The following is a 72,089-nucleotide window of genomic DNA, read 5'->3' on the forward strand; positions in this document are numbered from 1 at the left end:
GGAGAAAAACCAAGGCTCATCTGATGGAAGAGGTTGATAGAATGGAAATCACAAGGGTTAAAATGGAGATAGGTTCATTTTTACAAAAGCTTGAACCATATGGAACTATGCTCGGATTCATTTTCATGTTTACAGAAGCTTGAAATGAAAAACTATGCTTGGATTCAGTGTCATGTTTACACAAGCTTGAAACGAGAAACTATGCTTGGATTCAGATTCATTTTTACACAAGATTGAATCATGAAAAACTATGCTTGAGATTGGTTTACATGCCCCCAGCATGATAACTCGATTCTAGGTGCATGCCCCCTAAGCTTCATTACATTCACCTAAGTAGACTACACGTGGATATCAGGTGGATGGAATGAAGGTTCATTTATGAGGTCAAGTGAAATAATTGACTGGGATTTTACGAGATCTACTCAAAGACTCGAATTGGAACTTTGATCCAGGAGACCTTGTTTCATTTTCTAGTGAGCTTGACATAAGACAAGGAACTCTGCTCAAATCCCTTGTTTCTTTCTTTAATGAGCTTGACACAAGACAAGGAACTCTACTCTGATTCCTTGTTTCATTTTTTAGTGAGCTTGACACAAGACAAGGGACTATGCTCATGGGAGTTGTTTCATTTTTTAACGAGCTTGACACAAGACAAGGAACTATGCTCATACCCTTTGTTTCATTTTTTAACGAGGTTGACACAAGACAAGGAACTATCCTCATAAGTTGTTTCATTTTTTAATGAGGTCGACATAGGAAAAGAATTATCATCATTTTCCTTGATCATGATTCATAAGAGGTCATGACTTCCAAGAATTTCTCATCAGATGGGAGAACAATTCTTTGGAAGGGATCCATAGCAAGGAATCCATTAGAGATATATGGTTCCAATGCCCCCAGTACATAATGTACAACATCACTGAATTGATCGTCAGTTGATGTAGGCATGGAATGGGTTGCCACATAATTAACCCATGGCAGGGATGATACCATTTGTACAAAAATACCATTTAGGGAATATGGTTGATTGGAAGCCATATTTGGACCAGGAAATTAAAGTTGGTCAACAGTGACAATTCTACCTTCATGCGGGAAACAAATTACTCGAAAGAGTGTTGAAACAATAGCTCCCATGTCATAAACATAGTCGTTCCCAAGAAGTAAATTGTAATAATATGAATGGCCTAGGACTACCATCACATTGATATAAACAATTTTCCCTCCCAAAGAAATAGAAACTGAGGAAGGATCCCTAATGGTTGACTGGTTCCTCTATTAAAATCCAACAGATTCTAGGTAACAGGCACAAGCGGTGGTGAACCGAGTGCTTGCCAAGTAGTGGAGGAAAGGATACTCATAGATTCACCTTCATCTATAATAGTGCTAGATACAATCATATTACAAACTTGTACTATGATCTGGAAAGGCACATAAGAAGGAAGACGGTATCTTGCCAGTCGATTCCAATCAAAGGAAGTGACCAGACTACTTCGATGGGGTACTGTAGAAACGAAAATATTATCTTGGAGGATTTTCCTCCTGTCTTGATGGAATAGGAGGATTTCCCCCAAGTTCATTGGAATCTGAAGAAACAAAAAGAACTTGAGTGGTATCATATTCACTCTCTTCTGGAAAAGTACGATTAACTGAAAGTGAAATCGGTTCAATAGTTCCTCGACCTGTGATTGGTCAGGTATAGACTCATGGGATTCACATTCAGAGAGAGTGGGTTTGACTGATGGTTGATTTGGGTCAGTCACTTTATCAACTAGTGAAGGATTAAGGGATAGTCTCCTATAAATAGATTGAAGTCATTACAGTGAAGAAGGACAGTTATCCAACACTTTTTGGGCTTCATCCAGATAGGGACAAAGGTGAATGGGATGATTCCATTCACATAACCTATAGGGAAACTTAAATTTACCCTTATTTCCATGAAATTTTCTACCACTAGTTGATGGTGTGTCACCAACATGATCTCCAGAAGTTGATGACACGGGACGATGTGAATGAGAATACCATTCTTCTAAGATCTGAGGAATATCATGACAATTTCGAAGAATATGGTCTCTCGTACAAAGTTTGCATGGATATTGAACTTTGTGAGGCTTATGGGATGGTTTCTCATCAGAAATTGCATTCGAAGCAATGGTTTCTTGGTTTCCCCCTCGTTGAATTGGCTTATTCTTCTTCTTCTTCCCTTTCTTCTTCTTCTTAGCCACCTGGTTACTAGTATCAATACTTTCATGAAGTGAAGAGGAAGAAGGGGAAGAAGAAACAACTGATGAAGAAGGAAAAGGGTCAACTTTGGGATCAATTGGAGGTTGATTTTGTCTAGTTGGAGGGGAACTCTATTATGGAGAAATCACGACATTTTGAACCAAGGAGATTGAAAACAACCATACTAGCAAGCCAATGGTAAGTCCTGGAAGGGACAATGTAGCCGTATAAGGAGCACCAATATTTCTGAAAGGAGGAAAAGGACTAGGATTCCTGCCAAAAGGAATTCCTTGATCGGTGGACTTTGAATTTGTCACCATATGTCTCAACCTAAGATCAACTAAGGAGTGAGCATGGAGGATGTTATATGCAGTCAATTAAATTTATTTTAATAAAAATAATGTAACAAAACAAAAGAGGGATGATCTATGAGAAAGGATTACCAAGCAACTGTGAACTGCAGAATACCTCCCAGCGAACTGAGAAGTACGGGCAGACAATCTCCCCGAATGCTATGTTTGGTGTATCACAGTGTACAAGTCAGCCGACTCAGTTACCTAAGGATGGATAGAAACCTAGTGTTGTCCTCCTATATATACCCAACAGTACGTGGAGGGAAAATCCGTATTAGCGTTGTCTAATGTGAAACCGCATAGTGAGAGAATTCCCATATACTTTGCGTACTATAACACCGCCCTATATACCCGAAGGTACATGTATGAGCTACGATATAATCACGTACATGGAATGAGGTATCACACTTGGGATGTATCACAGACAAGTTAGCAATAGTTGTTATGTTTTACGATGTTGGAACACGTCTCTAGCCTAAAACCTCTAAATTTTTTGTGTTAGGTGATAATACTCCATTAGGTTAATTCAAATGAATTTTAAGTTGATATTCTTAACAATTTGCCTTTCAAGGTTCACCACGTGATGTATGTTTGCAATTTCTAGAATATGATAAGCATTCTTTCCATTCAATTTAACAATGAAAAGCTTAGCTAATAGGGATAGAGTAATCAGATTCTTTTAATCAAAGAACAAAGAACACATCTAATGCAATTTCCCTAAACTATTCCTATGAGCAAACACAAACTCTTTTAATGCACAATGAAAGTTTTTCTTTTCAATTCCCTTAATGTTATGATGAACAAAAGACAAAAGGAAACTAATGCACATACAATCAATCAATCTTTTTCAATAACAAAGACTTTATGACAGTTCCTTTTCGAAAGAAATTAAGACTTTTACGACACTTTATTTTGAACAAAGATTAATCGGCTATAATCTAACTTTGGCAATGAAATGATAATGATAAAGAAATAATTTAAGAAACATTATTCAATCAAGTCAAATTAGGGCTAGCTAAGGAGATACAATCTTGATTTCAGATACATGACACTCATTAATCATTCAGCAAACAATCAAACAAAAGAAATTTGGTGAAAAACCCTATCCAAAGGTGGAAAACTGACCCAAGGAGGATCAGTGCAGCCCTAAATGGGAGACAATGCACTTCATAGCACTGTCCCTAAGCCAAGGGTGCTCTGTAGTGTGGTTCTCTGCAATGCACTGTGTCCCTCACAAGCCTGCGCTAGTGATAGTAATCCATTTCAAGAGGCAAGTAAACACAGTTTTTGACCAAAATTCACTTCAAAAAGGCTGAAACACAATCAATGAAAGGAAGTAAGGTCTGCTAGAGTGTCCTAGGATGTGTATAATCTATTTGGAACAACGATCCTTCCCCAGTATGGTCAGCAATTTGTTATGAACAATTTGTTATCTACGGATAAATACTAATTCCCTAGATAAGTAGCCATATCTAGAAAAATAGTTTAAAGCACTTTAACCTTTTCTGTAAACAATAGATAAGACAAAGACAATGAGAGGACCTACATGTACTTTCACTTTCCTCTTGTCTCCTTTGTATCGGTCATATCGTTCCTTCCCGTACTTAACACGCTTGTGAAGTACCTATATACATCAATAGAAGACAAAGAACCAATCAAAGCAAAAGATCTATTGATTACAAGTAAATGGAATCAGATACATTCACACATATAAGCATCATATATCAAGATAAGCATATGGAAAAAGGTGTAAATACTTTATTGAATAGAAGGAAGAATTATAACCATGAAGCCTGATTCGAAGTCACTCCTCCAGCTTTGGTTCCATCCACATCACATAATATGCATGAAATTCCGGCAGCATAACGACACTTACAATAGTCTCAATTTTCAAACTAACATTATCTCCTTACAGTTCATCAAAGTCCAACTCCTTGATCACTTAGATGAGTGCTCAATTTATAGGAAGATGGAGGAGGTTTTGTCATCAATGAGGGTATTGAATGGCCTTCCATACTTAGAATTAGTTCCATGGAGGAAGGGATGAGAGGATAGGAGGTATCTTAACTCATTCCTCATCCATTTTCAAGCTCATGGGAGATGATAAGTGTGGGAATATTCTAGAAGGCTCTAGAAGATAAGAATATTCCCCAAACCCTATGTGAATTTCACTCAAACTCACCCAGCGTAGGTGAAAGTGAGCCTAAGTGCTCTGTAGAGCACCCTTGCATGGGCCTACATGCGTTGGTCCCTCTAGAGGTCATTTCTGGATGTCTTCAAACCATGAAACTATCTGGGAAGGAGGCATTCAAAAGGTTGACATGTTTGGGGCATGTAGCAAATGAAATTAGGGTTTGATGAGACCTAAAAAACTGATATGGATGATGGGAGTGATGTGCCCAAATGGATTTGTAACACCCCCTTAGGAAGCAATGGTCCCCATTGCATGCAAAGCCTCCATTAGGTGAGGAAATTTCTGTTGAACTTGGTTCCTGGTGAACCACTTTCCCTAGTGAAGGAGTCGACCTGCTTTGACAACTCGATATAGCTGTATCCTCTATTGGTGAGTTTTCTTGATCTGTGTGTCCCTGATCTAATCAATTGTGGGTTGTTCCATGCAGTCTGCGTTGATATATTTTGGTGTGAGTTGTTATGCAATGTCGATGTGTCCAACAATGGTGGAAAGTATGGTCGAAGGTTGTCTAAATTGAACACTGGGGGTATACCAAAGAATGGTGGGATGCTAAGCTCAAAGGCATTGTCATCAATAACCTTGGTTATGGCGTATGGTCCATATCAGAGTGGGTGAAGCTTGTGGTGGTGTCCAGTGAGGTGCTCCTTCTGCAAATGTATCCAATCTTCGTCACCCACCTGGAACTTGTGCGGAAGTCAATGTTGATCATGAAACTGCTTATACTTAGCATTAGCTCTTTCCAATATATTTTTGGAATATAATCCTAACATCTACATTTATTTTTTAGCCTAAGTATCCTTGACTTAGCCACATGCACTAAAAATCATGTTCAAACTTGGTTTTTGGTAAACTAGCTCGGTAGACCAACTTTCCCTTGTTTTTTTCCTTTAAAGTCTTAATATTATGGAAATATTGGTCCAACCACTTTCCTAAACCATTTAGACATCTAAGTTCATGTTCACACCTAACCACACCTCATCCACTTGAGTTATTTGAGGATTGGCGCCCCACATGAAAATTCCCCCTTAAATCAAGGGATTTGGTCCCCTAGACCATTTTAGCATGATTTAAAGTTGCCTTCCTTGGGAAATGTGACCCTCCTCATGCTTTCCTCGTGGCTGATAGTTGGCATAGGTTTTCTTGAGTAATTGTTGCTATTTTAGGCATCCCTTTATCTTTTCTTAGCCTTTTCTAGTTTTTTACTAGTTTTTTCCTAGTTTTCTAGATTCGACAATTTCTATATAACCACCTCCCTTTGGGATTAGAGGTTTGGTTGCTCATTCATTACTATTGTGCATTAATTCAATACATTGATTTTATGGAGAAAATTCTTTCTCTCCTCTCTTGAATATCAACAAATTACTTGTGTTTAATTTAACTAGAATTCTAGATCTATCGGAGTTTCTGCAGGAATTCTACATATATCATGGACCTATTGGCGGATGTGTTGAATGCACTCAATGAATTTGTTATCCCTTTCGGATTCGGACTGGATGTAAGTCGAATCTTCCTGAGAGGCTGCAAATGGTATGGCCACATCAATGGGACATAATGGCTAAAATCCCTACCCTACCTGAAAGGGGTTGTGGCCTGTTGAGCTGTGGAGAGCTCTATTGTAGTTTTGTTGGACATAACAGAGAATTTCATTTAACATGAGTGGATTCTTCGAGTTGTAGATGCGCAGAATTTGTATGATCATCCTATTGACAACCTCTGTTTGGTCATCAGTTTGGGGATGGAAAGTCATGGACTTAGTAAGTTTTGTATCCAACATCGACCAGAGACTGGACCAAAATGCACTTAGGAATTTGTCGTCTCGATCTGAGACAATGGACTGTGGTATCCCAAAGTGTACCCACACTCACTCAAAGAATACCTTAGTAGTGACCTCTTTTGTGATACTATTCTTGCAGGCCACCATGATGGCCATATTGGAGAATCTATCGACGACCACAAAAATGAAATAATTGTCATGCTTACTAGAAGGAATGTCCGACATGTAATCCATGGAGACAGATTCCCAAGGCCGAATAGGAGTAGGTATAGGAGTATACATGCCTTGCTTCTTTATGGTTGGTTTTTAAATGGTTAAGGCGATGCGAGATCTAATGTACTTCCCAACATCCTAATGAATTTCTGGCCAATAAAAATACTTCTACAATACCGCCATTGTTTTCTCTACTCTGAAATGTCCAGCGACCCCACTGTAATGTGCCTCCCAAATCATCTTGGAAAACTCACTTGAAGGAACACAGATGTGTCCTATGTGGCATAACAGTGCATCCTAAAGGTGAAAATTTGAAACTTTCTTCCCTTCCAGGAGTGTCTGCTATGTGTTGTTGAATTATGGATTTATCTTGTAAAGATGCGGCCACCCCAAAGTCTCATGCCAACAAGAGTCGAGGACAATGATTAGCGCCATGATCGGTGGTCAGCTAAGGCAACCAATGACATTATTGGTGTTGCCCTTCTTATAATTAATATTCAAATGGAATTTTTGTAGGTAGGTGGACCATTTCTTATGGAAATCATTCTTCAACTTCCCGTGTCTATATGAACTGCAGGGGTCAGTGCTCTTTGTGGATGATTGTTTCCTTCCCCATAATGTAATGCTTCCATTGACGATAGGCCTACACAATGGAATAAATTTCTTTGTCTAAGTGGGATACTTTCAGAATGTGTCTGAAAGTGTCTCATTTTGGTAATTCATTGGATGTCCATGCTTCGATAGGCACCTGGTGATAACTTGACTTCAAGACAATCTTGTTGAAATATTTGGCCCCCTTGAGCTGGTCCAGAAGGTAATCAATCCATAGGATTGGGTACCTATTCCAGACATTTATCTTTTTCAGCACCTAATAGTCAATAAAGAGTCTCCAGGTCCAATCATTCTTCTATACCAATACAATCGAGCTCCCAATGGGTGATGAACTTGGCCTGATGTGCCCGTGGTTAGATCGATGGAGTGCTTGACCTGACAATGCAGAGGTACCCATATAGATGAAGTGAAAATATCCATGTACTCCTCCATGATCTTATCCATATGTTGTTGTTGTGCAGAAGAGCCCTGCCTAGAAGCAGTGGCCACAACCTTCTTCTTGTCCTAAGGGTGAATCATAAGGAAAACAAATTTCCTGGTTTTGAAAATGATCTTACCGCATTGCTTTACAATGATCAAAGAAATGGTAGTAGGCAGGGCTACCTTTGGTATCCTGTACAACTTATTGGCAAAATTAATAATCACAGAGCGAGGTATAGACTCATATACAACATGTCACTTCCACAAGTATGGTTTTCCTAAAAATACATCACAAACTTCAAGAGGAGCAACATCACACAGTACCTATCCATGAAGGGCTTGATGTTGTAGGGAAGGCAACACTGATGGCTGACATAGAGAACTCATCCTTGGTGAAGCCACCCAATGGTGTAAGACTTTGGATGTGTTATAGTCTTTAGACCCAGCCGCTTCATGACCTCTATTGAAATGAGGTTCTTTTGGATCCCGCTATCTACAATGAACTGCAGTAGGGAACCCTTCACCCACATTTGTGAGTTGAAGAGGCGTTCCCCCTCCTCTGGATCTTCTGGCTCAATCTTTTGGATCTTGGTGGTGGCCATGGTGGCATTGGGCTCCGCATTGATGATATTCTTTCCTTTTTCATTCCCCTTATCTGGTTTTGATTCAGAATCAAAAGATGCATCTGATTCGGAGGCCTTCAGTTCGATCACCAGTGACTACTTGGCCTAAAATCACTTGTGTTGTGATTGGAACTCTTATGGAACTCACATCATTTTCTCGTGGCCTTCTTTGTCTTCATGGTGTTTTTCTTTGCTTTCAACTTCAACGAGCTATCCTAGGTAGCCCTGCCTTGGCTCTATCCTTTTCTCTATAGTTTGGGGGCACCTTTTCCTTTCTTTGCATTCACAAATCCAAAGTCCCACTTCTTCTGTTTATACTTATGCTCAATCTTGACAGCGTATCGGTACATCATGTCAAGCGAGGAAATGTCCAGGAGCTCCATCTTGTCTTGGATGTACTTGTGTAGACAATCGCGGTACTTAAGTACCAAATGCTGCTCAATATCCTTGATACCTAGCTTCATGCGAAGGGTATGAAAAATATTTGTGAACTTCAGCACATCTTGGTCCCTTCCCTATCGTAGCGTGGTCCACTTTATATATTTACCTTAATAGCTCTTGATAGGGTAATATTTTCCCTTGATGGCATCTCAAAAAGAATCCCAAGTGGGTGTGGTTGAAAATAGCGAGGGTTCACTCTCATCCTTTTTGTCATAGTAGGTTTCCCACGAGTCCTTGGTGTGTGGGGCAAATTTGAGAAGTGAAAAAGTAATCTTTCTCGATTGGAAAAGTCATGAACTGAAAAATATCCTTTCTACAGATTTAACCATTTATCTATGACATCTACATCTATCAGGCCCTCAAATATGGGAATATCGAAGTTAACTTTTACCTTAAAAGGAGTGGCACTTCTAGAGCGGTTGTTGGACGAATATATGTCATCTGTGGGTAGTCATCAAAGGGTCTTGGAAAAGTTATCCATCATCGCGTTCCTCTATCACTTGAGGGCTTCCTCGAGAAACATTTTGAAAGGATCTCCTACCCCTTCATTTTTCTTTTCTTCTGCCATGGGAGGTTGTCGGGGTTTCTGAGGCTAATCTTGCAATTGGTCAACTAGGTTGAGCCCTAACTCCTTATACCCTGACCTCATTGGGTACATGAAAAGAAAAATAGAGAAAGAACAAACTGCTTTGATACCACTGATCTGAAATTAAACAAGAATGAAAAAAATTACATATGTAATCATAAATACAAAGATGCAACAGAAAAACACTTCATTCATTAATAGAAAAATATTGAACTATGTTTACAAACAGAATGGAAATAAGATAGCTCGGGCGATGGTAGCTTATCTCTGAGAAGAGATGTGGCAGCTACATGCTAACTAAATTGTGTTATAGAGGCTCAAGGGCCTATTTATTATTGAAAAACATGAGAAAACCCTAAACAACCAAAACCCTAACCCCAGGAGATGTAACCCAAGATTTTGTGAGCCCTGTCGGGGTTAGTTGGGCAGCCAACTTTCCAGGGTCGTAACTTGGTCATATTATCTCTGTTTGGCACGTACGATGCCTTGTTGGAAAGGTCTGTATGAGTACTACATTTTTTTCCTGAGGCCCTTTCTTATGGCAATGGGCCTGCATTTGACCTCAAAAAAACATCGTTTAGGGGGTCAAAACTGCTCCAGAATTTCAGGACCCAAAAAACAGTTAAAAATAGTAAATGTTGAAATAAACAAGGAAACAGATGAAACTGATTGGAGGGTCTAGGTGGAATAGGCGGGTGGCCACCAATATCCATGTAGATCAACAGGCTACAATGTGTTCAACCTTAGCACTACTCAAAGCAATTGATTATTGCATTATACTCATCCAATATATCATGGAGGAACCCTAACTAAAACATCCTCCCGTAATGCTTCTTCCATCAATCTCATTGCCTCCCCAATTAGAATCTGTATATCCAACTAAGTGGACATCATTCTTTCTATCATATTTCAGGCCGTAGTGGATTGTTCCTTGAAAATATCTCAATATATAATGCTTATTATCCAATGGTCATGCTTGGGCTCTACCTAGAACTGATTAAGAATTTTCACTGTAAAAAAACATGTTTGGTTTAGTATTTACCGAATACATCAATAAGAGAATTGTTTGTACCTTGTCAGATCCACGGGGCTTGAATCAGAACTTCTTAGCCTCTTCAAATTTGTGATCATAAGGGTTGTCATAGGTTTTCAATACATCACGACAAAACTTCTCAGCATCTCGATCACATACTTTCCTTAACCTAGATATATTTCATTAGGTCTTTGCCAAACTTTCAACCCCAAATAATAGTGCATCAGCCCTAGATCCTTCATATCGAATTTCGTTGCAAATTTCCTTTTACACTCTTAAGAATTATTACTTGCTCATCCCTCTCCACCTTGATATAGAGATTCATATCAGCAGAATTTTTCAAAAAGCCCAATCTTTGTAGGTATGTGTCCATCCTTGCATATAAGCCCTTGTTGCTTACTTAAGGCCATAAAGTTCCTTCTTCAGCCTACATACACGAGTCTCTCTATCCTTTACTTCAAATTCCAAGGGTTGTTCTATATAGACTTCTTCATTGATACTACCATTTAGGAATGTCTTCTTGACTTCCATTTGATGGATGTTCCATCCCATCGATGCTACCATAAAGGCCAATGAACCTATAGTTGTATACCTTGTTGTAGGTGCAAATGTCTCTTCACACTTGATGCCTTCTTGTTGGGAGAAACCCTAGTGTTGGGCGAGGGATCCCCCAAAGGAAGTTTTGGGGCTTAGAGCCCCAATTTTGGTCAATTTTTTAATTTCAATGTAAAGACTCCACATTTTGTTGGTGTGGAGTGCGTAGAGTCAGAGGGTTGTCCGCCCTTATTTTGTTATTGTAATGTTGGTTGTAGAAGATCTACCTACGGTCTGCAGACCATGGGATTGCATAAATAGAGCGAGGCTCTAAGTAGTTAGAGAATCTAAGAATCCATAGATCGAATGATGAAGATGTATGCGAGATAGATCTAAAGTGTAAAGTCTAGTTTTGGGTCGTAGAGTAGGAAAGGCTCTGCAACTGAGTGCGCAGGGCGAGTTGAAGTCTGTAATCATTTGGAAGCAATAATAAAGAGAAGGTTCTATCATTTCTGCGTCTTTATTTCCTATTTTATGCATCTATTATATTGGGTATGAATTTCACTTCTAATGCTTAAATGATGCATGAATGTGTATAATTGTATTGATTAAGTGAACGCAAGTAGGAAGATCTGTTTACACGAAGATAACTAAGATATGATAGTAAGATAAGAAATATACTTAGTCTAATTCAAGAATTAGCGCAATTCACTGCCATAGCAACGTGAAAGCATCTCAACCCCTGGTTAGGGTTATGCAAAAGCTAATTGTAATAGATTGCGAAGGTACTGAAGGTTAGAACAGGGCGCGAAGTGACCTGCGCGAAGGCAAGGTATAGTTGGACTAAACTGACATCACATGCATCTCAAGGGTGTGGAAACTTGGTTCCATCATCCCCCATACTACTTCGAGTGAGACTTCAGTCCACGCTCCATGGGCTGATGCCAAAAGGGCCAGTAGTGTAGGGAATTGTTTGGCTAAATAACTTTGTGTAGGTTTTAACCCCGTAGAGAAGTTACCTGCATACGAATTCTAAAACACAGAAAATAAAAAATGCGAGATCATAACACATAAAACACATATGCACAAAGATTTTCCCCTGGATCCCAAAACCAGGACTACCAGCTTGATTTTTCATTATGTTCCTTTCAATGTTAAAATACATATTTATACATGCTGAAGCATCCAATACCGTGGACCAAAAACCATCGCGTCAAATACCATGGACCAAAAAACCATCGCGTCCAAAAAACATGTGCGAAAATAATGCACAAAACCATAGGTGGGTCCGCCCAACCTAACACAGGGTCCAAAGTGGGGTTACGGGTGCCCTTCAAACCCCCCGTTAACTACGTGGAAAGAATATAACACAACCCAACATTCTCCCACTTGTTGTTTTCTTTCCACACTAGACCAAAAGAGAGCTTAGTAATTTTCCCAGCCTTGAAAGTCCCATTGTCTTTCTACACCAAGAGAACTTCTCAGAGCTCACAGATTTTGTCATTGCATATGCAGTATTATTCAAAGTGTCCACCTTTACCAGCAACACCTATTTGTCTTCTATCATATCCCTCACAAAGTGATAATGAACATCAATGTGCTTTGTCTTTGAATGATATGCAAGGTTCTTTGCCAATAAAATTGCACTTTGGCTGTCACAGTCTATCCTTATAGCTTCCTATACTAACTCCATACTTGAACACAATCTCTACAAACAAACTACTTCCTTGCTTGCATGAGTGGCTGCCATGTATTCTGCCTCTGTAGTTGATAGTGCCACTACAGATTGTTTCTTACTCATCCAATTGACTACACCTCCAAATAGGTTAAACACATACCCACTTGTAGATCTTCTCTGATCCAGATCTCCAGCCCAATCTGCATCAACAAAGCCATGAATATCCAACACTCTGTCCAATCCTGGTCTTCCTTGGTAGCACAGACCATAATCACTAGTGCCATGCAAATACCTGAAAACCCGCTTCACTATTGTCCAATGCTCCTTTCCTAGTTTTGACATAAACCTGCTCAATACTCCAACTGCATGTGAAATTTCTGGTCTAGTACAGACCATTGCATACATCAAGCTACCAACTACACTTTCATATGGAACACGGGACATGTCCTCTTCATCTTCTTGTGTCTTGGGACATTGTTCAGTAGATAACCTCACACCTACAGGAATAGGAACCTTCACCAGTTTACTATCCTGCATATTAAACCTCCGCAGTATTGTCTCGGCATACTTCGTCTAGTTTAACCAGAGCTTCCTCTTTGCCCGATCTCTTTTAATTTCCATATAGTTTGCAGCACCAAGGTCTTTCATATCGAATTTGGAGGACAATTAGGTCTTCAAATCCTAGATAATTTCTTTGTCATTTCCAACCAGCAACATATCATCCACATACAAGACCAGATAAATAACACGGTCACCAATTAATTTAAAATACACGCAGTGATCTGCTTTGCTTCTGGTGAAGCGAAGTCCCCGTATAAATGTATCAAATTTCTGATACCACATCCTTGGTGACTGTTTTAACCCATACAGAGACTTCTTTAACTTGCATACCAGTTCTTTCTTACCCTTCGCTGCAAAGCCTTCAGGTTGCTTCATGTAGATTTCCTCTTCTAGATCCGTGTGAAGAAATGTTGTCTTCACATCCATCTGTTCTACCTCAAAATCAAAAGCAGCAGAAACAGATAAAATTAATCTAATAGAAGTTACCTTGGCAACAGGAGAAAAAATATCACCAAAATCAATTCCCGGCGCCTGGGAATAACTTTTTGCTACCAACCGAGCTTTGTATTTCTCCACTTTTCCTTCTGCATTTGTCTTCTTTTTGAACACCCATTTGCTACCAATGGGTTTCCTTCCAACCGGCAACTCCACCAAATCCCGAGCTTCATTTTTGTGCAAAGATTCCATTTCATCAACCATGGCCCCTTTCCAGAGTTTTCCATCCTCTGAATCTACTTCTTCCTTCATAGTTTTGGGATCATCGTCAGTAATAGATAAAGAAAAATTTGAACAGAAAGTAGATGGACTATACCTTTTAGGCTACCTTCTTTCTCGAACTAATCTTCTCACAGCTGGAGTTTGTGGCTCTTCATATTCTGATTCCTCCTCTGCTGTAGAGTTTAATTCTTCCTCCTTTAGCTCAAACTCTATCTTCTCAGGTTCCTTTCATTGGAATCCATGTTTAATAACATCTTTCACCTCTTTGAACACCACATCTCGGCTATACACAATCTTCCGTGTGACTAGGTTCCAAAGCTTATAACCCTTTAAACCATCCTAATACCCAATAAAGATGCACTTTTCAAATTTACTATCAAACTTGGTTCGTTTCTCCTTTGGAACATGTACATATGCATCACATCCAAATACCCTCAGATGTGAAAGAGAGGGTTTCTTACCAGTCCATACCTCTTGTGGAGTCTTATCCTCTAACGCTAATGAAGGTGACCTATTGATGAGGTAACATGCAGTATCCACCGCCTCTGCCCAGAATTCCTGTCCTAACCTGACACCACTAAGCATGCTTCTCGCCCTTTCGGTCAACATCTTATTCATTCTTTCTGCAACTCCATTTTGTTGAGGTGTATATGGAGTAGTCTTCTGCAGTGCTATACCACACTTCTTACAGAATTCTTCAAATTCCTTACTGCAAAACTCTCCACCGTTATCTGTCCTCAACACCTTTATCTTCTTCTTTGTCTGGTTTTCCACCAGAGCCTTAAATTCATTAAACCTATCAAAGACTTCAGATTTCTTCTTAAGGAAATATATCCATGTATTCCTTGAGAAGTCATCTATAAATGATACATAGTACACAAACTTACCTAGTGATGGAACCTTCACAGGTCCAAACACATCACTATGCACAAGTTCTAATATCTGTTTCACCCTTTTAATACCAGTCTGTAAACTCACCCGATTCTGCTTCCCATATACACAATTTTCACAGAAATCAAAATCCAAAGAGTTATTACTCATACCTTCTACCATGCCTTTACCATGAAGTATCTAAAGCCCTTTTCTCTAATATGTCCAAGCATTTTATGCCACAACATGGTCTTCTCTCCAGAGACCACTAGATTTTCTGCTCCACTTTCAGGAACCATAGAACTATTGCACCCATCAATAACAGTGCTACCTTTCAACTTGTACAGAGTTCCAATATGAACTCCCTGCATCAATACTAGTGCTCCCCGAACCATCTTGCATGTATCCTTATTGAACACTATTTTTACACCTGTATCATCTAGCTTGCTAACAGAAATCAGATTTCTGGCTAATTCAGGAATATGTAGAACACCTGGAAGCGTTCTAACCCTTCCACCTTGCAACTTCAACTTTACTTTTCCACGACCAACGATTCTAGCCTTCCTGTCATCCCCCAAGAAGACATCACCACCATCATACTTCTCATACTCGTAGAGCCACTCTATATGGGGAGTTAAGTGAAAGGATGCACCTCAGTCAATCAGCCATGCCTCATGATCTACATGTGTACTTGAAGAAGCCAAGTACACATCCCCACCTTCATCTGAGGTGGTTTTCACCTCTATAGAAGGAGCATCATCATATCCCTTTCCTTTGTCAGGATATTTAGATTTACAGTCCCTTTTGTAGTGCCCTTCCTTTCCACATTTCTAGCACACCACCTTTACAGGTTTTCCTGGAGATTTAGATCTCCCTTTAGATTTAGATCTCCCACTTGACGACTTATTTTTGTTTCTATTCTGGGTCCGCCCTCGTACAGACAAGGCATCACCATTTTGACTCTCCATGTTTTTCCATCTCATCTCCTCCTTCAGCAAGGATGAGACTATTTCATCAAAATGTAAGGCATTTGCATTGCTACCTATTGGGATAACCAAACTATCCCACGAATCTGGTAGAGAACACAACAAACTGATGCACTTATCTTCATCTAAAATTTTAATATCAATAGAAGCTAACTGACTTACCACAGTATTAAATGCATTTAGATTCTCTGTCACGAGTCTCCATCTTTCATCCTCAGGTTATACAACTTTTTCCACAGGAACAGTTTATTCACCAGAGACTTAGATTTGTACAAAGTCCCTAACTTGTCCCATAAAGCCTTCACCGTAGCTTCCCCTGATACATTCAACAATATTGAATCTGAGACACACAATCGTATTGTGCTCTTTGCCTTCCGATCCAACTTCTTCCATTCTTCATCAGACACTCTCGCTGGTTTAGTACCTGGATCTACCGTAATCCACTGGTCTTTATCCACCAACAGATCCTCCATATTGAGTTTCCACAACTCAAAACTCTAACCATTAAATTTCTCAATCTCTGTCTTTCCACTGCTCTCCATCTTCTTTCACCACCAGAATCGATCTCGGAGATCTCCCAAGAACAGGGTTTACCATAGGCCCGAGCGAAACCCCTCAGCAACAAAGGCATCCCCTTGAAGCCAAAACAGCTCCAATACCAAATGTAGGTTTTAACCCCGTACAGAAATTACCTGCATACGAATTCTAAAACATAGAAAATAAACAATGTGAGATCATAACACATAAAACACATATACACAGAGGTTTTCCGTTGGATCCCAAAACTGGGACTACCAGCTTGATTTTTCATTATGTTCCTTTCAAAAACCATCGCGTCCAATACCATGGAACGAAACCATCGCGTCCAATACCATGGACCGAAAAACCATCGCATCCAAAAAACATGTGCGAAAATCATGCACAAAGCCAAAGGTGGGTCCGCCCAACCTAACATAGGGTCCAAAACCAAAATTTTCCAGGGTGTTACCTCGGACCCCATAAAGTGGGGTTACAGGTGCCCTTCAAATCCCCTATTAACTATGTGGAAAGAATATAACACAACCCAATACTTTGAACCTGGGTCAGGCCCCCATAAGCCAACAAATGGTTCCGTTGTCGGGACCGGAATCTGCATAGAGATGTGTGATGTCGTATCATTGGAATCCAACTAAGAAAGAAATTGAAGGCTAGTTGGACAGAATAATTCACGAGTTCGCGATGTAAGAGAATAGAAACCCATGACTATCAAAAGAAGAGCGGCTAGATAGCTACCTATATATGGAGATCCACAAAATATTTTTCATGTCCTTCCCCACTAAGTTATAGGAGTTGATCACAAAGCCAGTAGATAGCCAAGGAAGGTGGAAACTTGACGGTCCTATTGTGTGGACCCCAAAACTAGTGTGAAGGTTGGAAGCGTAGGAGGATAAGATCGCGCGCACCATTGATCATTGGCTCGATTGCATTATAGGAGGATTTGTTACTGAGTTCGTTGTTGACACCTTAGTCAGCTACAGCGAGGCAGAGTGACGCTTTCTCAAAGGAAAATGATGTAAGTACGTAAAATCTTTGAATATTTAGATTAAAATGTTGTTGTGCAAAAAGCAGATTATGCAGTTACCTTGATGTTCGGGGCTACGAGAAGTGGAAAGGTTTACATGAACGAAGGAAATAAGGGTCTAGAGAATAGCCCCTTGATTTCCCCTCCATGAGGGGACAAGGAAGAGCTCGTGGAGGTCTCTCAGCGAAGTGCTATTCATATGATAAGAAAAGAATTTCGTGAATCCCACCTCCACCCACACCACCACCAGCTTCACCGCCATCACCTCCATCTTCACCCGTACCAACTCCACCACCACCACGATTCAACATGGCAAGCATAGTAAAGTTATATGTGTTCAAAGGTTTGGGAAATGAGGATCCAGACCAATTTTGGTTCGTTGTAAGGGTTGTATGGGAAGTGCAAGGTGTTACATATGACCATATCAATAAAGTGATGTTGGTTAGCACCCTACAGGATCACATGCTAACTTGGTATATTAAGTACTCCAATTATAACCCGAATGCAAGGGTCGCAGACATTCAAGTTGCACTAAATAGAGAATTTAGCAGGCCTAAGTCTGAATCGCAGTCGATTGTGGGATTCAAAGAGATCACGATGTTACCAGGCGAGACACCTTGGGAACTAGATTAGAGGCTGAAATGTACAATTCATGAAGCCAATATGAATCTGACAAATGGACATCATCATCAGTGGTTTGTAGCTTCTTTACTACCACATTTAAGGAGTGTGTTATCACAGCAGAAGATAACAACTCAGGTAAAAGCTTTGGTGATTTCCATGAGGCTTCATGAGATCCCGATGCAAGATCCTAACTTAGGAGTACATTAGGTCCATGCGCAGTTGTAGAATTTGTGTCTTAAGATGGAGAGTCTGAAATAGGATAGAATTGTTCAACTAGAAGTGCGTGAAGAAGTATGGTGCGTAAAATGCAAGGGTCACGGTCATGAAAAAGACCACTACCTGGTATTTAAAAATTACCTCACAGGAGGAGGACTGATGCCATTAAGACCAGAAGCTCAAGCAGGACCTAGCACGGCGCCTACTTTGTGGTGCACGATATGTCAAATGGGAAAAAAACATGCCACAGACAATTGTCACTTGTTACAGAAGTACACGCAAAATTCGCAACAGTTGTTCTGCAACTTTTGTAGGTCGATAGGACATGACGAGGGTACTTGCAGAAGCTATGAATTGATGATGGATAGAACTCCCACCTACAGAGTTCAGGCTAAAATGCGGCCCCTTAACCAGAATGCAAGAATGGCATGGACAGGATTTCAGGGGCGCGGACAAGCCTGAGGTGGAGGAGGACCTGGTAGAGGTCACAGATAGTTGATTTGCTACAATTGTTGAGGGCCGAGACACTATGCCCGCGATTGCATGATTCCAACGTTCCTGTCATGCAAGTATTGGACGTTGTTTGATTATGAGATGGAATATTGTCCTACACTGATAGCTAAGATACGCCACAAAAGGAGCACTACCACCTCGCCCAACTCAGAACCTACAAATGATGAGGTATGAGCCGTGCAAGGAAGACCTGAATGTAAACATTATGCTTCGAAGTGGAATCGCAATGGGAGATGAAAAAGGAAAACAACCATAAGATAGTACTTGGGTTCACAAAGCTCTGACGAAAGAAGTTGAGTTTGATTTGGAGCATTCTCGGGAAACCTTCATGGAAGCTAAGAAGAGCTTCGCTGATGCCTCCACTTTAGGAAGCAAAGATAAACCAGAGCCAAAAATGGACCCATATATGCTCACGACTTTCCTGGAAACATGTATGAAGTTACTGCATGACAGTAAGGTTTTGAAAGGGATACAGGAGCTCATCAACAGATGTGATGGGACCGCACCAGGAGAGCCGCACATAGTCTAGAAGATCGGAAAGCATAAGACAAGGAAAGGACGAGAAATGAGACTTACCACGCAGATCGAAGAATAAAAGATGGATCAGGTCATCCTGGATCTGGGATCAGATGCAAATGTTCTGCCAAGATAGACATGGGAGCGAATGGGGTGACCTGCACTACAGTGGTCTCATATTCAATTAAGGATGGTGAATCAGTAGAAAATAATACCCATGGGCCGATTGTAGGGAATAATTGTTGATATTGAGGGAGTGAGCGTGCTGGCAGATTTCGAAGTGATAGAGATTGTTAATGACATCAATCCATACCTCGTGCTCCTAAGAATTGATTGGGCCACTGACATGAATGGGGTAAATAATCTGAAGAAGTGCAAGATGATCTTTGAGAAGAAGTCACTACGAGTAATTGTACCCTTGGACCCTACTGAAGGCTCGCGCTATACAGATCCAGTCCGCGATTATGAAAGTGATGATTATTTGTACTGTATCTACAAGATAATAACGTGAGACCAAGACTGGGTGAATCCCACCACGAATGGGTGGATTACATGGGAGCGCGATACCTCCTGCACTTCAGATTCTGACAAAGAAATAGAACGATGGTAGAATAGGTTACATGAGGTAACTATGTTGAACTGCAATATGATGACCAGGTCGCTACGTTGAGTGTCGACAGAAGTAAGATATCTGCCTACTTATGATGGTTTGAATGAGGTAGATACCTTCTTGGATGCATTTGAAAGGGAGGTTTCAGAAAAGCAACGTTTCCAAGACTTGGGATGGGTACTGCGTGCTATGCCTACAAGATGGTGAGGTATGCACAAAGGGAGTTTTGATGATTGGCGCGAATGTAGGAGAATGATGAGTACTATTTGGGAAGCCTAAGGTGTGACTGACAGACAAGTATGATGCATAGGATGACCCGTGCGCACATCTGGCCAAGTGGACGCGGGCCTATGGAAAAGAGCCCCAACTCGTGAAAAGTCACATGTACTCTGTGCTAAAATACCTGGTCAATAAGCATGTGTTGGGGGGGTGACCTTTCAGATGGCTCTTAATGTTGGGAAGACAGTATGCATGAAGAGAAATCATGCATAATATTCTACACGTAGAAGCGTTCAACAAATTACTAGAAACCACATTGATTAAGGTATGCAATGCGCATTGAAGTGATTGGGATCTACGCATACCTGCAATATTATGGGCTTATCGAATGACATGTAAGAAACTGATGGGATAGACACCTTTTAGGCTTGTCTATGGAGTGGAAGATGTAATGCATATGGAATACATCATGCCTAGTCTATGCATAGTAGCGCTCACAGGTATGAAAGATCGTGGAGCCCTGGAGGAGAGGCTTGCGTAGTTGGATGAGCTCGAAGAAGAATGATTTTTTGTTAGATTTCACCAATAGGTGCAAAATCAACGCGAAGAGGCATGGCACGATCAACATATTAAGCTACGCACATTCAAGGTGAATGATTTGGTGTTGTTGTATGATAGTAAGTTTGATAAATTCCTTGGAAAAATCAGAATGCATTGGCTGGGACCATATGTTATTAAGGAGATTACATATGGTGGCGTTGTCCAGTTGTTTAAGTTGAATGGAGAACCCTCCCCAGGAAAACTGAATGGTAGTCATTTGAAGCCATACACAGGTGGACAGGCCATCTGACTAGCCGACAGAAGCATAGTCTTAGTGCTCCAAGCAGCTAAAAGGAGGCACGGGACTATAAACTACTCTACCCGGGAACTGCACAATGTCAGGATTGCGCGCAATGGCAAAGTGTCATAGGGTCCGCGACAGCGTGAGGGTAGTTGCGATGCCATGCGGGTCAGCCAAAAAGTGACTGTTAAAGTCACTATTCATGATTTGATGGTTGGTTTCAGGCCAAATGGAGTGGGCAGAAGGCATTTAAGGCGAACTTTATGGGCTAGATTCTTGAAAATCTACCACCAATATAGCATTAGTGGACCGAATGTGGGGGGAACAGTCGAATTCAAATTCAAAAGGCACTATAAATTACAAAGGGTTGTCTAGTAAACAACACTTGGAAATTTGAGAACTGAGTTGATGTGCGCTCAAATATTCATGAACCAAGACTTGTTCGATATCCTGAATGTGAATTCGTTACTTGAGAAATTACCAGAGACGCTGAGAGAACTATGGAATCTCACTATGATAGCACTCGAAAAAGTCATGGATACCAGAGCAATGACAACTGAGGAAGCCGCAATTACGGAAGTAGAAGCCCTAGAGAGGGTCGGAATAATCACAGAGGTCCCTCAGTCACCGCGCATGCTGAGACCTAAGAAGGATAAGCAGACCATGATACCGATGCATGTCTCACCTAGAAATCTGCTGAGGGACAAGCTTACAATGGAGGAAAAGGGGAAGGCCATCAACTTGGAGGCTGATGAGGAGGTAGAGTTTGAAGAAATATTGGTGGAGGAGGAGGATGTAGAGATGGAAGTCGAAACCCAAGGTGCAGACCCTCTCAGCAGGTTACCTACATATGTTCCTCTGTGGAAGGGTAAAGCCAAGGTGCCCAAAGATATAGATGAGAGCAAGAGCTCTCTGTAAACTCCGTTGCTCTCATATGATATTATGTTTGAAGGAGCACACTTGCAATGGGTGCCCATGCTGAAATTTGAAGATTGGGACCTCACAGACCACGAGAAGTTCCTACATATCGCGACCACGTAGCTAATGCGCTAGAATAAATACACACCAGCTGGAATAATGGAGTTGGAGCCATGCAAATGGCTCCGAGGTGTTGAGAAAGAAGGGTTTCTAAACCTGCTCTGGGTGTCGCATTACCACTGTGCCCCAATGACCATTTTTGTCATCAGGCAGCTACTCTTCTTGGTGCATGATGGGTGCTTGTGGCTAGAGGAGCCTATCCCCATCACAGACCATCTGATTCATGGGATAACACAGCTCCCTTGTGCAGGGGAGGACCCAACAAACATTTCTGAAGGAAAGAGTAATGATTTGGCCATCGCAAAGTCCATGAAAAATAAATTTAAGTTGGAGAAGAAGAAGCGAGGGTACACCATCTCCAACATCAACAAACCTGCAGTCAAGTTCGCGATGCAGATATTGGCAGGGAGGGTGATGTGAAAGTGTTGCACGAATGAGGTTCCCATGCCAGTGGTTTCACTAGTAGTGCAATGCGTAAAAGGGGTCCAGTTCAATTGGAAAGCTATCTATGTGGTGAGTTCCTTGCCACCGCGACGCACAGGAGAAGGGAAAACCATTTCATTATAAATGGCTCTTATTGTCTATAGTATTGGTGGCATGGGAGTTACCCGAAGATAGCCAGTTCTCGTCGATCACACAAGACCCTCCAAAGGAAATGAAGTATGCTTTGTTGTGGGAAACTAGGGAGGCACAAAGGATAAGGGAGAGCAAGATCTTTTGGGTGCTCATGGAGATGAACATCATATTGGGGATTGATTGCAAGCCACAGTTATCGCCCACAATATACAACAATCTGCAGAGCTTCCTGGAGTTCAAATCAGACTTCCACCATGTCTTCATAAGGGCGTGTAAGTGCCCCACAAAGGCGTGGCATGAGCTACCGTATTTGGCGACTGACGATGTGATATTCACAGTCCTTGAGTCTTGGCCACAAGATTGGCGTGCTCCAGCTGGCTCCATGGTGGAAGTGGATAATTATGTCATGCAGCAGAAGAAGGAAGAGACCAAACTATGGATGGTACAGCTAGAGGAAAAGTGCAGGAAAGAAGAAGCAGCGGCTAAGGCCCAAGTAGCACGCAACGTTACAAAGTTGGCAGAGTAGCAGAAGACGGTAGAAGAAGACCGCAAAGGACAAAAGTTACCTTCGCCTAAGCCAAACACCAATACAAAACAAGGTGGTGCGGACCCACAAACAATTTCCACCCAGCTAAAGTGTCCATGCCCAAGAGAGTAGGTAGGGCCGCAAAAGAAGACAAAGGCCTCAAAGACTTTGTTCGACCCAATCACCCTCACTGAGGGAGATTTACATGATATTGGTGAAATGGTGAGGGATGTCACCACAGAGGCCCTCCAATAGTTTGAGGAGCAACACCAGATGTTATTGGGGGCTCTCTAAACGCAAATACAGGAGTTGCAAGTGCACACTCCACAAACTAGCACAGTGTCAACCAGCCTCGCAGTCGGCACATCAGCGGTTGAGGAAATGTTGTGCACCAGGATGACCAACACAATAGTGCTGCCAGATGGAGCACTCATTACAGAAAATGAGGCCGACAGGCCTATGGTCGTTAGCTTGAAAGGGTTTGGGTTAAACATGGCTGCGCTCCCTTGGGAAACGCTCTATATTTTGCAGGATGGAGTCACTGTAGAACTACGGGCCAGGGAAAGTTGTGTGCTACAGGTAATGAGCGAGCAGCACATCAACATTGAGCAGTTGAGCCTGCAGCACAATGCGGTAGTGGCACAGAATAGATAGATAATGTAGGTAGTAGAGGAAGCCTACCAGATGGTCCCAGAGTTGGCCATCCAAGTAGAGGAACCAGTGGAGGCGTGTGTCCGAAAGTTATCAGCAGGGGTGCACAATGCTAGAGATGAAAAGACTAGGGTTTAGCTAGAGCTAAACCTTCAGATAACATAACTGCAGTTGAAGCCATAGCCTTCAACTCCACTGGAGGTTAAGGAACAACACACCATCGCGATCACAACAACAATGGTGGTGGTTAACAGTGCAGTGACAGACTACATGAAGTTGTTCAAGCAGTCATTCGAGGTCCTCACCACCCTACAGGAGGACCCAAACATAGAGTGCCTAGAGATAGAGGCACGTGAGCTGCAGCAAATATATGACGAGGTAAAAGGGACTGCGCAGATGGTTTCCCTTATGTAGAGGCTTGCCAGGATGCAGCAGGAAAAGGTGCTCAAGTAACAGGTGAATGTTTATCGGCATAAAGAGGTAGTTTTGAAAGTGCGCCTACAGTCGTGGATCAATGAGGCTTATACCATTACAACCTTCATTGAAGCAAAGCCCATGCAACTGCAAGCAACATAGGAGAGATTCAGGGCCGCAGTTCAGCCACAACGGTCACTGAATAATGCATAGAGGAATTCTAGCAGGAAGTCGCTCAGTGCGTTGTCGAACTTGCAGCAATCCAATCGTAGTTGGGAGGTATTCATGCAAAGATCTTCGCACCTACAGAGTGACTCGAGGACGAGTCATGATGTTTGTGTTGGGCGCCTGTTGGGTGCGAGATTCCCCAAGGGATGTTTTGGGGCGTAGAGCCCCAATTTTGGTCAATTTTGTAATTCCAACATAAAGACTCTGCATTTTGTGGGCATGGAGCTCATAGATTCATAGGGTTGTCTGCCTTATTTTGTTATTATAATGTCAGATGTAGAAGATCTACCCATGGTCCATGAACCATGGGATTGTATAAATAGAGCGAGGCTCTAAGTAGTTAAGGAATTCTTAATCTAAGAATTCATAGATCGAATGATGAAGATGTATGTGAGATAGATCTGAAATGTAAATTCTAGTTTTGGGTCATAGAGTAGGAAAAGACTCTGCAGCTGAGTGCGTAGAGGGCTAGTAGTGTGCAGCTAAGTGCGTGGACCCCTGCAACTGAGTGTGCAGAGTGAGTTGAAGTCTATAATCATTTGGAAGCAATAATAATGAGAAGTTTCTATCATTTCTACGTCTTTATTTCCTGTTTTATGCATCTATTATATTCGGTATGAATTTCACTTCTAATAATTATATGATGTGCGAATGTGTGTAATTTTATTGATTAAGTGAGCGCAAGTAGGAATATTTGTTTACACGAAGATAACTAAGATCTGATAGTAAGATAAATAATATACTTAGGCTAATTCAGGAATTAGTGCAATTCACTGCCATAGAAGCAAGAAATCATCTCAGCCCCTAGTTAGGGCTATGAGAAATCTAATTGTAACATATCGCAAAGGTATTGAAGGTTCGAATAGGGTGTGAAGCCACCTACACAGAGGCAAGGTCTATTTGGACTAAACCAACATCACAGACATCTCAAGGGTGCGGAAACTTGGTTCCAAAATCCTCCCATACTGCTTCGGGTGAGACTTCAGTCACACTCCATGGGCTAATGACAAAAGGGCTAGTAGTGTAGGGATTTGTTTGGATAAATAACTCTAAACCTGGGTCAGGCCCCCATAAGCCAACACCTAGCCACAAATCTTGCCTTATATTTATCAATACTTCCATTTGTTGCATGTTTAACCTTATAGAGCCAATTGGAAGTTACTATAGATTTGTCTTTAGGACTAAGAACGATCTCCCAAACTCCATTCTTCATTATTGATTGATATTCTTCATTCATGGCATATTTCCATTCTTGATGCTTGATAGCCTCTTCAAAGGTGGATGGTTATGCTTTGATTAACTTTTTTAGTTGCATACCTTGATCTGATATGACCATATACTAAAAATTGATGTAGAATTGATTAGCCATTAGTGATTTGAATGAAAACCAAAAGCACTGAAAACTAGGAAAACAACTAGAGCAGAACACTTTACGACAACTGATAAACCATAATTAAGATGCAAAACATAAATGAAAAAAAATGAAAACACAGATATACCAGAAAATAATATAGGTTGTGGAGTTCTTCCCTGATGGACTACATCTCCGGGTCCGCTTTCAAGATGGGTGACCGTTTTTATTAGGAATGAGAAGAAGAAGTCAATTACACAGTGATTTGGACAAACTGAACTTGCACATAGGAAATTATGACCTCTATCATTGGATATCTCTTTGAACCATCTTTCCAACACACTTACATTTTCCAAATCCGACTCCAGATGCTCCTAAAACACTGAAAGAAAAATCGCCTCTATCCCTCTAGAGCCTGCATACAAATGCTCAAAAGCACTCCTCCTATTCTTCAATGGACAAATCTTGCCTTTATAGGCTTGTAAATGCATAAAAACCACCTCTTCCTAATTTAGAGATGAACAAGTTGCGTCTGGGGTTGATTTGGTTGAGTTTAGCCACCTTAATTCTTATTCATGGTCCTTGTATTAATTAAGAAACCAATTTAACAATAAAAAACCCAAAAATACTTTGGTGAACCCCTGAAACCGCAAGTGGTTAGCCTAACCGAGCGGAGGTCATTGACTTCACATGTGAGTGCTGGCCAAAACCCATGGATTGGATGCTGGCAGTTCCGGCTAACCTCACGCTAATAATGACGGTGATAGTGGCAGTCACATGTTGCGCAATCCCAATACGGTTTACACTACACGGTTTAGGTTGGTGGTTATGCGCTTCACTGTAAACTTTGGCGGCTATTTCAACAGCATTCGCATGCTACCCATTGACTTTCTCTGATACGGTTAATGTCTGCAGTTCTCAAGCCCCGACAGCTTACCTTGTCCGCTGGTCACATGTCTACCGTTTTTCGATGCGGTTTGCACTGACCGCATAATTTAGGGCTGTGTTTAGTTTTGTTTGTAATGTTTTGTATTAAACCATAGGGCGAGGGTTTTTTAAATTAGTTTTAGGGTTAGGTTTAATACATGGTATGGTTTAGTGTGATAGGTTTGATGTTTTGTGATAGGATTTAGGCATAGAATAGGTATATCATGTTTTACATAGGAATAGCTTAGAGTTTAAGCATATGTATATGATATAGCTTTAGAATTTTTTATTAATGCTAGAAAATGGTGTTTTAGCATAGGATTTTAACATAGAATGCATTAGGATTCTTTAGGGTAAAAAAATGATGAAAAGATAGCTTAGGAGTTAGGGTTTAGGTCCAAGCTTAGGTTTTAGGTTTCTTTTAACTTTTCAAGACCCATGTCAGCTTTGCAAAGCAATATCGGGGAAACTAAAGCCTTTACCAAACGATCGACCCTTGTACATCCTTATGGTCTCATGCAACATTCGTCAACATTGCACGACGATGACCATCAAATATTTAAAACGGACACTGGTGGCGATGACGATAAGACTATGTCATCGACCAGGTACTTTAACTTTGAATCCTTTTACACAATCAACTATATCAATCATAAATCCTGCAAAGTTGGACGACAAAACACATGTCGTCAACCAAACTCTGGCGGAACTATTGATGACATAAGTCGATAGCCAGATACAACATCACATCAACTGAATGCCATGAAACCATAACTACGAACATTACCTCAACAACCTGATCATAACCAACACTGTCGATCTGTCGAAGCTGAACTAAAGTGGCGATGACACTGAACGACAACCATGAATATTGATGACGACACTTTGAACATTTGTGAAATTGGATCAATGGATCCTCCTGGATCATTCCTTTCCACTTGAAATTTTTTGGACCACAAAAGTTTGACTAATTAAATAGTCGATGAGGATAGAACTCCCTCTCTTTCCACCTTGACCTGACGATGTACCAATAAATTCAATCAATCACCTACATGCGATGACTCTAATGATGCTGACCATGATACTTTTTGATTCAATGACCTGTTTCTTCCATCCGCAGTATGGCCAACTTGTGACGATGGGAAAACAAACTATTATCAACATGGAAATTGAATTCTTTCCACATAGAATCATGAGTTAGTGATTCAGAAACATCTTTGAAAACAATATTTGTAGAACTTTTTTCAATACATCTGATGGGTATTAACAATATACTTTCTGGAATAACTGAAATATTCAAAGAATCCTTTGATTTTGACTTCATATAAATTACTTGACTTGATTTACTTTCCTATTGACTGATTACTAAGTGAACTTGCTGCACATAACTCATCCAGTTGTGATGTAAAGACTGTTGCAACTTAGTTTGATTCTGCAAGTATCTAAGTAATTGTTGATTTACTTGAATCACTATGTCTATTAACTAATATTTCCATTGACTAACACTTTCAGTTAATTCATTAGTTTTCAAACCTTGGTAGGGAAACTTTAGATCTTCTTTTGAAAATGCTTTGTCATGAAAACTTATAGACTTCCTCTCCACTTGAAGAGAGGTTTCATTACTTTTAAAATCCTGAAATGATGATGCAATACCAAATAAATGTAACGCTAACTTTCCCCAATATTGACATACACCCCTGAAACTGAAAATAAACATACCATCTGAAACAAGTCTCTGATTGGACTTATATGTACCATTCCCTGCAATACACTGCTGATAATGATAGCTTCTAGAATTCAGTTGAATGAATTAATTAAGATTCATTTTTTCTTTAAGAATATGTTCATAGGACATTAAATGTATCTCATGTTGCTCATCTTGTTCATGAATAATAGTTCTAGGAAAAGAATGAACCACCTTAACCAATTGATCTATAAACTGAATCTCGCATCTCGAACAATCAACCTTATGTTGTTCCTTAATAACCATGAGTACATATTTACTTGAACTTATAAACTGATTAAATTGATTTGAAATAATTAAATCCAAGTTTTATTTGACTTTATGTGCCCTAACAATAAATTCAACCCCTTCTTTCTTTAGGTGATATTTATGTTCTCTTCTATAAAACACTGCATCTCTATCATAAAGATAAGGACTTCCTAAGACAACTCCACATATGTCTATTGGGACCACATCTAACTCCACTTCATCAATGTACTTAGATGTAATTGCAAATTTTAACCAACTATGCTTTGTGACATGTATCTGAGTTGATTTATTAATCCAATGTAATGGGTATGGTCTTGATGATTATGTGTTTCCAATCCCAATTGATTAACTATTTGTTCAAATATTAAATTTTGCTTGTGACCTACTGTCAAACATTATGTCAATCTTTGTATGCTTAGAAGTTATCCTTATGTGGAAGAGTTCAACTCTTTTATCCTCATGTGGAGGATTTATGTTTGAAGAAGATACATTAGATTTCAAACTTGAACCAGTATCAGAAGTTTTACCTTTCGTAACCATGGCGGTTATCCTCCTTTCATCACCTGAATCTGAACCTAGATCTTGCTGGACTACTACAATGGCCTTGTTTTCATCCTTCGCCTTAAGGAACTTTTTGGGCTTAAGTTCTGGATGAAGTTTCCAACACTTTGATTCATCATGACCGATTCTCTGGAAATGAGAACAAGTAGGTCTTTCCTTCTAAAAAATCGTTGATTTCTTTCTCTTTGAAATGTTCCCCTTACTATCTCTGGAATCTTTTTTTTCCATCTCTTTGCATGACTGAGATGAAAACTTGAGTGTTCTACCACCTGATTCAATATGTATGGCCTGAACACACACCTCGTCAAAATCATTAGGATTAAACATCAATAAAGTCTGTTGCAAATATGAATGTAAACTGCCGATGTATTTTAACAAAGTTTCACGTGTATCCAATGAAATACCAAGCACCAATGCTTTCTTCCTGAATTCCTGAGTAAAATCCTAAAAACTCTTCCCTTTACCTTGCCTTAGATGTTTCCCATCAATAATAGCTTGTTGCATGTATCCTAAAGGACATAATTGTTTCCTAAGAGCTTTCAAAAACTTAGACCATGAAGAGATGACTTTTCCTTTACGCTTTACATCTAACTGAGTTTTTCTTTCCCACCAGATTAAAGTTTTTCCACCCATTATAAGTGTAGCTAACTAAATATTAGTTTTATCTCTAGAAATTTTCTGAATACGACAATACTCTTCTAACTGCTTTATCCAGTTATATATCTTTTCAGGATTCATTTCGCCAACATAAATAGGTAACTCAAATTTAACATCAAGTTTAAAAAGAGATGATTTCTTAGGTTTCTTTTCCATTTCATATTCTGTACTGGAAGAAGAAGAAAAAGAAGAGGATGATGGAGATGATGGAGGTGAGAGTGGTTTATCGTTCTTCCATTTACCTTTGTCCTTCTTCGATGCCTTTGAAGAAGAAGTTGCATCTCTTGCCTTATTGTCTTCGTACAATTCTCCCAACATCTGCTGGATAGTTAAGAATTCCTACTGAAAATTTTCTTCACTCATCTTAGTTTCAGTGTTTTCACCTGCATCAGGTCCTGACATGGTTGATTTCTAAATGACTCGTCGCTTTCCAATCTCTGGATTGATATGTTCAAGGATTCCTTCTCCTCGTTGGGACTTATACCTAGTTGACATTCAATGGCACATTCTAAAAATGAAACATACTCTGATACCATATTATATGATCTAATATGACCATATACTAAAAACTGATGTAGAATTGATTAGCCATTAGTGATTTGAATGATAACCGAAAGCATGGAAAACGAGGAAAACTGCTGGAGCATAACACTTTACGACAAACCATAATTAAGATGTAAAAAATAAGTGGAAAAAATGAAAACATAGATATACCAGATAGCAATATTGATTACAGAGTTCGTCCCTAATGGACTACGTCTCCAGGTCCACTTTCAAGATGGCCAACCGTTTTTATTAGGAATGAGAAGAAGAAGTCGATTACACAGTGATTTGGACAGACTGAACTTGAACATAGGCAATTATGACCTTTGTCATTAGATAGCTCTTTGAACTATCTTTCCAACTCCGCTTACATTTTCAAAATCCGACTCCAGATGCTCCCGAAACACTGAAAACAAAATCGCCTCTATCACTCCAGAACCTGCATACAAAAGTTGAAAAGCACTCTTCCTATTCTTCAATGCACAAATCCTACCTTTATAGGCCTGTAAATGCATAAAAACCACCTCTGCCTGATTGAGAGATGAACAAGCTGACTTCTGGGGTTGATTTGGTTGAGTTTAGCCACCTTAGGGCTTAGTCGTGGTCCTTGTATTAATTAAGAAACCAATTTAACACTAAAAGTCCCAAAAATACTTTGGTGAACCCCGAAACCACAAGTGGTTAGCCTAACCAAGTGGAGGTCATTGACTGTCCATGTGAGTGCTAGCCAAAACCCGTAGTTTGGATTCTGACGGTTCCAACTAACCTCGCGCTAAGGTGATGGTGACAGTGGTAGTCACATGTTGTGTGGTCCCAATACCGTTTACACTGCATGGTTTATGTTGGCGGTTAGGCACTTGACTGTAAACTCTAGTGATTGTTTCAACAGTGTTCACATGCTACCTGCTGGCTTTCTCCAATATGCTTAATGTCCATGGTTCTCAAGCCCTGACGGCTTACCTTGTCCCCTGGTAACATGTCTATCGTTTTCCGATGCGGTTTGCGCTAACCGCGTGGTTTAGGGCTATGTTTAGTTTTGTTTATAATGTTTTGTATTAAACCATAGGCCAAGGGGTTTTAAACTTAGGTTTAGGGTTAGGTTTAATACATGGTATGGTTTAGTGTCATAGGTTTGATGTTTTTTTATAGTATTTAGGCATAGAATAGGTATATAATGTTTTACATAAGAATAGCTTAGAGTTTAAGCATATGTATATGATATAGCTTTAACATTTTTTATTAATGCTAGGAAATGGTGTTTTAGCATAGGATTTGAACATAGAATGCATTAGGATTCTTTAGGGTAAAAAAATGATGAAAAGATAGCTTGGGAGTTAGGGTTTAGGTCCAAGCTTAGGTTTTAGGTTTCTTTTAACTTTTCAAGACCCATGTCGGCTATGCAAAGCGACATCGATGAAACTAAAGCCTTTACCAGATGATCAACTCTTGTACATCCTTGTGGTCTCGTGAAACATTCATCAACATTGCACGATGACAACCATCACATATTTGTAACTGGCACTGGTAGCGATGACGATAAGACTATGTCATCAACCATGTACTTTAACTTTGAATCTTTTTACACAATCAACTATATCAATCATAAATCCTACAAAATCGGATGACAAAGCGCATGTCGTCGACCAAACCCTGGCAGAACTATCGATGACTTAAGTCGACAGCCAGATATAAAATGACATCAACTAAGTTCCATGAAACCATAAATACGAACATTACCTGAACAACCTGATCATAACAAACATTGTCGATTTGTTGAAGCTGAACTAAAGCAACGACGACATTGAACGACACCCATGAATATTGATGATGACACTTCGAACACTTGTGCAATTGGATCAATGGATCCTCTTGGATCATACCCTGAATATCTTTTAGGCTTCTTACTTTCCCTAAATGTACCCTTGGTCGCTCCATGTACTTTTTCATCTAGAATAGTAGATTTTAACCAATTAAGTCTCTTTATACTCTTGGGGATAATGACTTGTTGCACAGGTTCACCGGGAATTACTTATTCATGATTTGAATCTTCTTCCTCCCTTGTGTTTTCTTCTTCATCAAAGTAAATCAATAGGTCCTTGATTTATTGGATGTAATACTTTCATCAAATATCACATCTTGACTTACTTCTATTTGGTTCCCTTCCTTTATGTAGATCCTATATGCATTTATAGCCAAAAAATATTCCCTTCATGCTTGTAGGATCTAACTTCTTTCTCTTATCTTTCAGAATGTGAATATAGAAAGGACAACCAAATATTAGAATATGGTACACACCTGGTTTCTTCCCAAGGAATGCTTCCTCATGAGTCATGTTGTCTAGAGATCTGTGGGGACTTCCATTTGAACATACATAACATATTTTGTTGCTTCACTCCACAAAAATTTAGGCAAGTTTTGATCATGTAACATGGCTCTAAAACTTTCCTCAATTGATCGATTATTTCATTCAACAACTCCATTTTGTTTAGGATTATATGGGACTATCAACTCCATCTTAATCCCAGCCTCCTTACAAAAAGCTATGAGTTTATTCTATGCATATAATCCTCCCTTGTTAGATCTTAGTAAATGTATCCTCCTTTATGTAAGGTTTTCTACTTCAACTTTGAATTCTTGAAATTTGTCGAATACTTCATCCTTTGACTTCAGCAAATAGATCCAAGTTTTCCTTGAGTGGTCAACAATGAATGTTACATAGTATAGATGACCTCAAAGAGACTTTGTAGACATAGGACACCAAACATCAGAGTGAATGAGATCTAGAATTTATTTTTACCTTGAAGCAATACTTCTAAATGGTCTCTTAACATTTTTACCCAATGCATGTACTTTGCATACTCTTTCAAGATCCTCCTTGAGTCCAGGGATGCTATTTACCATTAAATTTAGAGATGCTAAGATTTTGTAGTGAATGTGTTCAAACCTTCTATGCCAAAGTTCACATGGAATTACTTCAATGTGAACCAAAGCTTTAAAGAGAGGGTTCAGTAATCTGTAGAGACTTCCTTCACGAATCCCAATGATCTTTGCATTTTCGATGTTAGAGATTTTATCCCATACCACAACTTTTCCATATATAAAAGTGGGTTTATCTCCCTTATCTTCTAGACATGAAATAGAGATTAAGTTCTTTTGTGAACCCAACATGAACGAAATGTTATTGAAATGAATGTTTCCTCCATTTTCCAACTCGAACAAAGTTGACCCAATTCCTCTGATAAGATAACTCTTCTTATCACCAAGTTCAACAGAGTAGGAGGATTTTCTTCTTGATAAGGGATTTAGTTTTTTATGCTCATCTGTCATATGTCTTGATGCTCCACTGTCAATTATCCAAATATTTTCATCCTCAAATGTACTTGTAAGTGTTAAGAATAACCCTTTGTTCTTTGTAGAAGTCTTGGTCATACTATTCTTGATGGATAATAGGAGATTCCATAATGCCTTTATACCTTGCTTGAGATGACTTGCCACTATAGAACATTTCTTCAATGATTAATTCAAGGATGTAATGATCTTCATCATTCCCTTATCCAACCTTAGCTTTGATGCCATGTTGAGAAATATTAAGGGTTGCAACTAAGATGATTTCTCTTCAATTTGATAACTGCTTGTGATGTATTTTTAATTTTCTTGATTATTAAATTATTCTCTTATTATTATGTTGTTCTTATCATCAAACAACTACCAAATCAAGAACATGAACAATACACAAGAACATGGGTTGTAGGCTACAAGCCAGAGCTAAAACCTCTCCACTTGAGAGGAAAACCCACAAACCTCTTCTCTTCTTATAGATTATTCAAATGACGAATTCTAAGACCTCTAGAATGATACCAATACCCTTCCAATACCAAGTTATGCCTTATTGATGATGGGCTTCCTTTTCCCAATTTAAACCTAGTCAAATCTCTTCTAGCTGCACAACTTTGACCCCCAACTACAGAACTTCAGCCTTCACTGCAGGTCTAAAATTTTCGGCCCCTAAAATAGTTGGTGCTTCCACACATATGGGAAATTTCGGGGCTTCATTTGACCTTTGCTTAGGTTTCTCCTGCTTCTAGGTTTTGTAGCTGACCTAATAGACCTCCCTTCAACCTTCTTCCTATAATTTTCTCAAGTTCTATATTTCAACATCGAAACCCTAGCATTCCTTCTTTGCACGTGTGAGAGAGAAAAAAAATAACCCAAAGTTTCGTCCTTCATCCTTAGTCCTTCTTCCTTCCTCACTAACCTTATTCTACTTCTCATTTGCTTAGATGATGATAAGATGAGCGAGTGTCCCATTGTAGTAGCTACAACTACCCTCCAAAATTTTTCCTTAGCCTGTTTTGGAGCCTCCCTACCAACCTTTCACATCACCTTGTCTTACTTCATCAAGTACTCAAGATTCAGTGTTTTGCTTGCACAAAGGCAGCCTGTCGATCACAATTTGATCCACTCCCCCCACAGGTTGTTCACCAGGACTTGGTCTAGTTGCATGCTGAGTAGTTTCCCCAAGAAAATTGTGCATTTTTGGATGGAAAACAACCTTCCCTCCAGAAATTGTGAAATTATGTCTCCTGCTTGGCTCCAAGAATGTGCAATCCTACTAGTCAACACTCCCAGCAGGAATTGCGCAATTTTCCCTAGTAGGGTTACTCAACCCAGAACTTGCGCAAATCTAGGAAGTAGTCAACTTCTCTACCTAGAAATTGCGCAAACTTCCTAGGCAGTCAACCCAGCGCCCAGCCAGAAATGCGCATTTTTCTCGAGCAGTTGAGCAGCTGCATGCATAAGCAGTCTGGTTGACCAATTCCACCCAAGACCAAGGAAACTTGACTTGCATGCATGCATGACTTGCTCTTCCTGGAATAGAAATAGGCAACATGCAAAAAGCTTCCCATGATTCAAGGATCTATTTTTAGCAGCCAGAGGTTACATGAAAAGATGAGTTAGACACATCCAACTCATCTATTCATGGGTAAGTGACCTCAACTTGTCATTTTCAACATTTCTGTCGCTTTTTGTGTATTTTCTTGTGTGAGTGTTGTTTTCTTGATTTATTTGAACACTTGATGTAGTTTACATGTATACTAGTGTGTTCTAGCTCTGTTTCAATTTTCGTTGCTATCTCACTGTTGTCGCATACATGAAATTGTTTTGCACGAATGTTCTCCAAACCGGTGAATCGCTTCACCCGCATGCATGTTGATCTATTTGCTAAATATTTCATTCATGTTTTGCATGCATTATCAATCACTTCTACTATCACTTATTGTTGCCATGCATTCACTATCTTATTTGCTTTCAGTGTCCCGTCAACGAGTCAAGCCAACCTTAGCCCAAACTCTACCTTCACTGAGACTACATTGCGTAATTTGGGGAAGGAAGGCTCTACCTTCCTCACCAAAAATGCCCATTTCTTCCTAGCACTAGCTTCCAGGACTGTTTTGTGCATTTCTGGAGGACAGTGACTGATGGCCCAAGAAATTGCGCAATTCAGTCCCTAGGCATGCAGTCCTTCCCAGCTAGAATTGCACACTTTGTAGATCTAGTATCCAGTCCTGCCTCCCAGACAACCCATACTACCTTTTGCACAATTCTAGAATCTAGTCACCTAGCCTCCTAGAAGAAATTGCACAATCTTTGTCATCAGTTTCCCAGGTATGTGTTGTGTCATTCCCCAGATTTTCTTTTTTTACGCTGACATATTTATTGCCATGCATGTTTCTTGTTTCCAGATCATTCAGATGTTCATCTTTCTCAATGGCTTCCAAGAGAACAAGATCACAGGACACTGATGGAATTGCAGTTGGAGCAGAAGTTGAGCATGTGTCCTCTAGTATGTTGTGTCCTCTCATCTAGTTTTAAACCTTTGCATACCTTTCATGGATTCTTGCACTCTTCTCCCTCCGTGATGTTTTTCGAATCACGAAGATGTCTCCATCACAGGGGAGTTTTTCGATCTCTTGTACAATTTCATGTATGATGGCGAAGGCGAAGTGGCCTGCCTGAACACTTACATGACTTTCTTTCCATGCTTCATAAGGAAGATGGGTGTTTTGACAAACATGCTAGTTTGTTGCTTGCACACACACTTCGCGAATCTCCAAGTTGTTGGTGGCTCAGCCTATCGGCTAACACCATGCACTCACTTGAGCACTTTTGTGATCTCATTAAAGACACGCTCTATCATTTTGATCCAGACCATCTTGACTGGAAACTATTACAACAAAGGAAGGCTCTGCATGAATCGATTATTGATTTTTGGCAATGTTTTCGTGACTTGTAGTTTCAAGCTCTGAGGAGCCAGATGAAATCTTATTATCTTTGGGACCAGTTCAAGTATTGCCTTAAGAAATCTGCTCGTCCCAAGAAGAAGCTTGAGATCAAGCCTCACTCAACATTATTCATTGATGGAACTGTGCAATCTCATGTGGATGTGGTCACTGTCTTCACTACCTGTCCACCTTCCTCTCATTCAACAGCTCCACCACTTCCACGTGATGTTGAGGATCATAATCACACACCTATTCAATTTTCACATCCTCCCAACATCACTCACTCAATTTTCATGCATATTTGGTTGTGATTCTTTCGATTTATCATATTCATTTTGTTCTACAACCTCCATCTTCGCACTAGGGTGTTCCTCCAAATGATGATGTCTTGTGTTTGTCCATTCCGGAATCTTCACTTGTTGTAAAAGAGGAACAACCCACTGATGGAGTTGGTGTTGCAGAACCAACATGCGTTATCATTCATGAAGAGTATGAGTGGGAGTTTGAGCATCAAAACTTGGGGAAGGATGAATCCCTTCCATCCGAGCCATGTTTAAAATAGCAACAAGAAATGATAAAAATAGAATCTAGTATATTCCAATTTTAACTTGTCCTTGAATTAAAATTTTGAATTAAAATTTGAATTTAGTCTCACCAGTTGCTTGGAAATAATTAATTAATTCATTATGGATTAATTAGTTGGAGAAATTCAAGTTAGAATTATTTTTGAAGTCATGCAACAGTTATCCCTTAAATTAAGGATATTATCCATTAATTAAGGAGATAAGATTGACTTATATTTGAATTGTAATTAGTTAGCTTAGTTTACTGAGTTAAGTCTAGTTAAATTAGTTCCAAACCGTCTGAGGAACTAATTGTGAGTTATCAGTTAGTTGATGCATGCATGCACTCAGCAAGTGTACTCTAGATAACTGAAGATTCTCTCATCAAAAACTCATGCATGTCTATTCTAACAAAGACCCAGTTGAGCTAAATTCAAGGATAGGTTACTATCAGTTTCAAGTTTTCTCCTATAAAGGAAACTCATGCATGCAGAAGGAAAAGGATTCCTTGAGGATTGCCTAGTTCTGACAATGTGTTAGAGCAGTGTTACACTGGGTGAAGGATATCATCCCAGAGATAATTGCACAAGGAAATAGGAGCTTGGAGGGCAGAGGAGAAGGCTTGTGAGAAGCTTTGATTTCCTTTGGGCATCCTGGAGGATTGTACTGAGAGCTGGATAGTTGTGAGAGCTAAGGCTTTGTGTAATTCTAATGTATTTCCACCTTGTATGATAATACAGATAGTGGGGTTTTTAGTTGAGGCTTTCCCCTGAGTATTTTCTGTGTTTCATGTGCATTGATTCTTCTTCTTATGGTTATATGTGTTTAGCTCTGATTCAGCTTGATCTTTAGTAGAATTAGATTATAGTATTTTGCTTTGGTATATTGCATTATCAGGTTAATCTACAGACAGATTTTCTACATAGATCTCAGAGGTAGATTTCTAGAAAATTTGCAGGAAATTCTACATGGTATCGGAGCAAAGGTTATCGGAGCTGTGAACATTATACTGATAAGAGGATTCGAAGTTTGAAGTTCGGGGTTGCTAGTGAAAATCGAATTCATATCATACTTTAGGTTGGTCAATGGCATAATATTGCTTGAGACTCGAGTATGCCTTGAAGGCAGCTCGAATTACATAACATGGAAAGATAGAATGGAAGCTGTATTAGAAGATAATGGCTTGAAGTATTTCATTGATCAAGAAATCCCAAAGCCAACTACAGCTAATGCACAAGAGTTGTTTGAGTGGAAGAAGTGTGTGGCGAAGGTGAGATGGATCATCCTTGAGGGAGTTTGAGACCATATTGTCTCGAGTCTCCATGGGAAGGATACTCCATATTCAATGTGCAAGACATTGAAGGACCTCTACCAGAACAGTAGTGACCAAAGGAAATTGGCACTCAAGGATAAGCTCTGAAGAATCAAGATGGAGAACGGCGATACTATTTCCACATATCTGAACAAGCTCACCACTTGTAGAGATGAGCTTGGAAGTGTGGGAATAACTACTTTCGATGATGATATGGTGAGCCTCGCTCTACTTGGCCTTCCAAAGATCTGGAATCGCTACTAGGACTCTGTGAATGGAAGGGAGAAACTGTTGGATTGGGAACGATTGTGGTCAGATCTCATGCAGGAGGAGATCAAGAGGAGCACACGAGATGGTTCTTCATCCAAGGATGATGATGAAGAAAATCTGGCCTTAGCAAGTAAGGCAAGGAAAGGGAAGGGGAAGGCATCCCATTCCAAATCAAATTCCTCTCATGGAGGGAAGAAGGTTGACAAGTCTAAAGTGACATACTTTGATTGTCATGAGATGAGTCATTATGCGACTAATTTCCCATCGAAGAAATCCAAGAAGGGATCCTTGGAAGGATCAGAAGGTGGGGCATTAGCCTCTCAGTTCGAAATGGACTTCACCCTCATCGCATGCATGGTGTCTTCAATGATGGGTTGTGGTTGGTATCTTGACAGTGGAGCCTCATTCCACATGACCGGCAATAAAATTTTATTCATTACCTTGGATGAGAAAGACCTCAAGATGTGCATAGATATGGGTGACGATGAAAGGTTTAGTGTTTTAGGAGTGGGAACTGTTGCTTTTCAGAGGGAGCATGGAGCTCCTATCACCTTGACAGATGTGAAGTATGTACTTGGACTGAAGAAGAACTTGGTATCGGTCGCGATGTTGGAGTACAAAGGCTATGATGTTGTCTTTAGTAAGGGAAAGTTTTTCCTTAGACACATCACCACAAGACATGTGAAATGGATTGGTTCACAATTCAAGAACCTGTATGCTCTTGAGGTTCAAGATGCATGAAAAACCTTGAGGAGCAAGGCAAATGTTAGAGACATGGTGGTTGAGAGGGAGAGTAAATTACATCTCAACATGCAGTCCTAGAAGAAGTCTCAAACAATTATGGAGGAGCCACAATTGGAGAAGTGGGCAGAGGGATCACATGCAACCATACCTCTAGGTGTGACGTGGGGTGATGTGAAGTGATAGTCCCAAGAACGTTGAAATTGGGCAAGGTTCATTGAGAGGTTTTATCTCATGGATTGTACCTTGCTACAAGAGCTCAAAGTATGCAATAGCGGGAGGAATCAGTTGGATTGATGCAGTCAAAGATCAAAGTGACAAAGGCTAGAGCAGTTAGATACTGAAGAGCGCAGACAAGGATTGACAACAGTGTAGAAAGGCTGAGTCAGCAGAAGTGCAAAGTTTTTCAGTCGACAGAGGCAATAGTAGTCAGAGACTTTGATGACAGAGGCATCATTCTGATTCAGGTTGGATTTTTTTTTGTTTCTGGAGATCGCTCGAGCAATAACACTAGAGAGAAGTGTTGCATGCAGAACATTCCAAAGGTTCAGGATCAAGATCGAGTTGAATTCCTTTCTTGTTGAGAGGGAGTGTTGAAAATAGCAACAATAAATGATAAAAATAGAATCCAGTATATTCCAATTTTAATTTGTCCTTGAATTAAAATTGTGAATTAAAATTTGAATTTAGTCTCACCGGATGCTTGGGAAAAATTAATTAATTCATTATGGATTAATTAGTCGGAGAAATTCAAGTTAGAAGTCTTTCTAAAGTCATGCAACAATTATCCCTGAAATTAAGGAGATTGTCCCTTAATTAAGGAGATAAGATTGAGCTATATTTGAGTTGTAATTAGTTATTTCAGTTTACTGAGTTAAGTCCAATTAAATTAGTTCCAAACTATTTGAGGAACTAATTGTGAGTTATCAATCAGTTGATGCATGCATGCACTCAACAAGTGTACTCCAGATAACTGAAGCTTCTCTCATCAAAAACTCATGCATGTCTATTCTAAGAAAGACCCAGTTGAGATAAATTCAAGGACAAGTTACTATCAGTTGCATGTTTTCTCCTATAAAGGAAACTCATGCATGCAGAAGGAAAATGGTTCCTTGAGGATTGCGTAATTCTGACAGTGTGTTAGAGTAGTGTGTGAGAGAAGTGTTACGCTGGGTGAAGGAGATCATCCCATAGGTAACTGCGGAAGGAAATAGGAGCTTGGAGAGCAGAGGAGAAGGCTTGTGAGAAGCTTCGATTTCCTGTGAGCATCCAGGAGAATTGTACTGAGAGCTAGCTAGTTGTGAGAGCTAAGGCTTTGTGTAATTCTGATGTATTTCCACCTTGTATGATAATACACATAGTGGGGTTTTTGGCTGAGGCTTTCCCCTGAGTATTTTCTGTGTTTGATGTGCATTGATTCTTATTCTTATGGTTATATGTGTTCAGCTTTGATTCAGCTTGATCTTTAAGCTTCTGCAAGTTTGATAGTAGAAGTAGATTATAGTATTTTTCTTTGGTATATTTCATTATTGGGTTAATCTATAGTTAGATTTTCTACATAGCTCTCAGAGGTATATTTGTAGAGAATTTGCAGGAAATTCTACAATACCCCTCCATTCTTTCCTGACCTCTTTGGTGAATCTGCCATCCATGATTTCACATGTGTGTCTTCATCAATGAATGCATCCATTGTTGATCACTCGCGGGACTCACCAAATGTTGGTCCATCATTCGACAATGGAGAGGATAAGATATTTTTTGAAAATTCACTTGATCTTTCATCTGTCTTTTCCCAAAACACGGAGGATGAGTTTGTTCGCTTTCATCTACCCCTCCATTTGATTCATCTGATCATGAGGATGCCGATGAAATCTTTGATTTTTATGATCGTGGCAATCGCGATCCATTTGTGTCCATATTTGATCATGATCATGACTCTATCGTAGTTGATCTTTCGAATACATCAGTTTATGATGATCTACCTGATGATGAAGTTAAAACACCCAAGACTGTCGAGGCACTTCAGCCCAAGATGATGGTTATGTCAGGTCCTCGCTCTCTTGGGGTTAGTCTCACTTCCGATCATGAAACCATTTAATCACCCAAGGCTCATCATCACTCATCTATATGCATTGAAGATCCATCTCACACACAGATCACACTTCCTCTACTCGAACTGCATGATCCCATTGCTCATGCATTGGAGGAGTCTTACATTACAAGCACTCATTCACGACGCAAATTATCTTTGTTTCTTTTAGTTTCTTGCATGTCACAGTCAAGAGTGTGCTTATGCATCAAAGTTGCACACAGTGTCACACAACACCATGATAAGTCCACGGACTGCTCTTCATACACTTATGCTCACTTATGTCCTTTGGGCACTTTGAAACATGAAGTGTGGTTGTCTTCATTGCTATATCTTTCTTGCTTGATGGTTCGCATAACTAGGTTTCTCACAGACCAAGCCTTCAACAACATGGGTCAACCAATGCACCGATGGATGCATTGGAAATATCACTTCATGTGATCAGGCCCATGCACTATTAGTGTACGAATAGAAGTAGTGTTTGCTTTCAGTTGTTTGCTTGCATGCTTGTTTTCTTACATGCTTTGTTTGTTATTTTGTTTGCTTTCTTGTTTGCTTACTTGCTTTTCTTTCACTTTTTCTTCTACTCTTTCTTTGCTTTGTTGTTTGTATAGTTCGCTTGTTTCGTTTGTAGGTGAGTTTTACATGAAACCATGTATGACACTTGAAACAAGATGGGTGAAGTACAAGAGAGCTTGTACAACTATCACTACTTGGTTATATGTCATCTTGCCTCTGTATGATGAGCTTGTTACTTTTAGTCCATGATACGTCCAAGCAAAATATGTACTGTTCGAAGTGAACCTTGGTGAAAACACAACACTTGCGTGCTAACTAGTGTCACCTTCTCTAGTCGGTTGTTTTTGGGTTAACCCTTGTCAGCTCAGTCAAGTAGAGTAAGGTGAGGGGGAAAACCTTAATAGGCATGTCAGAGATACAATAAAATACTTCTCTATTGGAACAACCTCTTCTGCTGTGAATAAGTTGGGATCCCTCTTCTACCTCTGAAATGATTAAGTGCTATGAAGAGTTATGAAAATGAAAAAATGAAAAATGAAAAACGAATAAGGAGACAGAATAGAAAGGCTTCCTGCATAGGGAGGTGATGCAAGTAACTCCGCTGCGGTACTGACCAGGCTCGCTGGCAGCAGAGCCATGCTTGTGTTCCTATGTGACTCCATAGGGGTACTGTCCAAGCCTACTAACAGTGGAGCAACACCAGAGATGAAACTAAGACTCTAACGACTAAACTTCTTGTGCACCTCTATACCCCTCAACCCCAATCGAAATAGTTTTGTTTCCTTGGCTTGGAATGTGTGTCAAAGAAGCAAGATTTTGGTAGATGCTACATCTTACAATCAAGCTAGTGTGAAACCAATATGAGCTGAGAACTAAACAATACTTCTGGAGGTGTTATACTTTCTTTTCACAAACAAGGTCCATTCGGAGAGCTGGAGTTCTACCAGTGTGTCGCCAAGTTTTGTAGTGGCTACAAACACCCTCCAAAATGTTTCCTTAGCCTGTTTTGGATTCTCCCTACCCACCTTTCACAGCACCTTATCTTGCTTCATCAAGTACTCAAGCATTAGTGTTTTTCTTACACAAAGGCAACCTATCAATCACAGTTTGATCCCCTCCCCTTACAGCCTGTTCACTCAGACTTGGTCCAACTGTAGGCTGAGCAGCTTCCCTAAGGAAATTGCACATTTTTGGAGGGAAACCAACCTTCCCTCTAGAAATTGCGCAATTCTATCTGGTAACCTATTAGGCTCCAAGATTGCGCAATCCTGCCAGTCAACACTCCCAACAAGAATTGCACAATTTTCCCTAGCAGGGCTACTCAGCCCAGAATTTGCATAAATTTGGGTAGCATTCAACTTCTCTACCCAAAAATTGTGCAAAACTCCTGGGCAGTAATCCTAGCTCCCAACCAAAAATGGGCATTTTTCTCAAGCAGTTGAGCAGCTGCATGCATGAGCAGTTTGGTTGACGAGTTCCACCCGGGACCAAGGAAGCTTGACTTGCATGCATGCATGACTTGCTCTTCCTAGAATAGAAAAAGTAAACATGAAAAAGGCATCCCATGGTTCAAGGATCTAATTTTAGCAGCCAGAGGTTACATGCAAAGATGTTTTAGAAACTTCCCTCCAAGTGTCACTTTTCCTAGATTTGTGGCATGCGTGTCATGAGCCAAAAATTATTTATTTGACACATCGGAGCTCATTCATTCACATTGATATTGGAGCTCTAACCTCCCATAGCACATCAAGGACTCTTCAACACATCTGGCTCAACTATTCACAGGTAAGTGGCCTCAACTTGTCTTTTTCAATATTTTTGTCACTTTTGTGTATTCACTTGTGTGAGTGTTGTTTGCTTGATTTCTTTGAATGATTGTTATTGTTTACATGTATACTATCCTTTCCTAGCTTTGTTTCAGTTTTTGTTGCTATCTCACTGTTGTAGCATGCATGAAACTATTTTGAACAAATGTTCATCGAACTGGAAAATCGCTTCACCCAAATGCATGTTGATCTGTTTGTTGAATCTTTCATTCATGATTTGCATGCACTGTCAATAACTTCTGTTATCACTTAGTGTTACCATGCATTCACTATCTTATTTGATTGCAGTTTCCCGTCGGCGAGTCAGGCCAACCTTGGCCCGGACTCTACCTTCACTAGGACTACATTGTGCAATCTGGGGAAGGAAGATTCTGCCTTCCTCTCTAGAAATGCACATTCTGTCTGGCATTAGCCTCCAAGACTATTTTGTGAATTTTTGGAGGACAGTGACTGTTGGCCCAGGAAATTGCGCATTTCAGTCCCTGGGCCTGTAGCCCTTCCCAGCTAGAATTGCGCATTTCTCAATCCCAGCAGCTAGTAGCCATTCTAGATTGTGAATTTTGCAAATCCAGCAGCTAGTCCTACCTCCCACACAGCCTAGACTACCTTTTGTATAGTTCTGGCAGCCAGTCACCTAGCCTCCCAAAAGAAATTGCGCATTTTTTCTTGTCAGTTTCCCAGGTATGATCTGTGTCATTCCCCGAATTTGCTTTGTTTTCATTGACATATTTCTTTCCATGCATGTTTCTTGTTTCCAAATATTTTAAGTGTTCATCTGTATCAATGGCTTTCAAGAGAACATGATCAAAGGACACTGATGGAATTGTAGCTGGAGCAGCAGTTGAGCAGGTGTCCTCTAGTCTGTCGATTTATGAAGATATGAAGTTGTATCTAGACAAGGACATCAAACTGAAGTGGCAAGAGGTCAAGGAAACATTCACAAGCACTTTTGGGGAAGACTTCGAAGACCATCAGGTGTACATGAACATTCACAAGTCTGGATTGTACCAAATTGGATGCATATACCACATGTTCCCATGCGCGGACATGATACACAGACCTGTCTCTCACACTAATCCCGAGACAATGACCTTGAGCTGTGTCAGTGGGACGAAGCTTGCGACCTTTTGGGCATGAGATTATGATGAGATGTATCAAATGTCAGAGCCTGTGACTGTCATGAGTACTCCATTTAGCTTTCCCAACAGTAGAACTAACTCCAAAGACATTTTGAAGGATTGGGTAAAGGATCCAGCTCATTTTAGGATGACACCCATCCAGATATACAAGACAAATATATTGAGGAAGGCGTACCAATACTTGGTCATATTCACATGTCGATTGTATGGCCAAGCAAGCACTAAAACCTTTCCACAGATTTGGGTGATCTCATTGGACCAATGGGCTAGAGAAGGAAAACCATGTAACTGGTCCAGCATAATGGCTCATCAGCTGAAGGAGAAAGTCACTCGACAGTCACCCAGAGGTATGCATGCAGCGATTTACATGTCTGCATACATCCTAGATGCAGTCTGTGCCCAACATGAGTTCTCGGGCCTGGAGTGTGCATGATCACTGATGGATACTGTTGTGAACACATATTTCAAGTTGTTGTCCGAATGTAGCTTCAGAGGAGTAATCACATGGTTGTCTGACCATTTTTTCACCCCAGTGTACAAGATGATATTTAAACAAGATCCACCTTGCATGTCAAAGGAAGCAATGGAGGAATTGATAGGCATGGCAGATTGGTATGCCTCACCGTCTGGCACTTTCATCCGAATGTTCAGTGCAGAGAAGCCTCCACGTGTTATACCAAATTTTTCCTTGGATGTACTTGTCATGTGGGAAGTAGCATATAACATCTCGGCAGGATTGACAGCTAGACTACAACGGAAGAAGAAGGCACCTTGGCCCACTCTTCCATTGTGGATTGGGTTATCTAAGATTTGGAGTATCAAGCAAGTGGATTTGAAAGTAAAACAGATGAAGAAGTACCTGTTCGACCTTTGAATCTTCAATCCGTATGACCCACATTGCATTGGGAAGGATGATTTCACGAGAGTATAGTTCAACTAGATCCACGGGGCATTTCATTGGGTCAAGGAGGACTCATGGAGGTATTTCTACAGTTCTTCCAGACCCAATGAATAGGTTGGCTTCATTGTGGAGTGGTTAGAGAATCAACATGAAGCACCATCATGGAGAACCCTAGTAGTAGTAGTAGCAGTAGAGGTAGCAGAGCCAAGCATACATGTGCACAACAAAGGGAAGATGAATATTGTCGATCGCATGGATGAGGAGCAAAGCTGCAAGTTTCGAGCAGATCCACTTGTAGAACAAGTGGCTATGGCTATAAAGGCAAAGAGGCACCAGCACGACAAGAAAATTGCGTGAAGTTATAGGGATAAGAAGAGAATGGAAGAAGAAAAGAAGGAGTTGCATGATCTGAGGGAGCAACTCCGAAAGGAACAAGAGCTGCGCAAACATGAGAGGGAAGCACAGTAGCAGCAGATACAACAGGGGATGCAACAAGTGAAGACAGATGAAGCAGCGCTTATACAAGTAGTTGATTCATCTGAACAGCTGGCATCAAGTGAACAAGGTGAACCATCACAAGAGCAAGACTTTGTTCATGAGATAGAACAAGCACTTCAATAGTTCAATGCAAACATGGAGCAGCAGGAGCTAGAACAGGACACCGACGTCATGCCTCGCCAAAAAGAGGTCAACTCACCAACTTCAATGCATCCATATATTGAGCAAGTCTCGAATGACCAAGGAGGCACTGAGATCCTTCGTGGTCCTCTAGAAGGAGAGATGCACAACATCTCCTTTGATGAATATCATCACAGAGTTTTGCAGTATCACAGAGTACCAAATCTAGAGGATCAAACATCCCCTGCGCAAGTTGAAGAACGAGTTATCATGACTAATGCGCACAAGCATCCAGTTTCCTTGGATGATGAAACCAGAGTGTATGTCGAAGCCACTAGCTCAAGTGTTTGTTTTTTGATAGTTGAGAATGAGTGAATGGTTTAGGAACTATAGGTGGCCAAGCAAGAAGGAAATACTAAATGAAGTATTGTCTCTTGACACATTTATGCGAGCATTGTACTCCAAGTTTGGTACCGTGCACAAGGTAGTCTTGCATCTCAGTGGATGACAATGGTGATGTGCTAGAAGAGCACACATCTTGAAGAACGTACATGTTGTTGTTGATGACATGGAAACATGGACGATGAAGTACAAGGGAGCCTTGCTTCACTTGCCAAATATTGTTATAGACATTTTTGTGCCTTACAGCATTGAGCATGAAATGTCCATAATCTAAGGGATCCAAAGTCCCTAAACATGTTGTTCCTACCCCTTGAGGAACAAGGCTAACAAACCACAGAAATTCACAGAAGTTCTCCACCAAAAACTGCTCAAAAACAAGTCAATTCAGGATCAATTCAGTGGCTCCACTAGCTGTCTGCGCTGAAATGCAAAGTCAACACTGGCTACCTGCACTGCAACGCAGGTAGAAGCACTACTAGGGTGCGCTGAGCGAGAGTTGACAAATGGAAAGTTCATTCCAAGAGGTGTCAAGACCCAGGAAGCTTCCAGAATCTTCCTCAATGCCACTTGCCTCAGTGAATTCGACTAGTGATGAGTAATAGGTTCCCAATCGCCAAGTGGAAGCAAGAACCTCCAAGTGGAATCAAGAACTGACAGAGGGAGAGGACACTAGTCAGATCTCAAGCTGACTCATCCTCTCTCCAAACATCTATATATGGATCTCTCCTCCATGAGATCTAGAGGCTATAATTTTGTTATTGCAAAGAATTGTTGTTGGTTTGAGACTGGAATTATTGGGTGCTTAATGCTTTGAGGGAAGGTGAAGATAGGAATTTCATTTGTTGGGAAGGAGATGCTGGATTGGAGCCCTCTGGGTTGTATCTCTTCCTGAACCTTGGTATTCATCAATAAAGCTATCTTGGTTTCTCCTATATGCTGATGTGTCTTTGATGTATGATTGCATTAGTGTATTTAGTTTATTTCTAATCCTGAACTAGTTATGAATATGAATCTATGTCTTTGTGTAGTGTTCTCTTCTTGTGATCTTGCAGAAACCTCTTGAAGCTGGGCAAGCGAGAAGGAAAGTAGCTGGGAACTCCCAAAGAGAAGACGAACCGGATTGAGGGACAAACGGAAGACACCGGTTAGTCCATCCATCTCTCTTCATTCTTAATTCATAAAGGAAGAATACTAGAATAGTTGTCTCTGTTTGTTGCTAAGGCACTGTCACACCTTAGGTGGATAGGATCGTCCTACATAGGAATTTTTCCCCACAAAAAATTGGCGACTCCACTGGGGAGATCTGTTTAGTCATTTTATTTGTGTCTCTATCATTGTTTGTTTCATAGACTCAACAACAACAATCGAACTGCATCTGTTATTCTCAGATGCAAAGTAGACAGTTGCTACTTTGATCCAATCATTGGATTTGTCTATGATCTGAACAGTGGACTCACAAATGATTTGATGATCCTTTGTGATAGATCTTAGTACTCCCTCAAAGCATCCCTTTGATTGAGATCTGTTTAGTCATTTTATTTGTGTCTCTATCATTGTTTGTTTCATAGACTCAACAACAACAATCGAACTGCATCTGCTATTCTCAGATGCAAAGTAGACAGTTGTTGCTTTGATCCAATCACTGGATTTGTCTATGATCTGAACAATGGACTCACAAATGATTTGATGATCCTTTGTGATAGATCTTAGTACTCCCTCAAAGCATCCCTTTGATTGTACCTTGCTTGTTGCTTTTATTTGGCCTAAAACCGTAGATTAATCAGCAAACTGTGACCCAGAACCCAGTGAGAAACTCTCGTTTCTCCTTCAGCGCAGACCCTGTGAAGAGGTTCTGCATTTCAATGCAGGTCCCGTGAAGGCTACCTGCGCTGAATGTCAAAACCCCTGTGTTGAGGGTGTGCTGATCCAGTTAGGCCTTGTGCAGCTGGGGTTCTCTGATCTGTTTTGCCTTGTTTTGATCTCTGATTTTTGCAGCCTGTAACCAGCATAGGTACCAGTTTGATAACTCCTTTTCTCTGCTTAAATTCCGCCTCCTTTTGTACAAAAAGATTTTGAGTGTTTTTATGTGTTTGTGGCGTCATTCACAATTTTCCTTTGCAAGAGTGAAATAATCGTCCTGTAGCCCTTGATTCAGATCTGTCGATTGTGATCTTAGGAGAGAGTTCATTGGCTGATTACAGTTGATTATACATTTAATTTTGCTTTTGGTTTGATTTTGTCTCTTTTAAGTGTCGAAACAAGTATTCATTTCGAAAATCGTTAAGTGTTGTAATCTCTTCTACCCTCTCTGATTTCGAAAAAGTAAACTTGTTTGTATTTGTCATTTAAAAGAAAATTCAAAGTTGTACAAAAAGCTTTCTTTGTAGGCATCAATACTAAGAAAGCGGAAAACAAACACTTGCATTGTGCATTTGCATCTTGATAGTTTTCATGTTTGATTTAGGAAAAGTGCATTAGAGTGTGCTGATTGCTCTTTGAGAAAAGATGGTGTCTTTCTTTTCCCTTTGTAGCTAGGATTTTCATAAGTTGAAAAGATATAAAGCTTTCTTATCATCTTTAGACTGCATTTAGGAATTGTATCATACATCTCGTGGTGAACCTCAAAAGGCAAACTTCTAAAAATATCAACCTAAAATAAATTGAATGAACTTAACAACGCTTTGCAACATAACACACAACATAGAGGTCTAGGCTAGAGACGTGTTCTGGCGTCGTAAAGCCTGGTGACTGTCGATCTCGTTGATGGTGGGTGATTCCTCCTGAGGGACGATAGCGCCAGTACGGATTGTGCTCCCACGTACCATCGCGTATATATTGGGAGACCCCTATAGGAATATAACCTTTATCCTTAGGAAGCCGTGTCGGCCGCCCTACTGATCGCAATGCACTGAACACAGCATTCAGGAAGATCGACCGCCCGTACCCTAAAAAGTATTCTGCGGTTTTGCGAAAAGTTTGGCACACCCTCTACCTAGAATTCCATAGCAGTTCCTTTTGGCCTTTTTCAGACTCTATAACGGAAAAAGTCCATCCGAGCATTTGTCACTTCGGGCTCGTTAAAACATCAAAGGAGACTAGAGTCATCTTTAGCTTTTTCTCGACTCTTTAAAATTGAAAAAGCAAGTTGTGTCTAAAGCGTCGTTAAAATTTATTTTAAACGGAACAATCACCCTTTATTCCTGCGTTGATCTTTAGGTTGAGAAAATGGAGCACACCAACCAAGGAATTCCCCTTGGTGGAAATCCTAGTCCCTTCTCCTCTTGGGGAGATGTTGGTGCACCTCATATGGCCACATTGTCGCTTCCAGGACTGACAATTGGCTTTCCGATCTGGCTCTTTTCAACCAATGTCGTTCAGAACACCACTATTCCTGAACAGTCGAATCAACAGTTAGACCAGACTAGAGTTGCCCACCAGCCTTCTACTTCATCTAGTTCTTCCTCTCCTCCTTCCTCTTCGCTTGACGGAACTGGTAAAACAAAAAACCAAGTTCCTAAAGAGAAGAATTAAAAGAAGAAGAAAGAGAAAAAGAAGAAGGAGCCAAAAGCGACTAGGGGAAAACCAGTGTCGTCTGACAAAAATCCACACACAACACTAACTAGGCCTAAATCACCATGTGTCATATGCAAGGGAGACCACTTCCACAAAGATTTTCCCTGCATCCCTCGGATACTAAGGGACTGGTCTCCCCGTTTGAAAAATTCGGTGGCGTCAACCTCTGATAGCCATGTTGACAGCTCACCGTCAACTAGTGAAAGTGAAGTCACAGGACAGAGAGGGAAAGCTAGATTTCCCTGCAAACTGTGTGAAGGCGACCATGCCATCCACCGTTGTCCCTTCTTAGACGAGGCTAAAAGAGTTTTGGAAGATCGCTCGGTTTTACCAGTGCAACTTCCTCCTGGATATCAAAAACTCCTGCCAAGTCCTTCACCAGTTGAAAATCCGGCTGGCCCGCTCAGGTGGTCAGCCGAAGCACCTATCATTGAAGATGAACCGTCTGAATCCATACCTGACGAAAGTCAAAAGGTTGAGGCGGCAGTTGACCCAGTTTTGCCTTCAGAGGCTCTATCTTCGAATGATACCATCACAGAGGAGAATAAAGACGACACCATCCAAATTCTCTTCATCAACACAGACTCCGACGAACAAGGGGGCAATTTGCCCATTCCTTTATCGCAGGAAGGAAATTCGTCAGAGTCATACCTGGCTGTCTATTTGGTCCCACCACCAAGAAAACTAGTTGTCTCGTTCGACTGGAACCAACTAGGCAGACCCCGTTTGCCAGCAAGCATACCATTCAGAATTATCGTCCAAATATACAGAATGGTAATGACTGGCACAATCATTGATGAGGGAGCATCTGTGAGTATCCTTTCCTCTATTTCTTGGAAAACGCTTGGTTCGCCAGCGCTTTTGCCTGAAATGAGAAATCTGACAGGCTTTGATAAAGGAACCAGTCGACCTTTAGGGATCCTCCCCAATGTGCCCATAACATTGAAAGGGAAGACCGTTCAAATGAACGTGATGGTCGTTCAAGGACCCTTGGATTATAACCTACTCCTTGGATGAGACTATATATATTGCATGGGAGCCATCGTCTCCTCACTCTTTAGAGTAATGTGTTTTCCGCATGAAGGAAGAGTGGTCAAGCTCGTGGACCAGCTTTAATTTCCCGGATCACGCATCGCAAATAGTCATATACCATCCCTAAATGGTCTCTTCACGCAAGAAATGTCTCAACCCACGGTCCGTCCTCCTGATGAGCACGAATAATCCAGGAGGATATGACTGGAACCCAGGGGGCATGCGTCCTGGTCTGCTTCGGCAGGAAAACTTTGGGTATAGGGTAGGTTTCCGCGGGAGAATATGACTAGTCCCTACCCCATCCGTGAGTGGAAGAGGGGTTGTTCTAGAATAAGATTCTTTTGTCAAAGTTATGTGAGTTGGCGGGCACCTTCGCTCATCGTTGTCTATTTCGATAGACATCGCCGAGGAAGTGTTTTATTCGTGGCCGTGAATGGAGCAATCTTTGGGTAACCTGAAAGAGGTAGGCCTCTCTCGGTAAAACAATTGTTTTGCCAGAATAAAGTAGGGGTAACCTTGAAACTCTGTTTTATACCTGGGGGCATGCAAACCTTTCGGAGTGCAAGCAAGGGGCGGCTATTTATTTTTTTAAATTTTTAGGTCCTCCCTTTAAACCTGTAGGTCTAACCCTTTAAACTCATAGGATTAGTCGTTTCTGAACTTGCATAACGAAAGGATGCGGGGCATAGCTTTGGTAAGGCGCAAGCTCCATAAAAAATGGAATCTTACATGAGACATTCTTATCATATGACTGGATAGAATCGAGCAATTTTAGCACACAGTGCATGCTCGTTAAAAAATAAATGCAAGATCCGAGCAGTTTTAGCACATAATTCATGCTCGTTAAAAAATAAACATAAGATCGAGCAAATGTTTCCACCCACGTTTAAGCTTATTAAAAAATGAACTATCCCGGTAAATAACCACAGTGAATGTAATATCATCAGCCATTAAAGCCTTGGTCATGTTTGCACCGTCACCTCCACTTTTCCATTGGCCAATCGTTCACCTCCATATGTTTGTTTACCCATTTTGAGGAACAGCTGCGAAGAGTGATTTCACTTAGCCATCCTTGTGACACTGCCGTGATTGGAAAATTCCGACCTGTACCTGGAATCAACTGCTAACCTGTTTCATCACTCGTTCCTCAAAAGACGAGTCTTCTTTAAGCTCTTTTCATCTGACTCGTAAAATATGAAAAGATTTCCGAGTCCTTGGCCTTCCAGCTTGTTAAATGGACAGGAAGTGCTATCCCTCCTCTAGATTTTAATATTTTTGGACCTGAGGGATTATTGCACAAAAATATCGAGCGCTTGTTTTGTTCGGCTCATTAAAACTATCGAAAACTCATCCCTTCTGTATTGTTTTATACTTTTTCAGACTTAAGGGATTAGATGACGAAAAAGGACTTTTGGAGTTAACTTTATGTACCTTTTTAGACTCTCTAAAAATGAAAAGGACCGAGTTATCTTTGTCGCTAGACTCGTTAAAATCATTAAATAGTGACAAACTTGTCTTTAGACGAGAACGAGTTTCACTATCGCTAGGCTCGTTAAAACATAGCGATGGGCTTGCCCGAAGGGCAAGTTATAGAACAAGCATATGTTATCCTCCTCAAGCTTGACAAAAATAAAGAGGTACTGGTCAGCAATGACTGGGGAAAAATTGGGAGAAACTCAAGAAAACTTTGATGGTAGCAAGTCACTCTTGAACATGACACTTTTCCTCCGTACCACAATCGGGTTGGGTTGTTTCATTCACCGGCCACATCACCATGGTCTCGCCATATGTTTTAGGGAAAAGTATCCGATTCGGATGACCCTATCCCACTCTAAGGGTGATAGTACCTCAACAACAACTGTAAAGCAAACTACTTAAGGTTTACTTCTTTATGAAAACAAAAGAGAGTGGAGAAATGCACTAACCGTTGCCTTGCGCTTAATGTCGAATCCAAACTCTTTTCTTTGGCCGCTTGCTCCTAGATCCTTGTTCTTTTGATGGCCCAGCTACAATGAGATCCTGCAAAATAACAAAGAAGGAAACTACAAGAGGCATGCAATCATAACTGGTTCAAGGATTAGTATAAACCAAATATACAATTATCACAATACATCATTGAAACAAGAGCATATAGAAGAACCTCAATAGCTTTTATTAATGAAGAAGTAAAGGTTCTGAGAGTGTTACAACTATTGAAGGCCCCAATCCAGCAACACCTCCCAGCAGAAAGAATTTCTCCTCTTCACCTCTCTCAAGCAATCACCCAATAGCTCTATAGTGAAACCAACAGCATATCATTACTTTGCACAAAATTCCAGCCTCCTGAGCTCATAGGAGAGAGCTCAATATATAGATGAATTGAGAAAGGATGAGTCAGCTTGCAACTGATGTGTAGCTGCCTTGTGTCCTCTCTCTCTTCAGTTGATCTTCAGTTCTTGAGTCCACTTGGAGAACCTTGCTTCCACTTGGAGAAACAGAGCCTCTGACTCATCACAAGGCGAAATCCCTGATCCAAGTGTCATTTTTGGAAGATTCCAGAGAAATGACTCAGTGGGCCACTTGTCCCATCTCGCTCAGCGCAGGTGGCCTTTGTTCCACTTGCTTTGCAACGCAGGTACACCATGGAGGATCTGAGTTTCAGCGCAGAAGCCTAGTGGAGCACCTGCTTTGATTTCAGGATTGCTTGTTTTTGAGTGTTTTCAGGTGGAGAACTGATCTGAGAGCTGTTGGCTTGCTGACCTTGTTCCTCTAGGGGTAGGAACATCATGTTTAGGGAACTTTGGATCCCTTGGATTATTGAAAATTCATGCTTGTTGCTGTAAGGCACAAAATTGTCTATAACAGATGCCCCCTAAAGTATGAGGTCGTTTATCGGGTGAAATGCTTTATTGAGAGGATCCGAAGTTCATTCAATCTGCTGAGAAGTGTCCTGTAATAAAATACAATACAATACATTATTTTTCATACATTTTCATGATCTAGCTGAGGCGGGCTTTCCCATGCTCAGCTTTATAAATACATTTTGGTACATAGAACAGACGATCGTCTGATTGTAGATCGATAATTCTCTGCTGAAATTATCATCCTTTGAGAAGGATGATCATCTGCTGTAATGATGTACATATCAAATGTCTTTATGTCCTGAATATATATCGCAGCCCAGATGGATGAAACTAGATCCGGGGTCTTCAATCTCTTCCGATCTTCACTCGATGTACAAGTCGATCCATGTGAGAATTTCTTGAAGTCAAACATGGAAAGACATCGCTTGATTACCAGTCAATGATGTAAACCGTTAACAAACGCGAGAGGAATCACCGATAAGGATGATGACCCTCAAGGTATGGCAGTACAATTCACATGGTGGGAATAAAAGACTTGGCGTCGACCACCATGCAAAATCTTCTGGTCGAAGGTCATTGATGTATACCTGTCGCCGGAAGTGAGAAACTTGCCATTGAGGCATGCAAGCTTCAAAGTACTGAAGGGGGTGTTCCTAGATCAACTCCTTGGATAATGAGCTGATGTTGACAAGGAGTGATCCGTCAAAGGAGGGCCTTAATGAATCCCACATCAGTGACACGGAACGGAGCTAGTGATTGTGATGAGGTGAAAACAAACTGTGATGTATGATTCAGGGTGGCGGTCATGAAGTGGATGAAGGATAATGTATGGCAGTGGATGGGACACGGTTGACTCTTTGCAGAACCACATCTCTTGAACATATAACGACACTGATGTGATGGATTGGTAGCATTACCCCAATTGTGGATGGTGTGGCGAGGACCATGGTTATGAGACCGGTGAATGAAACAACCCAACCCGATGTGATACGGAGGACAAAGTGTCATGTTCAAGAGCGACTTGCTACCATTAATGCTGTGAGGTTCTCCCAATTTTTCCCCAGTCATTGCTGACCAGTACCTCTTTATTTTTGTCAAGCTTGAGGAGGATAACATATGCTTGTTCTATAACCTGCCCTTCGGGCAAGCCCATCGCTATGTTTTAACGAGCCTAGTGATAGGGAAACTCGTTCTCGTCTAAAGACAAGTTTGTCGCTATTTAATCATTTTAACGAGTCTAACGACAAGGAAAACTCGGTCCTTTTCATTTTTAGAGAGTCTGAAAAGGTACGGAAAGTTAACTCCAAAATTCCTTTTTCGTCATCTAATCCCTTAAGTCCGAAAAAGTATAAAACAATACAGAAGGGATGAATTTTCGATTTTTTTAACGAGCCGAACAAAACAAGCGCTCGATCTTTTTGTGCAATAATCCCTCAGGTCCAAAAAAGATTAAAATCTAGAGGAGGGATAGCTCTTCCGGTCCTTTTAACGAGCTGGAAGGCCAAAACTCGGCAAACTTTTCATATTTTACGAGTCAGTGAAAAGAGCTCAAAGAAGACTCGTCTTTTGAGGAACGAGTGATGAACAGGGATAGCAGCAGATTCCAGGTACAGGTTGGAATTTTCCAATCACGGCAGTGTCACAAGGATGGCTAAGTGAAATCACTCTTTGCAGCTGTTCCTCAAAATGGGTAAACAAACATATGGAGATGAACGATTGGTCAAATGAACGGATGGAGGTGAGACTGCAAGAACACGACCAAGGGCTTTAATATGGCTTTCAAAGGTTACTTTTCTCAAGGTTATTTACCGGTTCATTTTTTCTGGATGAGCTTGAACTATAGGGAAAGATTTCTCACAATTTATGTTTATTTTTTAACGAGCATGAACTCTGTACAAAAACTACTCGATTATGGATGCCCCCAGCATAATAATGCAGACGAGGCATATGCCCCCTAAACTTTAAGGGGCAGTTCATTTTTTAACGAGCTTGAATGCGTTCAAACCTTGCTCAATTATACCAGTCTTAATACAAGGAATGCCTCAGGTGAGGTAGTCTTATTTAAGGAGCGATACCTCACTAATTACTCCAATTCGGCAGGTTTTAACTTTTGCCTCACATCCTTTCTTTATGCAAGCTGGAAACGGCTAATCCTACGAGTTTAACGGGTTAGACCTACAGGTTTAAAGGGAGGACCTAAAAATCTAAAAAATAAATAGTCGTCCCGTGCTTGCACTCCAAAAGGTTCGCATGCCCCCAGGTATAAAGTATAATTTCGAGATTCTGTCCTCTTACTTATTATCCGAAAAATGGTTTTGTTTGCTGCCGCAAACTAAACTCTCCTTTCGGCGATGTCTATCATTAGGTTGCTAAGGATGGTGACTACTTGTTGCAGCAATTTCATCTCTTTCTTTGAAGACTGCCCCTACTTATCCTTCAAAACATATGTTTTAATGGGTGAGGCTTGACATTCAAAGATGGTGGCTACTTGCCGCCACAAATGGATCTCCTCCTTAGGAGAGCCTACTTTTTTAGACAAAGGGAGTCGATATTTTCGCTCACATAACTTTGACAAAAGAATTTTATCCTAGAACAACCCTCTCTTCCTTTTTCGGACGGGATACGGACTAGTCCATTCTTCTGCGGAAATTAACTTTATACCCAAGGTTTTCTCTGCCCAAGGCAGGCCAGGGTGCATGCCCCCTGGGTCCCAGTTCTTTCTTTCCGAATCACTCGCATTCATCGGGAAGTAGAACCGGGGGTGGAGGCATTCCTTGAGTGAATAGACCGTTAAGGGATGGTATTTGACTATTTGCAATGCGTGATCCTGGAAATGAAAGTTGGTCTACGAGCTTGACCATTCTTCCTTCGTGCGGAAAACACATGACTCTAAAGAGCGAGGACACTATTGCCTCCATGCAATATATATAGTCTCGTCCAAGGAGTAAGTTATAAACCAAAGGGTCTCTAGATGACCATGATGTTCATATGAATTGTCTTCCCTTTAAATGTAACTGGAACATTGGGGAGAATCCCTAACGGGCGACTGGTTCCTTTATCAAAACCTGATAGATTTCTTATCTCAGGTAAAAGCATCGGGGAACCCAGTGCTTTCCAAGCAATAGAGGAAAGGATACTCACAGATGCCCCTTCATCAATGATAGTTCCAGCCATCACCATTCTGTAGATTTGGACTATGATTCTGAATGGGATACTGGCTGGTAACCGGGGTCTGCCTAGTTGATTCCAATCAAAGGATACAACTAGGTTGCTTGGTGGTGGGACCGAATACACGGCCGGATACGACCCTGACGATGTTCCTTCCTGCGATAAAGGAATGGGCGCACTTCCCTGATTCTCATCAGAGTCTGTGTTGATGAAAAGAATATGGACGGTGTCATCCTTATCCTCTTCAATGAGGGTGTCATTCGAAGATGGGTCTTCAATGACGAAGTCATTGGAGGATGAAACCTCTGAAGGAAGAACCGGGTCAACTGCCGTTTCGACCTTTAGACTTTCGTCTGGTCTGGATTTAGTAGGTTCATTCTCAATGACCGACACTTCAGCTGACCACTTGAGCGGGTCAGCTGGATTTTCAACTATCGAGGGATTAGGCGCGAGTTTTTGGTATCCAGGAGGAAGTCGTAATGGTGAAACCGGACGATCTTCCAAAACTCTTTTTGCCTCATCTAAGAATGGACATCGGTGGATGGCATGATTGCCTTCACACAACATACAGGGTGATCTTGGTCTCCCTCTTCGTCCTTCACTCTCGCTAGTTGACGGACTGCAATCAACATGACTACCAGAGGTTGATGCTACCGGATTGTGCAACCTTGGGGACCAGTCCCTTAGTATCCGGGGAATACAAGGACAATCACGATGGAAGTGGGCCCCTTTGCAAATGACACATGGCGATTTAGGCCCGGTCGGTGCAGTGTGTGGATTTTTGTCAGCTATCTTTTGCTTGCCCCCAGTCGCCTTCGCCATAGGCCCCTTCTGCTTCTTTTCTCTTTTCTTCTTTTCCTTCTTCTCCATGGGAGGCTGACTTTTGCCGGCTCTACCTTGTGAAGATGAAGGATCAGAGGAAGAATTGTAAGAAGTGGAAGGCTGGTGGGTAGTTCTAGACTGGTCTGACTATTGATTCGACTGCTCAGGATTAGTGGCGATCTGAACTACATTAGTTGAAAAGAGCCATACAGGTAGGCCAATTGTCAATCCTGGAAGTGACAATGTGGCCATATGAGGCACACCAACATCTCCCCAAGAGGAGAAGGGATTTCGACTTCCACCAAGGTTACTTCCTTGGTTGGTGGGCTCCATACTTTTCAACTGAAAGATCAACGTAGGAATAACAGGTGATTATGTTCCGATTAAAATAAATTTTATTAACGACGCTTTAGACACAAACTTGCTTTTTCATGTTTTAAGAGTCGAGAAAAAGCTAAAGATGACTCTAGTCTCCTTCGATGTATTAACGAGCCTGAAGTGACAAATGCTCGGAGTTCTAGGCAGAGGGTGTGCCAAACTTTTCGCGAAACCACAGAATACGTTTTACGGTACGGGTGGTCGATCTTCATGAATGCTGTGTTCACTGCATCGCGATCAGTAGGGCGGCCGACACGGTTTCCTATGGATAAAGGCTTTGTTCCTATAGGGGTCTCCCAATATATACGCGACGGTACGTGGGAGCACAAGTCCGTATTAGTGCCACCGACTCTCAGGAGGAATCACCCACCTTCGTAGAGATCGACAGTCACTATGTTTAACGACGCCGGAACACGTCTCTACCTAGACCTCTAGATGTTTGCGTTATGTTACAATGCATTGTTAGGTTCATTCAGTATATTTTAAGTTGATCTTTTTAAAGTTTGCCTTTCAAGGTTCACCACGAGATGTATATGACAAATTCCTAAATGCAGCCTAAGATGAGAAGCAAGCTTTTTCAAATCTTTTTGACTGATGAAAATCTTAACTATTGAGGGAGAAGAAAGGAAAATTCTTTTCACACAGCTCATACAGCACAAACTAATGCACTTTATCCTAAATCATCATGCAAACTTTTTCAAATGCAAAATTCACAATGCATGTATTTTCTTTTCCCTTTCTTAATGTTGATGTTTTACAAAAAGAAAGTTGTTATATAACTTTGATTTCGATTTAAAGCGAAAACAAACAAGTTTGTCCAAAATCAAAAGACACCTTAAGATTCACTTGTTTAATCACTGGAAATACATGAAATCAAACCATAATGATGAAAGTAAAATGACTAATCAGCTATGGACAGCAAACAAGCTAACTCTTTAGACCAGCAAAATGCCTAACACAGGTTCAGATCTAAGAGGCCAAAAGCAAGACTAGTTTACTCTTCGTTATGGGAAATTGTAAATGAGTAAGAAATACAAAAGAACAAGTACAATTTCGTTATATAACAGAGGCAGAATGATGGCAAGTAATGTTGGTTTCAGAACAGGTGCAAGACTGGTAACTGGCAGCCAAATCTATAGTGAAAACAGGCAAGAGAAAAGGAGGAAACCCCAATAGCACTAGGCAAAATTGGGCCAACGCAGGTGCTGCACAGCCAGTCTGGCTCTCAGCGCAGGTAGCCCCTTCGGGACCTGCGTTGGAAAGCAGGTAGCCTGTGTACTACCTGCTTTAGAAAATGAAAGTTGCGTTTTCCCAGTTTCCGGGTCACAATTTTCTAAAAAATGCACAGTTTTTGCTCAAATCAGAAGCAATCAGTCAAGCACACTCAAAGGGATGATAAGGAAGGTGAAAATCTATCACCAAGAGCTTACAAGGATCCTTGTAGATCAGCTCTTCAAATCATGAACATGCTCAGAAATGAGCTAGAGTAGCTGCCCTCTACTTCACTTTTGATATAGTCAAAAGCTTTTCGATTTGGTACTCTTTTGTTCAGGAAATGAATAGAAAAATACTACAAACACAATCAAACGAATACGATCCCCAGTGGAGTCGCCAGTTTGTTGTAGGGAAAAGTATCCGATTCGGATGACCCTATCCCACTCTAAGGGTGATAGTACCTCAGCAACAACTGTAAAGCAAACTACTTAAGGTTTACTTCTTTATGAAAAAAAAAGAGAGTGGAGAAATGCACTAACCGTTGCCTTGCGCTTAATGTCGAATCCAAACTCTTTTCTTTGGCCGCTTGCTCCTAGCTCCTTGTTCTTTTGATGGCCCAGCTACAATGAGATCCTGCAAAATAACAAAGAAGGAAACTACAAGAGGCATGCAATCATAACTGGTTCAAGGATTAGTATAAACCAAATATACAATTATCACAATACATCATTGAAACAAGAGCATATAGAAGAACCTCAATAGCTTTTATTAATGAAGAAGTAAAGGTTTTGAGAGTGTTACAACCATTGAAGGCCCCAATCCAGCAACACCTCCCAGCAGAAAGAATTTCTCCTCTTCACCTCTCTCAAGCAATCACCCAATAGCTCTATAGTGAAACCAACAGCATATCATTACTTTGCACAAAATTCCAGCCTCTTGAGCTCATAGGAGAGAGCTCAATATATAGATGAATTGAGAAAGGATGAGTCAGCTTGCAACTGATGTGTAGCTGCCTTGTGTCCTCTCTCTCTTCAGTTGATCTTCAGTTCTTGAGTCCACTTGGAGAACCTTGCTTCCACTTGGAGAAACAGAGCCTCTGACTCATCACAAGGCGAAATCCCTGATCCAAGTGTCATTTTTGGAAGATTCCAGAGCAATGACTCAGTGGGCCACTTGTCCCATCTCGCTCAGCGCAGGTGGCCTTTGTTCCACTTGCTTTGCAACGCAGGTACACCATGGAGGATCTGAGTTTCAGCGCAGAAGCCTAGTGGAGCACCTGCTTTGATTTCAGGATTGCTTGTTTTTGAGTGTTTTCAGGTGGAGAACTGATCTGAGAGCTGTTGGCTTGCTGACCTTGTTCCTCTAGGGGTAGGAACATCATGTTTAGGGAACTTTGGATCCCTTGGATTATTGACAATTCATGCTTGTTGTTGTAAGGCACAAAATTGTCTATAACACCATACCATCCATATTTGGGGTAATGCTACCGATCCATCGCATCAGTGTCGCCATATGTTCAAGAGAAGTCGTTCAGAAAAGTCAACCGTGTCCCATCCACTGCCATACATTATCCTTCATCCTTTCATGACCGCCACCCTGAATCATATGTCACAGATCGTTTCCACCTCCATCAAAATCATTAGCTCCGTTCCGTGTCATTGATGTGGGATTGATTAAGGCCCTCCTTTGATGGATCGCTTCTTGTCGACATCAGCTCATTATCCAAGAAGTTGATCTAGGAACAACCCCTTCAGTACTTTGAAGCTTGCATGTCTCAATGGCAAGTTTCTCACTTCCGGCGACAGGTATACATCAATGACATTCGAGTGGAAGATTTTGCGTGGTGTTCGACGCCAAGTCCTTTATTCACATGACGTTAATTGTACTACAATACCTTGAGGGTCATTATCATTATCGGTGATTCCTCTCGCGCTTGTTAATGGTTTACCTCATTAACTGGTAATCAAGCGATGTATTTCCATGTTCGACTTCAGAACATTTCTCACATGGATAGACTTGTACTTAGAGTGAAGATTGAACGAGTTTGAAGACCCCGGATCTCGTTTCATCCATCCGGGTTGTGATATATATTCAGAAAAGATAAAGACATTGACATGTACATCATTGCAGCAGATAATCATCCTACCCAAAGGATGATAATTTCATCAAAATTATCAGTCTACCATCAGACGATTGTCTGTTCTATGTACAGAAAAATGAATTTATAAAGCTGAGCATGGGAATGCCCGCCTTAGCTAGATCATGAAAGCAGTATGAAAAGTAATGTATTGTATTGTATCTTATTACAGGTCTCCTCCCAGCATTGGATGAACTTTGGATCCTCCTGATAAAGCATTTCACCCGATAAATGGCCTCATACTTTAGGGGGCAACTGTTATAGACATTTTTGTGCCTTACAGCATTGAGCATGAAATGTCCATAATCTAAGGGATCCAAAGTCCCTAAACATGTTGTTCCTACCCCTAGAGGAACAAGGCTAACAAACCACAGCAATTCACAGAAGTTCTCCACTAGAAACTGCTCAAAAACAAGTCAATTCAGGATCAATTCAGTGGCTCCACTAGCTGTCTGCGCTGAAATGCGAAGTCAACACTGGCTACCTGCACTGCAATGCAGGTAGAAGCACTACCAGGGTGCGCTGAGCGAGAGTTGACAAATGGAAAGTTCATTCCAAGAGGTGTCAAGACCCAGGAAGCTTCCAGAATCTTCCTCAATGCCACCTGCCTCAGTGAATTCGACTAGTGATGAGTAAGAGGTTCCCAATTTCCATGTGGAAGCAAGAACCTCCAAGTGGAATCAAGAACTGACAGAGGGAGAGGACACTAGTCAGATCTCAAGCTGACTCATCCTATCTCCAAACATCTATATATGGATCTCTCCTCCATGAGATCTAGAGGCTAGAATTTTGTTATTGCAAAGAATTGCTGTTGGTTTGAGACTAGAATTATTGGGTGCTTAATTCTTTGAGGGAAGGTGAAGATAGGAATTTCATTTGCTGGGAAGGAGATGCTAGATTGGAGCCCTCTGGGTTGTATCTCTTCCTGAACCTTGTTATTCATCAATAAAGCTATCTTGGTTTCTCCTATATGCTGATGTGTCTTTGATGTATGATTGCATTAGTGTATTTAGTTTATTTCTAATCCTGAACTAGTTATGAATATGAATCTATGTCTTTGTGTAGTGTTCTCTTCTTGTGATCTTGCAGAAACCTCTTGAAGTTGGGTGAGCGAGAAGGCAAGTAGCTGGGAACTCCCAAAGAGAAGAGGAACCGGATCGAGGGACAAACGGAAGACACCAGTTAGTCCATCCATCTCTCTTCATTCTTAATTCATAAAGGAAGAATACTAGAATAGCTGTCTCTGTTTGTTGCTAAGGCACTGTCACACCTTAGGTGGATAGGATCGTCCTGCATAAGCATTTTTCCCCACAACAAATATGATGAGGGCCAATGCAGTTGAGCTGAAGGCACGTATCCAGAGTCTAATCCAGAACTATGAGGACCTCCCGCAACTCATCACTAGCATATAGGCTTCCCATGCACGAGTATTCAAGAGCATGGATGTTGTGGTGTGCACACATGTGATCCCATCACTTGGGAGTCTCACCCATGTGAAGACAAAGAAACAGGTCCGACTAGAGCTTGACTCGTACTTCAACGAGTTGATGCACATCCCCACTAGCCCAGACTTGCCTATCAGTGTAGACATCATACGCAACTATGTTGCTGGTCTAGCCACATTAAATACAATGATGTGAATGCTTTCAAAAGAGTTGGACAAAGGGGCCCAAACAGTGTACCCGGATGCTATGGAGGCAAGGTTCAGGTTTTAGACAGATGTCACAGCAGAACACACAGACACTATCAAGGACTACAGATCTTGGAATCAATATGTTACTATTGATCAGCATGAGGATGTCGAGCAGTTGGACTTCTATAGTTGTTTAAGTCAGAGTGATGTCTAGTTTGGCTTGCTCAAGCCATTTTGTTCACATGGGTACATGTGCATTGTAATGTTGAGTCATGTCAAGTGTAAGTCAAGTGTCAATAATGGATGTAATAGTCATAGAGTAGGTGAAGAGTCATTCGAGTAGTTGAATGGTCACAATGGGGAATGTCAAGGGTCACCCCACCCTTTGCTATAAATAGTCCCTCATAACTCATTGTAGGGGCTTTTAGTCAGCCAAGCTTCTGATAAGACTATCTTGGAAAGAGCTTGGACACTATTGTAACATGCCTTGGCTTCTCCACTACACGGAGCTAGTTCATCTCTTTGGAGGAGCAGGCGGATGTGACTGTAACCTTCCACAGTTGGGGCTAGCAGTTTCACATGGATGTATTATATGATTGGAACTTACACTTCTTTATATAATAAGAGCCAACACGTTTTCATGCGTATGTTGTTATTGTAGTTGGACTATTCTGGTTTCTTTAGCGATGTATGTTGTTTAACTTATGTATTTTTGTATGAACACTTATGTATGCAATTATATTAATCTTGTTGCAAATGTGTTATTGGTTTAACCATCACTTTGGATTTCCAAACTGGCCTACTTTCCTTCTTGTGATGTATCTTCGCTCGTGTGTTCCCTTCCTAGCTACATACACTTACAGGTTGCCAAGGGGCACACTTATCTCAACCCACCTGTGTTAGGAACCTCTCATGCACCTTCCTTGACTCGGTGAAACAATCACACCCTTGCTACCAACAAAGTTATCTTACTTTCCTCTCTACGACATCACAGTCAAGGTATTGCTCTACGACCCATTCCTATGACTGCTACACCAAACAGTCTGAGGTCTAATTCAAACTTCTTACCGGGGAGATACCCTTGACATGTTGGTGAGTCCAGCACCATCAACATGTCAATAGGAGGTCGAGTTCCCTCCTATATATAGGCTTCCAAGGAGGACAACATGCCATAATGAGGTTGACTTCTTAGCTGTCATGCCAACTTGGTCTTGGAGGGTATTCTGACATTTTTTAATATAAAAATAATTCTGTTTACAAGCTATAATGTGCCTAGTGGGTTCTTCTTTATATGAAAATTACTCTTTTGAATTATTGACCTTGGGACAAACTCTAGAAGCACTCAATGGATGCTTGACCTATAAATAAAACACCTTGAGCATGAATCCCATGCTACAAAAATAACAATAATAAATTTTCTTTCCTTTTATAATATACAATAATCGAAAGTACATTTCATATTTATGTAGACTGGACCTAGCTACACATTTCAAAATTCTAAACAACAATGCTATTTGTGAGGACATAGAGCTATAGGAACCTAAAATACGCACCTCCAAAATGCCAAACACCAAGTATTTAAAAACCCTGGATATATACTGGTAGATAAAGACAATTATGGGAAATCTCTTAATAGAAAGAAGTGAGGAGAATCAAGTTGATATACTCCAACTAGATTAGGTCCATCTACAAGTAAATGATGTGGATCAAAGATTAACTTCTTGAGCATCAAAATTGATGCATATTGAGCCTCTGACATATGTAGTTGCATACATCCAATTCACACAACTCTCATTATTGTAACATACCCCAACCCACTGTAAACTTATTCCATCCTATGTTGAAGGCTCAATTCCTTGCCAAAAGCCCCTAACAATTTGTGACCTAAAAATTTCCCTTCCTCTAGGAAATTATTTTCTAATGAAATGAATGTCTAACAGTATGCTAAAATGCAATGTATCTGCATATGTAGGTTCTAACATGATTATATTCTTTCAATTAACTTATAGATATATTTTACTGATTATCTTATTTCAGTTAACTTACATATACCTTTTACTAACACACACACACATATAAAAGCATTGTAGCAAAAAATCAAGATAGACGATAATATTTGTCTTTTAATTGTGCACAACTAGCTACAAGCCTTCGATGTTCCACCCAACCATAGTCCACAATCTTCACTTTCTTTCAAGAGTGGTTCACCCCTGAGCTAGGGCTTTTACTCCATGGGCATAAGCTCACCCAAATCCTAATACATGCTTAGTACCAATAATCATCGGCCAAGGTAGAAAGCTTGGAATCCTCCAACTAACAATATTGTGACTTCTAGAAGTTCCACTTCCCTCATGGTCTTCCAGGTACCCTTATAGGCCTTCACACAACCAAGGTACCAAATCCAACAACCTTGAACTACCAGTCATGTGGCTTCCATGAGTTCCACTACCCTCACAATCCTTATAAGTACCCTTACAGGCTCTCATTTCCACATGGAATCCCTATGTCCATGGTTGTTTTCTAGCATCCTCCCCAGGAATTGTTCATATTGATCCCCCTTCACAGTACCAACATGACACTTTATATATACATGTCTCTTTTTCACCACTTGGCATTCACCCTGTTATCACTCAGATTACTTACATAGAAGTTATCAAAGAAGGAATAGTCTGAGGTAACCCCAAACTAATCTTTTAGACTTGGGTTCTAGCCAACCTAAGTCCAGAGAGGGCTCTCTCTTTATAATTTAGATTTGTTTGAATGAGATTTCAGGCTAACTCTTAATGTTCAGGATTGTTTGTTTTGATTGGGTGGTGGAATTAAGAAGATAGATGGGCAGAGAAAATATTTAGGCCATTGGGCTATGGAGTCAATCAAGAAAGGTTTAACTAGATTTGATCTATCACTGAGGTAAGAGTCCACAGGGTAGACTAGCATAGCAAAAGCATATCTGTAGGTTTAAACGGATGGAAAGTCCTAACCAGGGCCAAAGGCAATGAATAATACTTAACCAGGATTAAGATGAAGAAAGGAAGGATGATCAGTAGCAAATGGTAGTGAAGAATCATTTGCTACAGATCAAAGGTGGGGGGGGTAAACTACGGAGGTAAGGGAGAAGCTAAGAATTCCCATACCAAGGAAGTTTAGTAGAAAACATGAAGAAAAGAAAATAGTTAAAACAGAGAGAACTTAAGTTAATTGTGATGATATCATTCCTTGTTTGCTTTTAATATTTTATAAGAAACACATGTGAAAATTTCATAATATAAAGAGAAAAAAATATTAAAACATGAAAGATGATACTTATTTGTTCCAACTGTGCACAAGAATTCAGTGAAATGTCCTCAGCTTTATTTCATTTCCAGCAAAACCAGTGCAGTCTTCAGTACAAAATATTCTTGGCTAAAAAATAATATGTCTACAAAAATGTATTTTAATCCACCCTAATTACTTCAGTTTGTGAAGTATTTATACAAAAATTAATACCAAATATCTCATAACTATATGAGAATTATTCTAGGAAACAAAAGATGTCTTCAACACGAAGATAAAGATAGATGGAGAACTTTCTTCTAGCTGTCCCTTTTATTGTGACTATGATGGCTGTTTCAAATCAGATTTGGCTCTTTCAGTTTTCTTTGTAGTTATGTGTTGGAATCACTTTTATCTTTGACCTACTGATACTCTTCACTTGTGTTGTTTGATCCTGTCTTACCTGTTTTATCTCGTTGTTATCTTTTATCTTATAGATTTACTACAATAACTCATAGTAAATCAATCAAACTAGTCCACCATTCACTGTCAGGTAACTTCATTCTTATCATTTTCCTGTATATGTCATCGACTTCCGTATACTTAGCAAAATTTGGTTTGCTTGTGAATAAGTGCTTGACTTCATGTTCTATGTAGAACAGATTCTCAAGGCCATCATAAAGCACTTTTCCAGTGGGTAAAGATTTCACCTCTGAAGTACTAATTTGGCTTGAAGCCAGCTTGTTTAATTTTTCAATGTAATCTGCCTGGGGCATCATCTTGTCATTTATTACTAGAAGACTTGGAACTCAATTTTCTCTACAAATTCCATACTTTAGCATGAAGCTGTCAATGTCTGCCTAAATGCTCTAACATCTTTTCTCCAAATTTAGCATTAGGTTGCTTTTAGTGAGAACCTTTTTTATCTCTATGATTATTGTTGTTCTGTCCTCTATCTCCAGTTCATCTAACTGATATTTGTTTTTGTTGTTCAATAAGGTGATCAACTGATTGGCCTCTTTGGCCTTATTTCTCAATTCTTCCATTGTTTTATGGATTGCCTCTGTAGCCATCTTGACTAATTCTGTTTGCTAAAAAATAATCTAAATGGAAAGCAAAACATCATTGATGGAATCAATGATGTTGGCCCACAAAATTTCTTTCATATCTCCCAATGGTTCTTGCAGTGTTAAATCCTTCTCAAGGGCTTTTATCCTTTCTGCCATCCTTATGTTCCTCTGAGTTTCTTCTTTTTGTTGTATTTGTGCAAGTTTATAATTGGTTTCTAAACTTGAAACTTGTTCTCTGAGCTTATTAAGCTCAGTGGCCTGGATACTCATTTCTACCATGGCCTTGATCAACTCTGCAGTTTTCTCTATGGTTGCCTCTGTGCTAGTTGATGTACCTGTGCTTGATGTAGTACCTGTCACTGGCAATGTTGTTGCTGGTGGAATTGTTGGTGCCAAGGCAGCTGCCAAGGTGGAGGGCACTGCTGTGGAAACTGTAGGTATTACAATCTGAGGAGTGGTGGCCAACTCACTCTGCTTGAACTGTATCAGATTATCCAGTTCTTTTTCAGTTTCCTTTAATTGGTCATTCAACTTAAGGACTAAGTCCATAAGTTCTTCCTCCTTCTGTGTTTCTAACACTTCAGCAATTTGAGGATGGTGTAGAGGAGGGATTTTAAGCTGCTTCTTCAGTGTAGTTATATCATCATTCTTCTTCTTTATAAGTTTCTTCGTTGCTTTAGCATCCTTGGAATCATGTCCCAACTCTATGACCAAGTCCTATAAGGACTTTATTCTAGTTTCTTTGGCCTATGAAGAGGCTTTCTCCAACTGAAATTGTGCTGAGATTTTGTTCAATGAGTTCTGGAGTTGGTGGGATACTATGGCCTTGCCAGTCAAGGTGGAATACCATTTCTCCAGTTTGTTTATGCAACTCAATTTGGTCAATAGGATGGATATCCTTTTCCAATACCTCAAAATCTATTTTAAAGTAATCTTCCATTGATTTTGGTTGCTGTGTAGTTGTCTTTAGAAAGCTCATCTGCATTTCCCCTTCTTTTATATCAAAGGTTGACATTAGCCTTGTTTTTTTTGTTGGAGCCATCCTTAGATAATGTGCATAGCTTTGCACCTTCATCATTTTGTTCCTTGCCTTGATCTCCTTGTATTTATCTTTGATGTCTTGGCTCTGTCTTGTGGGAGCCCTGAAAGAGGATACTTTCACACTCTGTTGCCTTTCTAACATTTGAGTTTGAGAGGTGGAAGGTTCTTGTGTCCCTCCTGAAGGAGTGTTGTGCCTGCTTTCTGTCCTCTCTGCTCCTGAAGTCCCTGTTGTTTCCTCAGTGTATTCTTGCTCTGCATATGGATTTAACCTCTGCCTCTTAGCAAAGTTTTGAACAACAAACCTGCTGGAAGGAGTGGACTCCTCTCTATCCCTATTAAGGTTCCTCTCCTCATTTAGAGGAGTCTACAAAACAGGAGGATTACTCATGATTTGTTCAGGTTGAGCAAGTTCCTCTAAGATTTCGGGCTGTTCAGATTCTTCTGGATGTTCTCAAAGCTCTGGTTGCTTTGATGGCCCTGCTTGTTCTGAAGACTTTGGTTGTCCAAATGGTCCTATCCCTGTTGACTATCCACTATGTCCCTATGATGGTCTCTGAGACTGAGACTCTTCTGGAACTTTTACAAAGGAATCCTCATCGAGTCTTATGTCTAAGTCTATTAACACATTATCAACAGTAACTTGTGTACTATCTCGATCTATCAAAGTGCCTTCCACCCAATCAAATTGATTAGCATATTGTTCAATTTCAGGGATTCTATGGTGGATGTAAGGAGATAATTTATTCTTCTATTTCATATTGCAAATGAAGTCTAGGGGATCATAATTCCATACGAAACTCTGTTTCAATTTCAATCTTTGGAGGATTTCATCTGCCTCCTTTCTTGCTTCTCTACTGTTACAAATGAATGGGCCCAGCTGATCCTTTATTCTAAGTTGGGATTTCTTCTTAGCTTTTACAAAGTGCACCTCATCTGAGTTGATCATTTTCCTATAGCACTCCAGAGCAAACAATCTCATGGGGAGGTATCTAGGCAAATTGTAAGGTGGAAATTCACATTCATAAATTCGGATTTCAGTATGGTTTTCGTACAAGTACCAATCCCTTTTTTGTACTGCTTTGACAACCGCAGGACCCTCCTAATGTCTGCACTGATTCTGGGTGGAGGGATTCCTAGCAACATGGTTGTCATAGGATAAACAAAGAGGTCTATGAAATCTGTATAGGAGTATTGAGAATCATATTGGTGAATTAAAGAAGTCCAGAAGATTATTGATCTAGGGTTTCCTCTGGTATCAAGATTTTGGAGGGAAATTGGAAACCTAACAGCTTGGTAATACAAGAATAAATGATACAAGACTGAAGAATACTTGAACACTCTTTCATTTTCTAATCTCATGAATTGATCATGCATTTTGTCAGCAATAAATTTGGCATAATCAAATATGATAGCTGGTGGTTGGCCAAGAGAGTATATTGACATGAAGGATATTAAGATTTCATCCACAAATTCACTTGTGGTGTAGCCTAGCACACTGGATATCATATCTATAATGTCTCGGCCAAGGCCGGAGAAAATAGTCCATAGATAAGGAGGAGGGTCCTTTGGGATAAATTGTTCTTCTCTGATAAAATTCTGGAATAACTGAGCTAGTCGGACTGAGGTGAGTGTAGGGTATCTGTTCAGCATATCTCCAATGGAAAGAGGGGTTAGGCTTTGGCTTGGTTGCAATTGAAGCATTTGGTTAATGGATTCAACAGTGATAGTGAATAGAACGGACTGGTCAAGGGTTCTTACTGCTCTCTGGATAGGATCATAGTTCATATGAAAATAATGTATAATCTCTGGGAATACATGCACTCTAGGGAACTGGTACTTTGGTAAGCCTGACTCCCAAAGTCCAATGGAGTCTGCTTGGTTCAAGTATTGGTCTCTATACTTGCAGAAGAGTTTCAGAGGGGATTTTGAGACTGAGGTGTCTTTAATTTGGAAATCTTTGTCTGCAAGTCGGAGGTGGTCTAAATCCCTGTGGGGAGTCATAATGGGCAAAATGTTCAATGCAATTGGGGCTTCAATCCTTGGTTCTTTTGGATTCAAGGACAGGGGAACAGGATTTTAGTGAAATTGGGGAGAATTGGAGTATTTTAAGATTACCAGGTAGCTTAATTTTACTAAATTACTTACTTTTTAAAGAAATTTAGTTCAGGTTCGGCAAGAAAACTGGGTTTCTCAGTGGAAATGGGGTAAATACCTAGTTTCAGTTGTTTGAACGGTGAAATGGTGATTGTGCACTATTTATAGGAAGCGCACGAGTCTGGAAGGTGGTTTGGAGTTCAGCGGCTTCAGAAAGTTGACGGTTGGCAACAGGTTGGCAGTTGAATGTACTTTGTCCTTTGCATGGAGTCAAAATGTTCTTTTCACGATAAAAAATGAAATACAGTGAGTTTTTTGGGTTTTATGTGTAAAGTCAATAATATTGGCGGGTACATTGGGAAAAGACAGTTGGCACCAATCGGGGGATGTGGCATTTTTGGTGTGTAGCGGAAGGCGATAAGCATAATTCATCGCACTACTTTTCGGGATAAGTGGTTTTGGGGGGAGGCCGCCCGATGCCATTTATCGGGCGCCACGTAGCGGCGGGGTGAACAATGAAACCACTCACATCGGGCGGGTAAAGCTTGGTTTTGAAGGGCGCCCAATATTAGCGTCAACCATTGGATCTGAAGGGGTCAGATAGCATGGTGATTGGGGCAATGACTTGATCAAGGAGTTAATGGAGGGACCCGACGGGATATTAACTGTGGATTAGGGAGGTTTAATGACGTTGGGGATGATTTGATTAGCAGGGACAGACTTAATTAATCACTGATTGACTAATTAATTTTTTTTATTCAACGGAGAGCATGGTTCTTAATTATCC

Source organism: Pinus tabuliformis, chromosome Q (assembly GCF_031772625.1).
Source record: "Pinus tabuliformis cultivar Carrire ecotype Pingquan chromosome Q, CPIR1, whole genome shotgun sequence".
Lineage (NCBI taxonomy): Eukaryota > Viridiplantae > Streptophyta > Pinopsida > Pinales > Pinaceae > Pinus > Pinus tabuliformis.